Source organism: Sinohyriopsis cumingii, unplaced genomic scaffold (genome assembly GCF_028554795.1).
Source record: "Sinohyriopsis cumingii isolate HCF-2022 unplaced genomic scaffold, ASM2855479v2 utg001621l, whole genome shotgun sequence".
NCBI lineage: Eukaryota > Metazoa > Mollusca > Bivalvia > Unionida > Unionidae > Sinohyriopsis > Sinohyriopsis cumingii.
This window is the reverse complement of record NW_028316027.1, coordinates 1,138,355-1,210,443: the sequence shown is the minus strand read 5'-3', so window position 1 is coordinate 1,210,443 and position 72,089 is coordinate 1,138,355. Positions and strand designations below refer to the sequence as shown.

At 34.8% G+C, this 72,089-nt stretch overlaps 2 protein-coding genes across 2 annotated transcripts; both read right to left on the bottom strand.

Annotated features, from left to right (window-relative positions):
* Window positions 1-19,872: 19,872 nt before the first annotated feature.
* On the bottom strand, window positions 19,873-27,496 carry LOC149771872 (G protein-coupled receptor GRL101-like). The gene is made up of 5 exons (XM_089948115.1): window positions 26,203-27,496; window positions 24,888-25,015; window positions 24,608-24,653; window positions 23,866-24,089; window positions 19,873-21,817 (listed from the first exon to the last, which is right to left on the bottom strand). Exons 1-5 carry the CDS (start codon window positions 27,494-27,496, stop codon window positions 21,668-21,670), a joined length of 1,842 nt encoding a protein of 613 aa, XP_089804241.1. The 3' UTR covers window positions 19,873-21,667.
* Window positions 27,497-27,651: 155 nt separating this feature from the next.
* LOC149771871 (uncharacterized) lies at window positions 27,652-62,910 on the bottom strand. The gene is made up of 7 exons (XM_089948114.1): window positions 62,846-62,910; window positions 37,473-37,627; window positions 35,688-35,807; window positions 35,012-35,128; window positions 31,239-31,457; window positions 30,424-30,599; window positions 27,652-27,780 (listed from the first exon to the last, which is right to left on the bottom strand). Exons 1-7 carry the CDS (start codon window positions 62,908-62,910, stop codon window positions 27,652-27,654), a joined length of 981 nt encoding a protein of 326 aa, XP_089804240.1.
* Between the last annotated feature and the right edge of the window lie 9,179 nt (window positions 62,911-72,089).

Sequence of the window (72,089 nt, the reverse complement as noted above, 5' to 3'; positions counted from 1 at the left end):
CGGAACAGTCTTACTAAGGATTAAACACTGACAAATACCATGAGTTTATTTTAGGCTTAAATATAAATATATCTATGTTGACGGTTTTTAAAGTACATTGTATAGATAACGTGTTTCCCTTTTTGTTCCATAGGTCAACATGGGGCACTTGCATGCCTGTAGTGCATGCCACTGTTTCATGAGCTTTGCGAAACATGCGAGAACGTGGTGCCACAACACACCGCTGGCTGAATGCCTTGGTCACTGATATTGTCTTTTTGGAGAAATGATTTAATTTATACATCTTGATTTCAATGCCATTAGGTTACTGCCAGCTGGGCATATCATAAACAGACCATTTTCGACTGTTTATTCAGTATTTTGACTTATTCGGATAAATAACTGATAGCAAAGTTTGGTTTTCGTGTGATAGGTAGACCTCCAATTCAGGGCTTTTTTTCTGCTTCTAAAGTATATATTTGTCATCGAGGACGATGTGTTTTAAATCAACTCTTTCTGGTCTTTAGCTACGAGATAATTGAGACATTGATCTTGTGGATAGGTATTTATCATTCACATCAAGCCCTAGCATGTCGAAGAATGTATAACACAAATCTAAACACGTGGCGTGGAAAATGCATGACTAAGAAGCTTTAGTTTAGGGAATGATATCACAGCTCAATTTAAACCAAGCTGTGCTATTTGATTGAGTGTATGATTGGCTTATTCAATAAAAGTAACATTGATTGTATAACGATTTTGTGATGTTCGTTAATAAAAAATAATAATTAAAAAATGTATCCATTCACGTATTTATCTTTTTTCTCTATCTGTGTTGCCCACATTTAGGTATGTATTCCTATATTACTCGGAAGTGTTTGAGAACCTTGCTCATCATTGGTCAAAGGAATTATATCGTGCATAACGTGAAATGGATGAATTCTCCACTGCAAGATACTAGTCAAAGGTATCGATGGTAATAGGTTGTACCGAATAATTTTGCAGCAAAATAACTTTACCGTCATGCATAAGAGTTATATGTTCTACTTCGATACCTACACATTAATTAGCTGCTTACGTCCGTTCACCAAGGATAAATTCGATTTAAAATGTGATTTACATTACAGTTTATAAAAGACACTATCATACCCAATCTCATTTCATAACTGAATCATAAATGAAAAGGAAAAAAGGGGAATGTTTGCGTGGGTAGATGATTTGAGAGGGCTTCTACTAAGCGAAGAAACGACTGGAGCCAGAAGTTAACTACATATAAACTATTCATTACAGAGCCACCAATATTTGCAAGATAAATATAGCCACTTATATTTATAGAGGATCAAAATGAATCCAAATGTGTGCAACAGTTCATATATAGATTCATCTGTGATAGCTTTGATTAATTGTTTTTAACACAGACTCTTTCTCTCACCTGACTTACTCCTTATTTCAATGCAAAAAGTACGACACATTATAAGCATTTTGTAAACAGTTTTAGGTTGAGTTTCAAGACTGACACACCAGATTTATACAAATTCAATACAAATACACATTACATCTATATGAATACTTTAATTTTCATTTCATACGTTTCAGTTTTGTATGCATTGATTTTAACATCCATTATCGTATTCTGTGAAAACATCAAATATATATTTCCCTTGGATTGAGATGCACGCATTACAAAACTGTGCATTTATTTATCATTCACATATAATGACGAAACCACTGCTTATAATGCCAAAACTACTGCAAATAATAAGCAAACAAAAGCATATATGATACAATTTCCGCATGTATATAAAAATGCAATAAAAAAGTACGAACGACATAAGACAGTCGTGCCGTTCCATATTTATTAATCCGGATAGTATGTATATACGTCTCTGTTGTCTCTTTTAGAGAAATAATAAGATGCATGATGCTCTACGTTCTGAATATTCTACTATAACGTGTTTGCCTCTTTCAACCTGTCAAAACATTGAATGCTGATCGAAAGACATGGCAACGTTCAATAGAATTATCACAAGCGATAAACCTCACTACACAGCACTAACGACAGAAACCTTTGTTAAAAATCCGTCTTCAATATTTTCCACATTCATTATTACATGTACAACCGTGATTTCCTCTGTTATATTATGATTTAGTCAAAGTCATTGATAAATAAATAAAACTGACTGTAGATATTCAAATTAGATAACGTCTGTGCTTATGTCTGTGTTAATCAAGCTGAGTGAGAAAACCCTCGGTTGGGATGGTCAGTTAATCTTAGGCCCCTCCAAAATATGGGCAGATGGTATCCGGAATTTCAGGGCTGGCCGGTTGATAGGCACAAACCTGGCCGAGATTATGATGGATAACAATATTCAACTTCCGTCCGCAAATCCCCTAATGGTACAGGACTACACGTGGATATATATATATATATATATATATATATATATATATATATATATATATATATATATATATATATATATATATATATATATATATATATATATATATATATGGAGCGAATGGTATATCATTGATGCAGCGTACATGCTATACATATATTTTTTTTATCTCGCATACAAATACACATATTTGCACTTTGAATGGAGTTATGATATGCTTCTGGCACCCGTGTTTTGACCGAGTGAATGAACTCCTCACATCCCTGCGAGTGTGTCCGCTACAAAATGTACATCTACGATTTTTCTTGTTCACAATCACATATGCAAATTGATAAGTTGATTGTTTTCTTTTTGAGTTTCTTTTTTATTCACATTTACTAAATCAATACAAGACACACTCATCATCTAAACATAAAATATATTTTTTATGAAGAAAGTAGTTCATTACAAACACGGTTAGCTTCTTGTACCCTGAATCTGAATTGTCAGGCATTCACGTACTGACCTATGGAAAATAGCGTGGAATAAAAATAAGCAAACTGACGAACCAACAAGAGGTAATTACAATATTTTAATATATTGACAGCTCAACTAAGTCATTATTCTGCTTTAACTAACATTTCGAAAGATATTAAAATTCTCTCTCTCTCTCTCACTGTCTCTCTCTCTCTCTCTCTCTCCCTCGCTCTCTCTCTCTCTCTCTCTCTCTCTCTCTCTCTCTCTCTCTCTCTCTCTCTCTCTCTCTCTACCGCCTTTTGACTGTTTGACTAAACTTTCCATCATTCATAGGTCCAGATACATTGTCGTATGACACAAGCGAAAATCCTCAACTCTCGTATTTCCATTGCTACGATAATTCAGAGAGAGAGAGAGAGAGAGAGAGAGAGAGTGAGGTGGGGATGCGGTGGCGACCATTTGGACATTTTTATATTTAATAATTATAATCGAATTTTAGAACATTATGATAGGTTTAAGAAAGAACAACAACAAAGCATTAAATACGCTACATCATGTGTGCCTCGTAACCGACAATTTAACATTTAGACCTAGTGTCGACTGGCTATTGCATTTAGGTATCATTGATATAATGAACACAGTAGATAGATCCCAAGGAAAGCGTAAACATACCATTACGACGAACCAGATTAGTGTAGGTTACTTGGTACATTGGTACAAGTAAATATATAATTTCTCATCTTGAATAATTCTTAGAACAATACAACCATAGTATTTTGAAAAGTTAGCAAACCTGTTGATTCTACATTCAATGCCTTTTAACATTTTCAACGCTTTGGAAATACAAGGGCTAATGGGAATCCATTCTTTTGGGCCCTCGGTGCCTTTTGGTTCAACTGGTACAGCTTTCAGGCTGGAAGGATTCTTCTGCAGAACAAACTGAACCCAGTCAAGGACGAGGAGAAAATATTAAACAGGCCGCGTGCGAAGGGGATCGCGTAATATCAGTCAAATTTGTGAGAAGCTGGGAGAAAGATTCATTCTGCTAAAGAACAATATACTGAATTCTATAAATTTAATATTTCATTGCACCGAAATAGGTTTACAAAAACAGACACCGAGGCAAATTTCTGAAATACATTTACAAAAGCAAGGGCATACAAACAAACAAACAAACACAAAAAACACGTATCGTCAATTCATGCAAAAATAATAAGCATTTAAACAATATGAAACAAAAGAAGTTTAATGATGAATCACATTTCCCAGTTCAAGAGATAGCCTTTATTGTTACGTTTCAGTTGTTTTCGTATTTCAAATCTGTGTTTTTCACAAATAAAATCTTTTAGCATATCTATAAAGTACTTTCTTTTCTTCATTTTTTATTTATTATAGTATATATCTTAAATACATTTATCAATTAAACATTTCTTTATTAAAAGTAAAGTTAGAGGGTAAACACTATGGTTTGACATATCACTTAGTCACTTTGACTGTTTTACCTGACAGCGACAATTTAACGTGTACCTGTTTTTACGAGTCTCTTTATGCATCCGACCGCCCCAGTGGCCTGGCCTAGTGGTTAGAACGCCCGCCTCCGATGCGGGAGGTCGTTGGTTCGATCCCTGGCCGTGTCAAAGCAAAGACTTATACAAATTGTACTAACAGCTGCCTTGCTTGGCGCTCAGCATTGAGAGGTTAGTGTTAGGAATGGTCGGCCTGGTGTCAGAATAATGTGACTGGATGGGACATCAACTACATGTCTATGGCATGATGTCCCAGTGATAGACATCACTATAAACTACCACACTGCAGACATCGTAGCGATATAACTGTAAAATTGTTAAAGCTACGTTAAAAACCCAAATCACACATACACTTATTCATCCGAAACTATTTTGGATCCTATCTGTTAATGTTACAATAAACTAGTACATGACAAACTGAATTACAAGCATATTCATTCGCAAATTAATTACGGTGATGTTATTACGATTCTGCACTTTCAAAAATTGTTTTCTACTACTGGCTTCTATTGAGGGTACATATTGATACGAAATTCAACAAGATGAATTTCTAGAGTGAATACCCATATAAAAGTAAAATAAAGTATCCTGAAAAGAATACCCATGTAAAGGTAAAGAAAAGCACTCTGAAGAGAAAACCCATGTCAAGGTAAAATAAAGCATCCTGAAGAGAATACCATACATACATACATGCATACATACATACATACGCATACATGCATGCATGCATGCGTGTGTGCATGCATGCATACATACATACATCCATCCATCCATCCATGCATGCATACACATATACATACATACACACATTCATATTTACATACATACATACACACATTGCACATACACATACATACATGCATACATAGATGCATACATACATACATGCATGCATGCATACATACATACATACATACATACTTAGATACATACATACATACATTCATACATACACACACATAAATACATACATACATACATACATACATACATACATACATACATACATACATACATACATACATACATACGTGTATACATAGGCGCTGTCCTGAACATAAGGTTAACATATGGAATATGTTTGAGTATTACAATCGAGGTTAAATGAATAAAGTTTTGAGTGTCATACCTTGTTGTCAGAACGTACAGTAAAATTAACTGAATGAAGTTGTAAATGTCAAAAGCATGGGGAAAGCTGAAGAGCCAGTGTAGTTATGAGAGTGGACAATTTAGTACACTATAATTTCATAGGCTCCAAATATAAACCGCATCTTTGACTTTTTAAATATAACTTTTTTAATCGTCATTGAATATACCACCGTTAAATCGATAGCGTGTCTGGCAAAGGTTTGTATTTGACGTGTATGTCTGTCATAGTAAGGGGAATAAATCTTGCAGTCACATCTCCTTCTTCACAGACTGCAGTTTTCACCACCAAATTGTTTTCTGTGCATAAATGAAATCTCATATTTATGATTTTGTCAGTTATTAATTAATAGGAAAATATTCTCTCGACATATTACGTCATTGTATCTGAGGAAGAGAAAGATTCATCCGTAATAGAATCAGGCCAAACTCCCTGAAAATAGATGAAATCGAGGGAAAAATAAGAGTGACATATCATAAATGAATTCCTGTTTTACGACACCTGTGCACAATAGTGGATATATGGTGCCCTCTTAAAGTAAAGGTCGAAAAAGGTGAATTGAACTGCACATCAATTAATTTAGACAAAATCTTCTTTATAAATGTATACACGAAGATAAACAATATCAATCAAAACATGCAAGATAAGAAACTTAACATATTGCGACCACCTAATTTCTTTTAGTGCCCGGATTTTTTGTCTCCAGTAAATGTATCCGTGTTGACAAAATAAGGGAAAGCTGCATTGTTCGACAGTCCGTAGTTGACACAAAATTTATAATTTTCTTTTGTGTGTTTAAACATGACTAATGACTTGCTGCTGTAAGTATGTGTTTAAACATGACACAATTGATATAGGTCTTTTTCCAACAATAATGAAACACGAATTGGCGGGTAAATTAAGAATTATAAGTGATAGCTTCTAAATGTGTATCAGCTGCCATTAACTTCTCTCTCTCTCTCTCTCTCTTTCTCTCTCTCTCTCTCGATGTAGAAGAAGGCATTGCTATTTTCATTCCTATATTTGCCATTCACCAATTGGGCAATGCTTTTAGGGGTAAATATTATCATACTAGGAAAAGTTTTCTGCATATCCTAGTTCTTGTCATTAACTTCAACCACTTCAGGCGATTTCTGACAACGTAATGCCAGTCTGACGACGCCAGGAAAACAAAATACATTAAGTGGATAATTCTATATTCGTTCTTGAAGGTCGGGTGGTACCATAAACTCTTTTCCATTAGCTATACACAGTACAGGCGTTAACTCACCCTGGAATTTTTGTCTCTGTGTTTTGTTGATATCCCCTCACATTGTACGTCTCGTAAGTAAGTGTCTATTATATTAGTTTCAATACTTTACGTTATGTAATAGTTTGCATAGATAGTATTTAGCATATCGTCTTTTCTGTATGGATTATATCGTTTACCCTAAAAAAAAAGAGTCCAGGATCCCCCCCCCTTCTTAGTTGTTCCCTTTTATACAAACCTTGAGCTTTTATTTTATAATTATTTGTGAACTTTCCAGCTCTGATTATTCTTCCTTGACTCTCTTCTTCTTCTATCTCTTTAACTCTTCTTGTCATTTGTTTATTAAATTCTTCATTTGTCGATTTACTTAACATGATTTTGATTTCATATTTTTCTCTCTTTAATTTTTGCATCCTCATTTTTGAGTAGTGAATGGCTTTTCTTTTTATTATATCTTTTAGGATATCCCATTCTTCGTTAATACATTTTGTTAGTTCATTCTTTATAGTATTTGTGAATTCTATATCGTTTATAATTTTGTTGTTGAGCTTGCATTGTCCCGATCCCCATTTATTTCTATCTTCTATCTTTATTTCGATATATACCACTTTATGACCCGACAACTTTAAATATGTTATTTTTACATTTTCGTAAGTTCTTACATTATAATTGGTACCTGGCCTTGTTTATAATCGTTGGTAAATTCTCATCTTAATAAATTTAATTTCTGTTTATATGATGTAATTTATGTTGTTATCATAAATTTGTCATTACTTCTTTGAATAATTTATCATTTGGTGTTAGTTCGGTTGTTCTATCTATTTCATTCTCGATCCTATTATAATCCCCTCCTATGATTACATTTTCCATGCAGTAATTTTGTAAACATGCATTCAGGTTCTCAATAAAAGGTTGTTTCCATTCTCTGTTTGCCATTGTTTTATCTTTATGTGTATTGATTTACCTTTGAAAAACTCTCCCTCATCAAACTTTTCCCAGCTCATTCCCCGGTCATATTTCATTATCATCGTTACTCCTCTTCTTATATCATCATTTACGTAGTTCTTGATAATAATTATTGAATATATTTTTTCTTCTGTAAAGTGTTTTATTTCCGTTTTAATACCATTGCGTGTTTCCTGTATCATTATTATATCCTATTCGTTTATTTGGTTAGTTTTTCTATTTTCGTTTTCACTATCCCGTTGCTGTTTATCCTAGCTATCCGGAAGTTTATTCCTTCCATTTTTCCCACACTAGACCATGTTGTCGCATCACTTAATTCTTTTAAATTTTAATTAATTGATAGATTGTTATTTAAAGTTATTTATTTAGTCATATGTTAGTAGGGCTCCGGAGTCCCTCCAGAGCCACTTTTGAGTTTAGGATTTCTTTTTCCGTTATTTCCTCAATTTCTGTGTCAATTCGCTTTCTATTTCTATTTTAGCATTCCTGCCTTGTTTATCTTCACTTTCCATTTCGTTTTTATTTTCTCTTTCAATTTCCTTTTCAGAATCTGTGTCATTGTCATTGTCGTTTGTTTGCGTCTCAGTGTCTTCGGTCCGTCTGTTTTTTTCTCTTTGTTTTCTTATACGGTATCGTTGCCATTACTTGATGAATTATCGATTGTGTTCTTTTATTTCTCTTCTATATCTCTTGTGAGCTTAATTATCCTCTCTGGGAGGAACTTTGAATCTCTTCCTCATCGTTTTCCGATGAGATATCATCTTCTCCTAAATTTAGGAGATTGAAAGGGTTAAGTGCTAGTATGCCACTTTCATTGTCGCTTAGTACGGGCTCTCCAGTTTTCTTTGGCGTGACAAAGTCTCCCAATTCAAGATCTTTGCCACCCAAAATCCCTGTCAAGTTATTACTTTGTGCTTGTGCACTGTACATTCCTGTCTTGTCCATGTTATTTTTTTGTACAGTTTACATTTTCACATTTTGGCCATTAGGTCCACTCTTTATGCAGTCTTTACTCCACCACTACGCCAGACCGCAGTAGGAGTGAAGAGAATCTGTCAGATAATTTTGGTCTACTGGCGGCTTCGGTGAACACAATAAGGTCATTTATGTCTATGGTGTCGAAAAGATTTGCGCAATTCAATAGCTCAACATTTCTCACGTACTGAGCAAGGTTCGCCAGAGCGCTTAGGAGAGCTTAGTCTATATATGTGCGAGCATGTGAAGCTGTCCATCGGCATGGCCTACATGCCGTGATCCGACCTGTTTCAATTAACAGCTGCGCCGCGGGAAAGGCGGAGGCACGCGACCATCTCTACGAGCAAAAACCATCCAATAGGTCACGCAGTTTTGCGAGTTGCCGTGGTTGAAAATGCCGACCTTTGTACACCTCGCCGTGGCATACGCGTCAGCTCGTCGCGTATGCAGAAAAATTGTTTTCGGGTTGAGCTAGCCGGAGCCTGTTAAAGTTGGAGATGGTGCTCGCCGATAACCCAGGTCCTTGCCCCCAACGCTGCGGTTGATGAACTTTAGGGCCAGCCCAGCTAGGGCGCATAGTTGCGGCCTTGATGGTAGCTAAATACTCCGTGGTTACCGCTGTCCTAGCAGAAATAGCCAAGGACGTGAGACGAGCAAAAAGGAAAATAGAAAAAGATACCGACTTCTTTGCGATCGAAGACGGCATGGACAATTGCTTTGCGGGCCACCTGTATATGTGTGTCCTGGGTGGCCCTAAGCATTATTGGACGTAAGAACTGGACCGCAAACTGTCACCCCGGCCAATCTTCCTGGTAGCAAGTTTCTCCAATTCTTAGAGGGTGAGGACTTTAAAATGTTTTTTTTTTGTAGGGCATCACATGCATATACATGCTATATGTAGACATCAATTTTTTTATAGAGGTATTCCCCCCATCATATATTTACCCCCAAATTTCTCACCGTCACAAAGTTTTACAAAAATCTGCTAAAGAACTGTAACACTTCAATACTGCTGGTATCCATAACAACCTTCCTATTTATCCCATTGTTCTCGATCAATGCTGTCAATACATCTTGTAGGAATCAAACATATCCATATGGACAAACTTTCAAATGAAAGATCGATCCCGATGCATTTAAGAGAGAACCGTAGGATCCACATCAGGACAGAAGAGGCTAGCTCCTAGTGGTCATCATTATAAAGACCGTGTATTGAGCTCTGGATTTATCGAACTCCGCTCAAAAATTTCACATAAAAATTCTACTGTTAGAATGGGCATCTATCTATAAACTGTTTGAGAGAATCCAAAATCAGAAGTTTCTAAGTAGGCGTACAATTAATACAAGGTATTGAGATAATCTATCCTCAGTGTCTGTTATTCATATCTGGTATCGAAAAAGCGCAACTTATTTCGATGATTCCTCTCGAAGTAATTAGTTAGGACATCCGTCGTGGCTAGACTCTATTCCATATTCATAGAATATCAAAGAAAACCCCATGTCAAAGATGCCTAAAGAGGGGACGTAAGGGCACAGCTCCATACGTAACATACAATATTCTCACAGCATATGCTGTACCCGGCCACATTTATTTAGCCGTGAATTTCTCGAAAGCGGCTCGACGAATTAATTTTTATGTTTTTCTACAGTTGCAACAGATCCTGAGATAGATTCTGTCCAAGAGGCGTTGAAATTAAATTCCTGTACGTAGTGGTCAAAGTACTACAAATGATTGCTATATTTGATGTGCATTGAGCGTGTTTTTCACACCAGATACTCACTGAGTGCTCCGTAATTCGCTGATTTCTCTCGAAGAAATTCCTCCTGGGTCGACGCTGATCCCTAGAGATACGATGTCAAAGATGGGTCCATGTCAAAAATATATAAATATCTTCTTATCTAGCCGACAACTTCGCGAAATCGGTTAAACAAATATTCGTCAGACTTTCCTACAGTTGGAACACATACCTAGCTAGACATTCCCGAAGAGGCGTTGAAATAAAAATATCTCAGTCGGAGTTCAGTTAGTAAACATGTATTCATACAATTGATCCACATTATGTGTGTTTTTCTCATACCTGCACCCGCAGGGTGACCTTTATTTCGCTGTTTCGTCTCCACGAAATTCGTCATAACTTCCTTCGTAGGTGAACTCTATCTCCTAGAGATAAAATATCAATGAAGGGTCCAAGTCAAAACTATTAAAGGGGGGGGGATGTACGTAATTTACAAACAGAATATGTAATGTAAAATCGACTTACAGCATGTGTTCTACCCGACCCTCTTTATACAGCTGCAAATGTTTCTAAATCAGCTCATCCAATTTTCTTCAAACTTTGCCTAATGTTGGAACATAACTACCTAGAAAACGGTTAAGATTCTTTGAAACTTTGAAATAAAAATCCTCTAAGTAGGTTTTCAACTGGGTCAAATTATTGTAGCAGAAACTCCCTCGTCTACAATACACCGAGTCTAGCTGTCTCGGTTTGTTTAGGAAATGTCTTTTTATTTGGATTGATACCCCGTTGAATCTCTCTGAAGATTGGTGCTCCAGCGTGCGACAGATTTGTACCCTAGCGGGATATCGTCTTATTTCTGGCTTCTTGTCGCCGACTGATTTGCTGGGTCGCTGAGTCGCTTACTGGGTGTCCAGTGGTTGGCGACTGGGTCGTCAACTGAGACGCTGAATTGTCGACTTGACCGTCGTCTGGATCGCCAGGTCGTTGACTTGATCACAGAGCTCGAACTGGGTCTTGGAGTCGTTGACTGGGTCGCTTAGTCACCGACTATTCGCTGACAGGGTCACTGAGTCTCCGACTTGGTCGCTGAGTAGCATACTTGGTCTCTGAGTGAGTCACAGAATCGTCAACTGTGTTGCTGGCTGTGTGCAGAGTCGAGACTGGATTGCAGAGTCGTCAACTGCGTTGCTTACCCTGTCTCAGAGTCGCCACTGGGTCACCTGTGAGTCGCAGAATCATCGTTGACTGGGTGTCCTCTGGTTGTCAGGTCGCCGACTGAGTCTCAGAGACGCCGACTAGGTTGCAGAGTAGTGACTGTGTTGCTGACTGTGTCGCAGTTTTGGTCGCAGAGGCGCCGACTGGATCGCAATGTCGCCGACTATATCAATGACTATGTCGCAGGTTCGCCGACATATTAATCAGCTTGATCTCAGAGTCGCGACTGGGTCTAAAGACTTGGTCGCAGAGTCGCCGACTGGGTCTCTGAGTGAGTCGCATAATCGTCGACTGTGTTGCTGAGAGTGTCTCAGATCCGCCGACTGGATCATCTGTGAGTAGAAGAGTCGTTGACTGGGTGTCCTGTGGTCGTCGGGTCGCCGACTGGATCTCGGATACACCAACTAGGTCGTAGAGTCGTCGACTGTGTTGCTAACTGTGTCGCAGAGGCGCCGACTGGGTCGCAGATTTGGTCGCAAGGTCGTCAACTGGGTCGCAACATCGCTGACTGTGTCGATGATAAAATATCAATGAAGGGTCCAAGTCAAAACTATTAAAGGGGGGGGGATGTACGTAATTTACAAACAGAATATGTAATGTAAAATCGACTTACAGCATGTGTTCTACCCGACCCTCTTTATACAGCTGCAAATGTTTCTAAATCAGCTCATCCAATTTTCTTCAAACTTTGCCTAATGTTGGAACATAACTACCTAGAAAACGGTTAAGATTCTTTGAAACTTTGAAATAAAAATCCTCTAAGTAGGTTTTCAACTGGGTCAAATTATTGTAGCAGAAACTCCCTCGTCTACAATACACCGAGTCTAGCTGTCTCGGTTTGTTTAGGAAATGTCTTTTTATTTGGATTGATACCCCGTTGAATCTCTCTGAAGATTGGTGCTCCAGCGTGCGACAGATTTGTACCCTAGCGGGATATCGTCTTATTTCTGGCTTCTTGTCGCCGACTGATTTGCTGGGTCGCTGAGTCGCTTACTGGGTGTCCAGTGGTTGGCGACTGGGTCGTCAACTGAGACGCTGAATTGTCGACTTGACCGTCGTCTGGATCGCCAGGTCGTTGACTTGATCACAGAGCTCGAACTGGGTCTTGGAGTCGTTGACTGGGTCGCTTAGTCACCGACTATTCGCTGACAGGGTCACTGAGTCTCCGACTTGGTCGCTGAGTAGCATACTTGGTCTCTGAGTGAGTCACAGAATCGTCAACTGTGTTGCTGGCTGTGTGCAGAGTCGAGACTGGATTGCAGAGTCGTCAACTGCGTTGCTTACCCTGTCTCAGAGTCGCCACTGGGTCACCTGTGAGTCGCAGAATCATCGTTGACTGGGTGTCCTCTGGTTGTCAGGTCGCCGACTGAGTCTCAGAGACGCCGACTAGGTTGCAGAGTAGTGACTGTGTTGCTGACTGTGTCGCAGTTTTGGTCGCAGAGGCGCCGACTGGATCGCAATGTCGCCGACTATATCAATGACTATGTCGCAGGTTCGCCGACATATTAATCAGCTTGATCTCAGAGTCGCGACTGGGTCTAAAGACTTGGTCGCAGAGTCGCCGACTGGGTCTCTGAGTGAGTCGCATAATCGTCGACTGTGTTGCTGAGAGTGTCTCAGATCCGCCGACTGGATCATCTGTGAGTAGAAGAGTCGTTGACTGGGTGTCCTGTGGTCGTCGGGTCGCCGACTGGATCTCGGATACACCAACTAGGTCGTAGAGTCGTCGACTGTGTTGCTAACTGTGTCGCAGAGGCGCCGACTGGGTCGCAGATTTGGTCGCAAGGTCGTCAACTGGGTCGCAACATCGCTGACTGTGTCGATGACTATGTCGCAGAGTAACCGACTTGTTCGCCAGCTTGGTCTCATAGTTTCCGACAGGGTCTTAAGACTTGGTCGCAGATTCGAAGACTGGGTCGTAGAGTAAACTATTATGTCGCTGACTCGGTCGCAAAGTTTCCGATTGGGTCCCCGAGTGAGTCGCAGAGTCATCAGCTGTGTCCTTGACTGGGTCGCACAGTCGCTGACTGTTGCCGGCAGGGTCGTGGTAGCGCGTCGTTAGTCGATCAAGATCGACACATAGAGAGACGAAAAAGTGCGAAATGCTGAGACAAGAGATATCATCAGTTAAAATATGTATGGTCATCAGATTCTGCTTTTCTTGGAAAAGCCTTGTAGCGCCTGTATCCTGGTGGACGAAAGTCTTTGTCCTTACACTTGTTAAATTCATCAGCCTAGCCTTTACTTTTCGACGAAGTACAACAAAATGTACTTGCTCCGGCGGGCGGTTATGCTGCTTCACTTGCAAGGGGACATTTTTTTGCACAATACCGCTTAATAACACACCAATAAGCAGCAAGAACTGGCACGTATATATATATATATATATATATATATATATATATATATATATATATATATATATATATATATATATATATATTCATTGTGCGTCCCTTATATTGCTGTTTCTTGTCGACGAAAGTCGTCAGGACCATACTTCTTTAGTGGTCTTTATCCTTTAGAGACAACATATCACTCGAACTCCTGTCTCTAGCCACGAAATCTCAAAATCGGCTTTTCTTCAAACATTTCATTCTGTTAGACAGGGTCCCGATTTAGATACTATATAAGAGACGTTGACATTGGAGTTCAATTATTAGACTAATGATACAATCAATTAACTGTTGTGTTTTTTATACACGGTTCGTACAGCCTTCTCCAACAGATATCGCTGATCCCTCTCGACGAAATACGTCAGGACTTCCTTCGTAGATGTACTCTATCCCCTAGAGATAGTATATCATGGAAGGGTCCATGTCAAAACTCAAAACTCTAAAAAGGGGACGTAATGGCCAAACTGTGGTCATAAGATATAATTTTTCTTATGAAATGTGTTGTTCCCGACCTCCTTCATCTAGCAATGAACTTCTCAAATGGGCTGGACGAATTTTCTTCAAATTTTTCGTACTGTAAGAACGGGTTCCTAACTAGATAAGGTTAAAGATGCGTTGAAATCTAAATCCTCTAAGTAGAAACTCAATTGGTACAAACTATTGATACATTTATATTATGATTTGAGGTTTTTCATACCTAGTACCCAAAGGACGCCCCTTATTTCCATGATTGTTCTCGACGAAATTCGTCAGGACTTCCATCGTGAATGGACTCTATTCCCTAGAGATAACATATCGAAGAAAGGTCCCATGTCAAAGTACTTAAGAGGAGACATAATAGCCCAACTGGATACGTCAGATATCATCTTCTTGCGGCATGTATTGTACTCGACATCCTTCATCTGGTTGCGAATTTCTCGAAACTGGCTATACGAAATTTCTTTTAAGTTTTGCTACTTTTAGACTGGATCACTAATTTATTTCGTTGTTTACTCTCGACGAAATTCGTCAAGATATCCTTCGTAGGTGGAATATAACCCATACAGGTAGAATATCAAAGAAAGGTCCATGTAAAAACAGTACAAAGTGGTGACGTAATGGCCCAATAGTAAACGTAATATATGATCTTTAGGCGCGTGTTATGCTTGACCTGTCTTATCTAGCCGCTAATTTCTCGAAATCGGCTTGACGAATTTTCTTCAAACTTTTCTAACTGTTATAATGAGTCTTTAATTTGATACTGTAAAAGAGATACTGAAATCAAATTCCTCTAAACTGGAGTACAATGAGTACAAATTAGTGATACAATCTATTAACATTCGCGTGATTTTATACCAGGTACTTATCGTTCGCCCCTTATTTTGTTCCGATTTCTTGACAAATTCGTCAGGACACCTGTCGTGGATGGATTCTGTCCCCTAGAAATAAATATCAAAGAAAGGTCCATGTCAAAACTCTTAAGAGTGGACGTTATGGCCCAACAATATATTTATGATTTCATCTTTCGAAGGCATTCGTTGTACTCGAATTCCCCTATCTACACGAAAAATTCTCAAAATCAGAGAGATGAATTTTCTTCAAACCTTTCCTACTGTTGGAACTGGTCCCAATTAAAATACCAACCGAGGGACGTAGAAATGAAATTCATTTAAGTTGGAGTACTCTTAGTACAATCTAGTGATAGAATGTATTAACATTTTCGTATATTTCATACACAGGACATACAGGGCGCCCCTTATTGCGCTGTTTCGTCTCAGTGAAATACACCAGGACTTTCATCATTGGTGGTCGCTATCGTAAAGAAGTAAAATATCAAAGAATGATCCATATCAAACTGGAGTATAATCAGTACAAAGTAATAATACAATATATTAACATTTCGTAATTTTCATACCCGGTACCCGTTCGCCCCATTTTCGCTGTTTCCTTTCGACGAAATTCATCAGGACTTCCTTTGTGGGTGGTCTCTATCCCCGAGATATAAAATATCAAAGTAGTGTCTATGTCAAGCCTCAATGAAAATGTTACGTAGTGTTCCAAAGGTAACGTAATATAAAATCTTACTGCATGTGTTGTTCTCGATCTCCATTTTTTAGTCGCAGATCTCTCAAATTTAGCTTGAGCAACTTTGTATTTTCCTGCTGTTAGAACGGGTCCACAGCTAGATAATGTCCAAGAGGCATTTAAGTCAAAATCCAATAATACAAACTATTAATACAATCTATGAATATTTTAGTGTTTTTCACAACCGGTACCCGTCAGAAAACTCTTTTTTTCGCTCTTACCACACGAAGAAATTCGTCAAGACTCCTCTAAGGACTAGACGACCGCGCAAGAGAAATCTCCAGTTTCACATTTGTATGGTTGTTTGTGGTTTCCGTTTTACTTGAGTCATTAACACAACTAATTAATCCTATATCAAATTACTAAACACGTATTCCCGTCAATATCCTAAACCAGTCCTACATCAGTCTATATTCAGCTTTATATAACGCTCGTATTTCTCCAAGCAGGTTAGAATTACACCAATGCATGCCCTAAACAGCTTTCATCTGCATTAAGCGGTAACCAATAACATACTAAATTGGGAATAATGAAAGAAAACTCGGTGCGAATAAGGAATAAGTAATCAAATGTATGTGAACATTTTTGAATCGGGAATAAGTAACTGGTTAATAATTCCTTATCGAATCGGGAATAAGTACATGTCGGGAGTACATACATGTCGGCCAATACATTTAGAGGAGGAAGAAGCAGGTAAGACCCGGATAAGAACAAATAAATAAAGGGAAGTCTCTGTCAAGCTTTCGCACATACCTACGCTGGTCTAGCGGAGACTCGAAACCTTGCGTACAAAGATGAGACTTGAGTGATCAATAAAAATGAGCGTCTTATATTACTTGGCCACCCGAGCCTCGTCAAAAACGTAACAATGCAGTAAAGGTTTGTTCTTATTATTATGGAGATGATTTTTCAGGCAAACTGAATAAGCACCTTTCACTAGCAAGAAACGATAAAGCCATTTCCAGTTTAGACACCTTCACATTCACAAGATTAAATCACTTTGGAAATGGCGGTCAATGACTTTAGTTATACCCAGATCTTGCTGGAGTTATCTTCAGAACAGGTGAATCAACGTAAGATAATGCGATTGGATATCTAGCCTAAGTATGAACTAAAACTGATTGAGATGTTCCACCAATCATAAAACGCGATACAAAATTCAGTAAGAGCGTTGGATCATTCTTCCAATCAGACTAGAGGGAATGTATTTTGTCACTATCAATATATATGCGTCTAGCACTCCTACGGCTTATCATTGCGGAACAGTCTGAGTCCAATACCTGAGAAAAAGAATGCATTGTTTTCGGGTGATAATAAGATGGATACGACTAACACTGCTGCTGTAGCTTGTATTCTTCTTTCAGAAGAGGATGACTTCAATTTAGCTTCGCTGAGTTGATTTCCTGTCGTCTCCGCAAGACATTTCCCTGCGACTTTTGTCCTACTTCAACTCTTCCATCGTTGCCATTGGTAATATATATATATATATATATATATATATATATATATATATATATATATATATATATATATATATATATATATATATATATATATATATATATATATATATTACGCTAATTGGGTCATTGTTCAATGACGTACGTAAATATATATATATATATATATATATATATATATATATATATATATATATATATATATATATATATATATATATATATATATATATATATATATATATATATATATATATATATATATATATATATATATATATATATATATATATATATATATATATATATATATAATACATGTCCATTTTTCAGCACGTTATCAATCAAAAGCGTACCATGAACGTATCGTGTTTTCGACTTATCATATTGATTTAAAATGCTTGTATTATTTTTTTATATGTTTCATGGTAAGCTAACTTGTTTTTGATCTTTCAATGAAACCTACTTTTTAGATTGATTTAATCTAACATTCAAATAATTTCAGAATAGCAAAATGTGGCGGAAGATGCATTAGTAATTAATAACTTATGTATAATTATAAATGACTATATATAAATTACTATTGCAGTTTTAAACATTGTAGAGACTATTTTGATGAATTTTTTCAAACCTTGAATGATAATAATGTGTATAATGAGAGATTTTAAATACAACTCGACAACAACATAAGTTGATAATAATATTTAATATTAAAGAAAACACATAATTTAAGACAATAGTGAAAACACGGTTTAAATATCGCAAAGGAGAGAAGAAAAAAAAAGAAATAATTTTCGATAAGCGGTTGATGTGCAGTTGAAGAAACAAATTAGTTTTAAAAAGTTGCTAAACCTGTTTCCTAATTATCACTTAAATTGTAACCAAGACTAAGATAGTTTCCACTCCTTCATACCAAATTAATTTCAGGGTAATGTGGATAATCATGTGGATACAGAAAACTGACAACCTGTAAAATATTTATTTGAACTTACTGTGATACAACTACATTAAATATCCATTAGATCTTACTGTGATGCATGGACAACGTATATCTATTATAAAGTTATGTGATACAACGACAAACAATATCCATTATAATTTGCTGTGATACATTATAAACCAATATCCATTGAACTTACTGTGACACAAATGCAACACATATCTATTAGATTTTATTGTGATACAAATTCAACACATATCTATTGGCGTTTCTGTGATACAAAGACAACAAATGTCAATAAGAACTTACTGTGATACAAACACAACAAATACAATAAAACATGTGCCATTGCGGATGATGTTTTAAGTGATGTCGATAAAAACAGTGTGAATAAAAAAGCGTTACGGTCACACCTAATTTATATTTGTTTCTTAAATGTGAAAGGAATTGCAAATTAACAGTAAATTCCCACTTGAAGAAAGTCTTAACCTATCAATTAAATAAAGTAGAAAACATTTTCCATTGTTAGTATTGGTATAGATATGACATTATCGTGACACAAAGTCATTAGATGATACTGTTAATCGCGGCATACTAATATTTCTATTTGTTCAACCTGTAAAATAATACAACAGCATATTTTTCAGGCATAATTGTTAATATAGTAAGCTCTGTTTTCCTATATGTGGACAGGTTGTTTCTTTCCCAGTTGATCGTGACATTTAACTTCCTAATGTGTTAGTTGCTTTGTTTACAATTGTATGCAAAGGTGTTGCCACATGCACACTCAGTCGCTTAAGGAATTAATAGCCAAAATTATGATAAAGTTAAATTTTTGCCCCAAATTTCAATCTGCCTCTGTTGATTGCTTCCTAATCTTTGTCTTTGAACGCACATGTATTTGTACTTATAATACGGTCAGAACTTGGTCCGTCGTCTCGGCATATTTCTTACTCACCCTTGATTTTTTTTCCTAGCATTTAACGAATTATTTGAGATTGTGCATAAGCTCATGGAATCATATTCTCTCCGTCATCTGTATTTGTATAACGTCATTTGTCTCTTAGCTGGTATAGTGAATAAACAACACATGTCCATACAATAACTATATTGGTATCATTAGTATTATGGTAAAACAAAGTATGATTTTGTTTTACACCTTACTATATCAACACAACCAGGTAGAAATGCATTCATACATTTTATAATTCTTGTCTCCTTTAGTCGCATCGATTGATTTTCCTGTACTAATTATTAATTTTAATATGTTCCTCGTTTTGTTTTGTCTCCAATCAACACTAGGTGGAATGATACATTTATTATCAATCAGGGATATTGTTTCAGATAAAATTATTTATATTCTAATAATATGCATTATCATTAATTACAGATACTTTGACGCTGATTTGAATTGTATATTTCAATGTAGAAGTGAAAGTAACATGTTGATTTGACTAACTCTGGTACATTTATATATATTAGATATGAATAAGATATTTGACATCCAAGGAATAATAGTCCACACTGCCCTTTAAATCTGATTCTGCCTAAATCGAATCTATCATTTTGCTCTCTGTCTGCTAACACAACCAAGTTAGTCATATCTGAAAATGTAATTATAAAAGGAAAAGTTCAATCGTTTTTATGTAAAATAATCTTTCTCAATGTAATACATTTTTGTTTCTGATAATATTGGTACAATAGCTATTTTAAGCACAGTGTAAAATTAGCTTTCATGACATGGCTAAGGTGTTGTAATTTGTTACATTGCATAAATATAAGATTCTTTATTTGTAGCAAATGTTTACACTATAATGCATTTAAACTAAACATTTCGAGCGTCTGCGCATTAATTATGTTTAATAAAGACTTATAAATTCATTGATCTAAGTTTGCTTATATTTTGCCTGTGTTTTATATCCGTGTTTTATTGTGGGATTTTATCAGGAGTGATTTTTTCATGTTGGAAATGTTTATTTAGGTGACCTGGATATAATACTAATTTAGTACAAGGATTTCTTTAACGCAACGCTTTAAAATGAGAATTCTATAACCTGGTTATTCATTTTATGCTTTTCTGAACACTGCAAAGCCTCTTTAATTTATAGAGCTGATGCGTTCTTCAGTCTTATTGAAAGCAATGGCTTAGACACTATATTATACTTATGTTTGTTTGTAAAATTGTTAAAGAAGTTATTTTCTTAGTTGATATAACATGTCGAAACTGCTTCGGAAAATGATTTGCAAATATCGTCTGAAGTTTTCATTTAACTTTTTTCTATAATGATCTATGCTTATTTTACTGAAGAGAAACATATACATACACATGCAGTGGAATAAGTGCTGCTCTAAATAATGGGATCACAAATATAATGAATGATTACTTTTATCAAGTTTTAATTTTATATGGGCTTTTATATAGAATTGTTGACTGAAACAATTTCTAATAATGTGTCAATTTAACTTCGGATAACATGTCTGTGTATTTTACATGTTCATTATAATTGATTTACACTCATTGTAATTATTACATTTCTCCTTAACTTCAATAACAACGAAAACGTACAGCAATGCACTAAATGAATTTGAACATATATACCTACCTGCCAATAAAACATATATATCTACCTACCTACCCATATTAAGACTCTTACAAAGTGTGTTAGTACGCATATAAGGGCATACCTTACCTATCTTTATTTACATACTAGTAAAAGTACTCAGGTTTTTCAATTGTGACTGATTGAATTATCTTTTTAACTTCCTTTATGCGAAAAGAATAATATTATGTCTTGTGAACATATTGTTTGGTGTTTATGACCACTGTACATTTACAAAATTGTATCTTAAACGTGTCATTGTTCAACTGATACAAGGTTGTGATATTTGAGTGGGCGGGAATTTTTTTCAGTATGTTGAATATAATTCAACTTTGGATAAGATAGATAAACTGCATAATCAAGTCAGGTGAATATCATCGACACTGATGACGACGATAATAGGATAACATAGACACATACACTTATACTGTACTTAGAAAGCCATATACATTAAATGCAATTCGAAGTATCAAAAGGCTATGGTAATATTCATAGACTTGCCAAAGAGTTGAACAACAGTAAAAAGAAAATATGAAAACATCCCAATTAAATATCATTCTTGCTCTTCGATTTCGTTCGCCATATGTCTGCATGATTGCAGAAGGGCTCCACGGACAGATTCCAGAAACTGAATATCCGCGGACTGCATTTGTTTGTTGACAGCACGTTTTGGCTTGCCTTGAAGCCACACACCCTTTATTTCCTGAAAAAGAACATTTATAGCTTATTTATCGTGTCAATCTGGTATATAATCATATTATTGTTACACTTTGCAAAACAACTTATAAAAACAAAGGAGGGAGCATGTTTTGAAAAAGCACTTTTATGGATAGATTCGAACCTCTTCTGGGGATGTTCAATGTGTCATAACGCTACGTTGACAGGAAAAATAAAACTGAACGGATGATACCATTATTTTTCAGGATTATCTGATATAGATCATGAGGTAGATACAAATTTCAGGTCATATCAGGCAAGTGCCACTCGTCAGGCAAATCCCTAATGGTAATGACACTGAAGAAGTACAATATATTAATAAGATTACAGACGGAAAATATGGTTGTTATAGTTGTTGTTGCCATTTTTCAGCACAAGATAGGCTATACATGGCGGCCAGTATTAATGGTGGAGGAAGAACCCAGGAAAACCCCGGAAAGAACCACCGATCCACGAGAAGCTACCGGCAAGCTTTCTCACATATCCACGTTTGCCAAGCCCGAGACTCGAACCCACGCAGACAGACGTGAGATGGCAGTGATCCATGACGGAGAGCGCTTTAGACCACTCGGCCACTCGGGGCCCCGGAAAATATGGTGGTATTGGTGTTATTTTGTGATCTTTTCAAGGCAGCTAAAACAATTAAAACCTATCTTAAGATCTATTTTATATACCATATTTGATCTCAAACACTGTCCGAAGTTGTGAAGAACAGCTGTTTTATTTATCGCATCCTTTCACAAAAAAGAAATATAAACATGTCTGTAAATTACAAAGTGGTAAGCCTTTAGCAGTCCTCAGCAGAGTATTTACTTCTCTTTGAAATCAACACAACCAGTTTGTCAGGAGGATGTTTACTTCACTAATGTCTTTCTGACTAACAGAAAGGCTGTGAGGGTAGCATATCTTATAGCGTGCTCTGCCAAAACAAACCAGGTATTGGTTGTATATTGAAAAGGACATGTATCAGTAACGTATTTGAAATAAAATAAAAAATAGTTAACTAGGTTCATGAAAGTTATGGTGAAACTTAGAAAAGACTTAAATCATAGCACTTTGAAAAGATGATATCTGAGAGGATACAAAAGTTCATATGTTTATGATAGCCTCACTGGTACTTCATCTCATGATAAATATATCGGTTTTCTAATTTTGCTTCTACATCCTCGTCGTATATGCAGCATAAGCAGAAAAGACACTTTATAGCCTAAAGAACAGATTCGATCGTTTCGGTAGACTGTCTACAAAAAATATATTCAAAGTATTTGAAACAAATATGGCCAACTTTGAATTATGGGTCAGGCGTTTGACGTTGTAAAAAGCAAGCTGTGCTTATGTAACTTTGCAAATATGTTTTTGTCATTACGAAAAACACACCAAAGGTTTTTATCTACACTCATTCAGGTAGAATGCAAATTGCAAGTATTATGATATAGCAGAATTCTTAAGTACTGGTACATGTTAATAAAGGTTACTGTTGAAGATTCCCAATAGAGAAAGTCTATAATATATAGTTGACCGGGCGTTTCCAATACTATATAAATTATTTAGACTCTTTCGTAGTGTTCGCTTACTACGTATTTTCAAAAATAGAAAGTTCCCTTTCGTATATCAGCTATATTGAACAAATGTTTCCCTTTCTGCGCAGATAAAGAAGATGAGTTTTAAGTTTTTGGTACATGTCCCTTTTGAGAAATGATTACTTACTTTCAAACGTTTAATCTAATAAAAATAAATTAAGTTTTATACCCTGACACAGATAATTATTCATATATTAATATCCTACATAATTTTTCTCTCTATCTAGCAAAAATCTTTAAAAGTTACTAAGTCCTTGTATTAGCGCCATAATTATTGTTTCGTGTTTGAATTATAATTTTCATAAATGTATGGAATTTGGGTTGTTGGCCTATAATACAAGAATTCAGATTAATACTACTACTACTATTAATAATAGTAATACTACCACCACTACTACTACTACTACTAATAATAATAATAATAATAAAAATAATAACAATAATATTATCTCACGTCATTATCAAGGAAAATCCATATGTTGTCCGTTGTCAGATTGCCGTAATACATCATTCTTTTGTGCAGGAAATCAACGCGTTCTGCGATTTTCCTTGTAACAAGATCTATCTGGTTGAAGTTCAAGGTACGATTCTCGATGCAAAGTAATGCGCATGTCAGCTTCCTAACATCGTTAGCATGTAGAACATCAAAACTGAACAATTCATCAAGTCTTCTAATATCTGGGTTAAACGAGAAGAGGGCATAACAATAACATTTTTAGTTATAATATATAGAGAGAGACACAGAGAGAGAGAGAGAGAGAGAGAGAGAGAGAGAGAGAGACAGAGAGAGAGAGAGAGAGAGAGAGAGACAGACAGAAACACGCACATGGAGTAAGTTGTCGTAGACAAAATGATTAGAAGTTGATGACAAGTTGTCATATATCTATCTGGGAACGTTCGATATTTATACAGGTAGATCAATTTTAATGCGAAAAAATTAAATATTTACAGTATCTTATCTTCTTTATAGTATGGGATACACACACTTAAAGCAAAGATTTGTGTCAACTGAATATCTTTTGTAAGTTAAAAAATGTATTTTTAAAATTTTATTGAACCTTACACCATCTTTTGTTTCATTATTTATGTTAGAGCGTTTAAAATTGTACCGTTTTGAGAAACAATATTATAATCATAGTGATTTAGAATGTAATATAAAACTCTTAAAATGATCTAATTAAATGGCGAGAGCTTACCTTCTTTTGAAATCATGTCTTGTTCGGATGATGTCGGCACAAATTTCTAGAGAATAAGAACATGCAACATAAGAACGGAATTACGAATGTAAGGAAATGTAAAAAGACGAAAACATACAGTTACATAGTCGCTCCAAGTAGATCACCATACGAACCTAAACAAATGTATATATAATTTGTTGAGCTTGCAAATAACTGAATCATTATTTTGAGATGAAGAAAAAGAGAAATCTTCATGCCAATTTGTTATAGTTATGTCACAAACAATAAGTGATTTTACCTCTCTCTTGATCACAGCAGAAAGCGTGTATAGGATCGGATTCAGCACAGAATTGATAGGTAGAATAACGACGGATGTCCATGCATACACATCCAAGGGAATGGTGTAGTTCATTAAAGCCAGGATGCCTTCCAAATTAACAGATAAAACAAATTAATAAATACATCAACTGTTTAAAATCATTGGAATGTCTCTACGGAAAACTATTAGTCATCTTTTCAGATGGGACTTTTTCAATTGCACGTACTTATTAAACCAGTTCAGAACTAAGACATGACAACAAACAGTGCAAAGAATATGTATTAACTAGTATAAGCGCTTTCGATTCACGATGAATTTTTTTTATTAGAGTCACAATTACGAAACAGAGACAAACTAGACAAAGAACTTGCAAAGAAAACGTTGAATTTATACGATTTTAAGTAATTATGGATCTGATATAAGTATTATTTAATATAAGTATTATTTAAAAATTTGTGGATATAACGCCGTATATTTGTAAACCTTCAAAAGTTTGAGATAATACTTCTGTCAATTCCATAAACGTGTAAAATTTTGTAACGTCAGTGTTCTTTTTGATGTTTAATGTTTATTTTATTTGTTTCTCTGTCGTAATTTTCCCTTTGACAATGACTCGATGAGAGTCAATAGCGCTTAGGGTAATTAAAATTAATTAATTAACAATGTTTGCACTTTATGTTGTCAATTTCTTGCAATTATTTTAGTCAATTTCTGACACATAATGCGTCTTGCTGGATCCAGTACACCTGAATGGATGTTATTCGCCATATGATCGGTGTTCTTTGCACACACACACACACACACACACACACACACACACACAGAGAGTAAGATAATAATACCTTTGACGATTTTCCATGAATATAAATGTAACATAATAAAGTATGTCAATTAATCATTCCCATAATATGGACACTACATACTTTTTAATATTATAATATTTATTAGTTTCCATGATGTGTAAAGAATTAAATGTGTCTTTGTAACACCGTAATTAACTTAATTGTCCGTTCTTACTTTAAAAAATACTATACTTTGAAACACCCAAGGACCGTCTAGTATAAAATATTGAAAAGCCCTTTTCATTGCCAAGTCTCTTCGTAGTGTTTTATTCACTAAATTACTAAATTTGTATTTTACTTTAAAATATAAAAAGTTATTAATATCTCTTTTAATAAATAAGAAAGTGGGCCTAAAAGTTTAATTTGAGGACAATATCTTCCAATTAATAAAATAACTAGAATTTGATAAGTCTATCTGTTTTGTGTTCATTCTAGAATACAGAAACATTTACCTATTACTCCTATCGGAAACCAGCACAGAAAGTTCGCAAACACTACCAGTAAGAGATTTCTGGCCACAGTCAAAGTCTGATCACGTGAATATTTCTGCCTATCTAACATTGGACTCTTTGTTCGCATCGCTTTGAAAATCAGAATCTGTCCAAAGACTAACAGAAACAAAAGGAGGAAGTTTAAAGTGATGACTATTGCAAATAAATATTCCCATCCAGGCGCATCGTCTCTTGTTAGAGGATGAACAAACCAAATGGATGTTCTAGAATAGAATTTCCCTTTAAAGTACACGTTCAGTCCCATTGGTAACACTGATAATGCAATGGCAATCAACCAAGCAAGAAATGACACAACTTTACACATACTGGGCGTCAACTTCACTTGTCCGAAAGGGAACTTAACCACTAAAATCCTGTCTAATGTAATCAACATTACGAAGAAGATGGACGCTTCACTTGATAATGTCGATAAAACTCCTGCTGCACTGCAATATGCCCTGATTTGCGAACAATCATTGCTTGAGACAAATTCGTTTCGAAAATATGTATCAGCAACAGCCAAAATCAACAAATATATTCCCATTAGAACGTCTGCGACTATCAAATTTGCTACAAACATTCCATAGCCCATTCTCAACTGCAGGCCTAATTTCCATTTTCTGTACATGAATGAGGTAAGATTACCTACTAGTGATAAGAGTCCTATTATCCATAACAGTACTCGCAAGCTTACATCCCGCACCAAGTCTTTGCATGAATGAAATTCATATGTTTGTGAAAGAAGACAATTTGCTTCGTTTACACTTCTCGGTTTCAAACAGCATAATTCATATTCGTCCGTTTCTAAATAATGGATAGATGTTAGTCCACTGAATATTTCACTCTCAAAGATCTTTATTTTATTGTAACTTATCAAAAGACTTTCTAACTTCCCAAGTCCATAAAATGCTTGATTTTCTACATGAGATATTTTGTTGAATCTTAAGTCAAGTTTATTCAATTTGTTTAGACCTTCAAATGTGTAGCTTTCTAAGAATGAAATATGCAAATGTGTGATGTTGATTTCCGATATGTTTTCTAAATCTCGACAAGCTCCTCTCTCTATCTTCTTTAGATATATGTTATTGTCCAGTATCAATTCTTGAAGCCTTGCCAATCCCTTGAAAGTATTTTCATGAAGGACTGTAAGTGTGTTGTAAGAAATGTCTAAAGTCCTCAAATTCTTCATGGACTCAAAAATCCCAGGATGTATTTCTTCGATTCCACTGTCCGATAAATTAACTAAAAACGCCATCGGTAGGATGAAAGGTATACTTATGTTTCCGATAGTGGAGTTGCTGAAGACTATTTTTCTTGACTCTACTGATAGTAAAGCAATTTCTGTAGCATTTATTCGACCATCCCTACAATCTACGAAGGTTCCTTGACAAATGCATGCACCAGGGCAGCTTATATTACAAAATATCTCGTCATCTCCCGCAGGACAATGTTTAAACCCATCACAAACTTGAGACGGAGGAAGGCAAATATTAGACTGATTGCATCGAAAATATCCAGGGCAGTCTCTTCCTTGATGTCCTATATGCAAACAGGAAGATTATAGAAATAAGTGTAATTGGTATATATAAATATCATTGACATGTTACGATTAATTTAAAAAAAAATAATTTGCAAAATGCTTTCATCCAAACGTTTTCACAAACTATATAAGTCACAGAAAAACATGTTATACATGAGGAACGAACATAATTGTAGAAAATGTTAGATATATGTTTGTGCCATGAATAAAATTCAACTGAAAATTGTATGCTTTAAAGATAATGTGTTGTGATCAAAGGTGTGAAAATCAATTTTTCAGACGTTTTCATCACTTTAGATGAAAACATTTACCGCCTATTCTCGCTTATAAGTGGTACCCAACTCGAACCGACATAGACTTTGATCTGATGTCACGTAATATGGCGGCATATATAGGTCTGTACAGCTTACAGATTTACTGGACGTTTAAGCGAGCATATAAGGTGCTAACTTATCAATTGGCATGAGCTGAACTGTTTGAAACTACTCCTACTTCTTAAAGCAAGCAGCGCACTTGAAATAATTATGATTATAAAAATCAGACCCATAACATCTTATGTTAATGATAGTGATGATCATTATCATGAATATTTCTATATTTGTATTCTAAGACACAAATAAAGACAATTGATTTACCACATTCAGCTTCGTCTTCACCATTTGGACACTGCTGCAAACCGTCACATATGAATCGTACTGCCAAACAATATGATCCTGGGCATTTCACGAAATTGTGTGGACAAATGAACGTTTCTGAAAGAGATTTCTTTGTATAATTTTGAGTTTCCACGAGAATTCGCTACTTACAATATTCTCATTATCAAAAATTATTTTTTAAAATTGTAGCCACTAAATTGATATTGCGAGGAATTGCAAGAAATATTTATTTTTCGAATTTAGGATGATTATATTTACCATTGGAAATTAAAGATATGTTAGAACATCATGGTGTAACGATATTATTCCACTATAAACGTTATGATAGCACATATGTCATCCAGTTTAATAGTGCGCACCTATAAGGAAATATAGTCATAGCAAAACAATGCAGATGAATAACAAGGAATATCAATAAATAGTGAAATAATAATTTAATAAACAAATATATGTGCATTGACAATTAAATATATGTACTTATGTATGATAATTATATATAAATGTTGATATATCCAACATGTATACTCATTTATAATACTGGTAAGTGTAGAACTAATCACCCACATATGTTATCATTATTACGTGTGGAGCAAAATATAAAACAAATAAATGTGGAAGTAGTTCTTACCACAATGTTTGGTATGAGACATATCAGCGCAACCTACTGGCGAACCAAAACGATCCTCGTCATAAATGCAGCGTGTTTTGTTTAATACAGGGTGCCCCTTGTCACACGGTATTCTTGCGTCGTCTGGATAAAATGCTAAATGGAAATTGGTTGTAAACTATCAAACATTTTAGAGGTTAAACATATTCGCTAGGATCATTGAGCACTGGAAAATCATCAAATTTATATTTTCACATCATTCATAAACTGTATTCTTCATTGAAAGATCCTAATGTATCAACATTTCGAGGTCTATGATGTTTAGTTGGGGCCGTTTAATCACATTTCCATGCGTTATGCAACAATCTATATAAAGCAGACGCTGTAACAAAATTCAAGATAATTTTAAAAAATACCAAGCTATATGTACTGAAGAAAAAAACTTCAAACATATCATCTGTGATACTTTATGGAACCTCGATAAAATAGTATCACGAATCAGCACAAACTGCACTCGATTCTTTAAACAAAGGTCTGTTAATTTGGATACTGGCTGGATGAATGCAAGTATTATCAATTATTGCAATGATTATGCTCACATACATATACCTACATATGAAACATGCCATACTTACTTTCATTACAAACCAAAGGTCCCACTGTTATTCTTTGCTGTCTGTAAGAAGAGTTTATCAGAAAATAAATTATGACCCACGGGTATTTAGTGATGTCCTTAATACCCTGTCGAAGACCTCCATATATGACGCGTTGATATCCTTCACCTGAAGAATCTGAACCAGATTCAGAGCAGGGCCCTTCGATTTGCTTCAAACTGAAAAGACATCGATGATAAACCAATCGTTATATTTAGTTAGAAAACGTTGTAAAACACATCGTATAAATATACGCATACCTTCTATGAAAGAATATGGTTCATATTAATGTGGCTGAATGGCATAACTTGGTTCATTGGTCTTGGGGTGTAATACATAGATACATAGGATATCAAAAATCATTAAGCTGAGAACATTAACTCCCTCACAAACATAAATACAAACATTATTATAATTATGTAGAGGTTCGATAGAAGGGAAACGTCACATAACAATTACAAGTGCGTAGACGTTTCCTGCATCTTACTTGAACAATATCAGAATATATTTAATAGTGAGTAAAGGATGGTAACATTAAAATAATTCAATTTTCGCATTGTATATAGAGCCTTGCCTCATGACGTTGGATACAATACTTGTGTAACCTGTCCATTTCCTGCATATGCATTCAGGATACACGGTATTTCCTATGATATCGGCTATTTTTTGTTTTGTCACAGTACAGTCGAGCCGGATCGACTGTGTGCAATTTCTCCCCATATTCACACTGTATCGGAAAACCTCCGGTTCGTCCGTTGGGTATATAAGTTTGTAGCTGTACGTACGATCTCCAAGTTTGTTGTAGTATTCACGTGCCTGAACAGATGTTGTCCTCACATAGTCTACATTATACACTGTACTTAGGAGAACATTTTCATTTATATGGTTGAAGTTGCACTCCACTATAAATAAAACAAAAAAAAAATCTAGTTATGCCTCAATTATTAATTAATACATTCTTCTAGGTATGAATAATTTTCTGTTGGTACATAATATTAAGTGCAAACCGTCAATAAAATCGCAAATGGGGAAATTTAATGTGAATGAAAAGAGGAAAATACTTGTGTGCATATCAAACGGATTGAATAAGTTCAAGAAATACATTAGATAATCGGACTAAACTTTTCGAAGCGACAATCGATATCCTTGATCAAGACTTGGCTGAATTGTCGATATCTTCATTGCATATGTTACGGAAATAATTAGTTCGTACCGCTTGGTTGACTTGATACAATATTCTAGTTACTTGGTCTGTTTAATATAAAAATAGATCCTTGACAATTATGTAAGCGGAAGTATTGTGTTCATTATTAACCTTTTTCCGATCTTTCAGAGTTCATAAAAACTTTAAATGAAATAATCTTATGTTTCGTATGTCAAATGGAAGAGTTCATATTTATGTCATGTGAAAAGTACAATGTTTAGCAATCATAAAATTAAAACATTAGGTAAAGCATTCAATATTTATTTTAACCGACACATTCTAGTGTTTGTAATTTCTTTCTCTTATGAATTTGTTAGATTGCATCTAAATAATTTACCATTCATTGGTGATGATGAATTTTTAAACTTCACTGCATAAACTCCCATGACGCGCTTGCCATTTTCCCACCAGTCCTGGCAGCCTATTGCTTCAGTTGTACAATTGTTCTCATCGTCCATGTCAGCGCAGTCATAAAATCCATCGCAGGCCCTCTCCAAGCGTATGCATGTCAAATCAGCACATCTAAACGTTGTTTTGCCTTCCTCGGCACAGTTGCCTGCAACATTAAACATTATGCTTTAAAATCAATGCAAACATGAATCAAACACAAAACACGAAACACTGTTATCAATAAGCAAATATCCATGCTGAATGTTCAATTTATAGATTTTATCAACATTATTATTTTCAATGATAAAACTTTTTTGCACCCTGACAAACTAATTTTAATAAACGGAATAAGAGCCATTACATTTGTTGTTTATCAGAATATAACTTAATAAGGATTAATATATTACTTAAACGAGATTAGAACAAGTAAAGCAATGTATAGTAAGCACGCAAGGTGGTAGAATTCCTAAATAAAAAAGATTGCATGAAAATTCTGGGATCGTGTTGTACATTCTGTAACTATTCAAAGATAGTTACGGTAGAACATGTGTTTTTGCATACTCGAGTAGAGATCACATTTATGGGCTGAAAAAATCCATTGTATTCATAAAAATTCTCAAAAATGACGCAATGGTTCTGAAACGTTTTTTTTTATTAGGCAGCCATTTCCGGGATATGGGACAAAGGAAAAAGTAATGTAACAATGATCATTAGTTTGACAATAACAATCTGAAAACGTACTGTTAGAAGCGTTCACAGGTTTCACATTATAGGCCTTTATGGCGACAAATGAAAAAGTGATATGAACGGGACTCTTAGGGAACAAGATGAGATCCCAACACATAGTTTGAATTGATCAACACTCATTCAACGTCTGACCACAGCTTTAGAAGAAGTAGTATAAGCAAGAATTTAAGTATTTTTTAAACATAACTTACTTTCCTATCTCCATTTAACGCTCCTTTGATCCCATTATCAACAAAACAAATCCCTATTAACTGTTAACTTCTCTATCATCCGTCATTGAAAATACTAACACTCCATACCACCCTTATTAGTTCTATAACAATACCTATATTGCACAAAAGAAATATGAAATGTTAGAAATATACATACACAAAAATATATCTACATCCTGTGTCACCGAATTTCTAGATATCATTCAAAAGTTAGCCTCTATATTTTTATCATGGATAGTTTAAGTGATATTCCTTTTCGATTAGTTTAGAGCGTTAGGAAGACACCTCCAACAATGCAGCAACGATTTGGAAAGGAAACACTGCACTCCTTTCCCAATTCGCCATAGAGAACGTACACTTTTCTGTTCTAATTTGGAAACTGCTGAACCAATATACACCGTACATGGAGATTTTGTTCTTGTCAAGAATATAATTTATTCTACCTTTATATTCAACTTTGGGCAGAATTTGTTGTTGTTGTTGTGCCAAAGCAATAGATCAAGATAGATATACGGAGAGAAAGAGAGATGAAAATTGAATGTTTCTGTTTGAGTTTGAAAAGGTATAGCTGAAGTATATCGTACATGGAATATTTAGACCTTCTTAAGAAAACACTTTTTTCTGTTTCTATAAACGGGGTTGTAATTCCATGAAAAGGAACGAGAACTAATATTTTGTAACGTATCGCCGTCCCAGCTAGGGTACACTGATTACCCATTTGCTCAATTGGTGCCAGTTTCTTTCGTTACACAATAATCTTTGGATTTAATATTTTGTCGTAAACCATATTTTGGAAGAGGGAGAACGTGTAATTTTATATTCGAGTTTGAAAAATGCAGAACTTAAGCACATCATACATGGATTGTTTGTACTTGTTGAGAAAGAATTTGTTCTGCCTTTACATTTAACTTTTGATAAGTTTTCATGTGCCAAGCAAAAGCTTGAGAAAGAGAGCGATATATTCAGCAAGTAAGTGAAATTAATGCTGTTATACAAAATACCAAAACAAACTTTACTTCTAAATCAACAATTTTTAATCAGCAGTGCCTACTCTAGCATAAAAAAACAAATGTAAATGGAGGACCAGAGCTAGTCTGTTCCTCCTGCTGTACGACTGATAAACAAAATGAATCTAAAACAATGACTAATTTACAAGGCTTACATCGTTGTCGAGTAAGAAATGATTTCAAATGATCTAGTACAGTGTCATCCATACACATTATATCTCTGTGCTAAAAGTAATAGATAGTCATACTGTTCACATGCAGCAAGCTACAGAGGAATGATGATAAAACTGAAGCCATTCTGATCACCACACAACTACATTTTCATTTATATCCTTTACCTCAAACATTACGTATGAGCAACACCAACATCAAGTTCGCACAATTAGTACGAAATCTCTGTTACCCTCAAATAGCTATTATTTCGCTCCAGAATCAAACACAAAATATGTTCTCTGTACAAAATTTCGTGGACTGCTTCCAGTGCAAAATAGTTATCTGACCTTACCCACGAATATACCTATTCTAGATAATTTTGCTCCGCTTCTGACATTATTATTATCATTATTGTTGTTATTATTATTATTATTATTATTATTATTATTATTATTATTATTAATACATTGACTAATAATACGACCAACTACAGAGTTATATTTTAGTATCCTTTATGTTTGTGTTTTCCGAATCTCAACAATATTGTCCACTTTTGACAGATTGAAGAGTTTTGATTTATGCCCGATATGAGAGTGCGCTGGTGCTGCAATTTATATAATCTATTACGGGTTACCGTTAGACACTATGTAATCCCGCCATTTTAGCCTTATCATCATGTTCGCTTAGATGTTGAAGTCCTACAGGTGTTTTCCCTTTAATGTATTCTACCTTGTCAGACACAATATCTTGCAATCAGGTGTGCACTGACTTAAATGTCTGAAGAAATATCCCGGTATATTGACGAGATTCGTTTCTCTTGTCAATTTCGGTATTCAATCTTTGCATGATTGTTGCATATACTGAGGTAATCTGTTATTACTGAAACCCCTCTTTCTAAATACACATGAAAACTTTAACTTTGATAGCCTTATATAAATATATTAATTGAAAGAGAATCTATTTTATAAAAGGAATGTATCTTGTTACATAAATCAGTCAATTATTTATATCATATATTGTAATAGTTTTCTAAACAAATGATATTTGACAAATGTTATTACTAATGTGAGTAAACACTTCAATTGAGGAGTTTTGGGAATACGTGTCCTGGCTCTTCCGCCACAGACATATGCGCAATAGTCTGTGTAATAAACGTCTTATCCAGTTTGAAATTTATTTACTAGTAGTTGACAACTAATTTTTTGATTGGTCAGATCAGTTTTGTAAGACATTGTATACATACTTTCATCTCGTTTCCTGGTCTTCGGCTCCCATCAAAAGGTATTATATCTCATTGTCATCACTTTAACCACTTTTGCCTGCCACTGTGTATCACCGGTGGTTGCTCGCATCTATGTTTTACGAAATTCAAATTGCATGCATCATGTTGTCAAATTGATGCTCCCCACCTTTTCTTCAGCTTCAAAAGTATTTCCTATTTTTTTCTGGCTCCTTTAAAATGCCATCATATTTAATATAACTAGGAATTGATTTTGATACTTTTTATGACGTTCTTTCATTATCACTAGTAGCAGTAGTAGTAGTAGTAGTAGTATTAGTACTAGTAGTAATAGTAGTAATACTAAAAGGAATATACTCACGGCAAAACTTTTCGTCTGAGCCATCGAGACAATTAAGTTCAGCATTGCACAGTTGTTCTTTTGATATGCATTGTCCGTTCTTGCAGCGAAACTCATTAGTCCCACATATTCTGTAATCTAAATGAAAACAATATTGCATCATGAAAGCTAGTAGATAGACATGTCATATCTTCAATGACTTTTGAGTTATATGAACTGAAGCTGATTATGTCGTAAATTGGTCAATAGCTGTTCAAGAAATGGCATAGTGATAAAGTCGCAATATTCTTGTATGCTTGGCAAGTGTTTTGACATTGTCGATATATACATATCATATTACAACAAATTATGCTTAGCGTCTTACGAGTCTTCTTTTGATACGCATAATATATATGTAATAAAATAATTAAAATTATAACAAATTAATCAAATGCACGATGCACATGTGAAGTTGCTGTATAGCGGAATTTTTTCATCACCTTCCATTATAATGCGGTGTGACATTTACCCATGTATTACAGATAACAATTATTATATTTGAATTTACAAAATATCCTTGAATGTTTGAATGATTTACTTCTCGTATACAGCATATACTCTACAATAGTTGATTCGTTCAATCATTTTCATGTGACATTGCCACTTGAAAGAGAGACATTTTAAATTGTATCCATGATTTTCTTTATAATGGTATTACCACAAGATTCATCTGAGGAATCTTCGCAATCTGTAATATGGTCACAAAATTGGCTGGCACTGATACATTTTCCATTTGAACACTGGAAAGCATCGTCAGGACATCGGTGGTCAGCGTCTGCTAAAAAATAGTTTAAAAGGGAAACCGAATTTATACAATTATTACTTTGTGCCGAAAATCATAAAATACACTTCTGAAAAAGATTTTATGTCATTATGTTCTTTTCTTGAACGCCATGACATTTTCTTATTGCATTAATTACATCTGTTTGAATCCGAAAACATTGAGTGCCTTATTTTATTATATTGGTGCAATGTTTAGAAATAAAAATGGATACAATACTTATATGTTGCTTAACATTACTAATAGGTTATTTTATATACTCAAAAATTCATTATTATCTTACAAGTTCTAATTTCACAACTCACAGAATCTTCACGAAATAAAATTGTGAAGCTATGTCTACAATGTTTATGTCTGAATTGAATTAGAAGAATACATACGAATGAAAATAAACTGTACTTCTTACAGCATTTCTAGCTTATAAAGAGCAATGGAACAATGTTCCTTTCCGATAAAAAACAAAAAAAAAACAGTTCCAGTTGTCTTCAATGGTAGCCTTACATTTCCAGATCATCAAGATTTTAACTGTTCGCTCAGGTTCAACATTCTATTTTAATGGTTATCTCGTTGTTAAATTCTCATTTAGTCAGCAAGGTTTATATACATATATTTGGGGATTCAAATATGTTTTACAGATATCCCATTATTTTGATCAACAGCGAAAACCTTCCATCTTTCAGACTTAAAATATGGATATAATTACATCACATATCACATATCTAAGAAAGATAATTGCCACATAAAGGATAATACAAAGGAAAGATATTACTGTATAAGATTTTATGGAACAACCTGGCCTTGTCTAGTATTCGTTAGCAAGAAATATCTTATGCACATGTTTGTATATTATACCTGTGTTAATACAATCCTGCTCATCACTTGAATCAATGCAATTAGAAATTTCATTACAATGGTAAATCAGAACAATAAATTCTTCGGATTTACATTTCCATACATGTGGTAAATTCATGTCTCTATCGTTGCCGGGACGAACGTGCTGATTCAATGGTTCTGGCCGCCCTTAGTTTCAAAGAGAAATGATTTTTTAGAAATATTGTATGGTTATTTAAGGTGGTTGATTATTATTACATACTTCTTTCAGTTATTTTAGTATAACAGTTTCTAATACTCCCGGATATAATTATATAAAATATGATCATCTGTTTCTAGCAAAGATTGTCATTTAATAGTTTTTACGGAACTATTAGGGTGAAAACCGTTTCGAAACAGAAAATAGTCAGTTTCAGGTGATATTTAACTTTCATGCAAATGCCTACTTAATAAACGTAATACCTTTCACAATAGAATAATAGTGGGTGTTATGAAAATCTTACACTTTAAAGAATACCGTGTATGGCTGCACTTATATATGCTGTGAAGATCATGCATTTAATGCACGCAAAGGACAATTGTCACCTGTTACTGGATGATTTCATGTATGTTGAGATAACTGTTTTTGTTTCAAAATAACCATTGTTAGTCAACAGATACATGTAATTTATTCTAAATGAAAAATATAAAGCAGAAAATAAAATATAATGCAAATTGCCACATTTGTATTGAAAACATTAAACTTCAGTGTAAACTATGTTGTTGAATATTTGTGCATGAAGATAAACAGAACTATTTTGAAGATTTAAATACATTAGTCTGTGTACTTACCTGCACTGGCATTTGATGAATTGAATTCACAAATAAATATTTCTGTCACACGTTTAGTGCATAATGTGTTCTCTATATGAGTATTCCCATCAAAGTTTTCTCCATTTAATATTGCACAGTCCCACCTTGGTAACTTGTTTGGGAATCCGTCACCCCTGTATGAAATTCATACGATCAGATATCTATAAATCAAATTTTCATAGGATCCATAATATCATCTGTCTCTACCACCACTTTGTCTAAATGCATATATGTTACTTCCTCCTTGGTTGAATGTTTTCTCATATATTTATTGAACTTTGTTGCTTTACTGTAGCATATAGAAAAATAAGTGACAACATAAAAATTGATAATTCGTGTATAGCCACGAGTGAAATCATAAACGAAGAGTAAAAATACTGGGTCAGGTGCACATTTGCACATTTGTTCGTGATTAGATTACGCTCGTGAATTGTATGCCAGCCGTAATATGTATTATGTTCATATATTGTGACACGCTCAAACGTTCCAAAAGATGGCATTCTCCAACATTCATTGTTCATTCTGCTTGCAATTACACATTTATTGTTTGTACAAGTCAAAAGTAAATCAGCTATATACCAAAGTGAAGACATACCCGTATCTATCTATCTATCTATCTATCTATCTATCTATCTATATATATATATATATATATATATATATATATATATATATATATATATATATATATATATATATATATAAGGCAACGATTCAAGCATATTGTGGTTGCTTTTAAAGCCTTATGAAAAGTTTTCTATTTCATATTAACAAATAATAAAAGTATTTTAAAGATAAAGCCTTTAATGAGCAATGTAATTTTATTTGGGAAATTATCTTACCATGCAGAATATGCTAAAGGTTTTCCATCTAGCCAGGTAAAATCGCGTGAATCGCCTTTACTTTTCCCGTCTGTGTTTCTGTGAAAACCTTCAAAAAATATAAAAGTAAATATGACAACATGAAATTATGATTTGTGATTTGATGAGAAAATCTGATCATTGTTTATATATTTCCTACCCTTGGAATTAAAAACACCTAAACTGTTTTTCCATAACAGTACCAATTCTTTCTGAAATGGTTTATTTAATAATACTGTTTTTAGCACAAATACTACTAATAGTTTAAATATTATTATAAAAATTATAAAATGTGATTAAATCAAGTAAGTCCCATTATTTAGTAAATATGTTGTCATTGATACAAAATAATAAAATACAAAAGAAAGTAGGGCTCTTTCAGATTGGATGTTTGTTACATTTTGCACCAATAAAGTTTTTAAAAAACTGTTTGTAACTTTCAATGACACTATGACGTCGTGATCCTTTCTCCTATATTGTGCGAAAGACAATTATATAGTATGCTTTTGTTTGAAAAATGTTTCCAAAGTATGTTATAATGGGAATCACCAGGGTTTTTTACTCTGAGTATTTGAAAATGGTAATGTCGTAAATGTATATATTTCATGGGACATTTTGCCTGTACAGCAAATTCACGACAGGGAAACGATCATTAACTCCCTCAAATCTATAAACAGATGAACGTTCATACGTATTAGTTATTTTTAAATTTGTCTTTTCCAGTCTGACCCTATTATGAATACCTGTATATTACAATAATACATCATTCCATTTTTATGCATTATTTCAAATATGAATCGTTTTCTAAGAATACTTACCAGAAAGAATGGAAAGAACTAAAATGCCATCTGATATCTGCATTTATTGAGTAAAGAATGGTAATCAGTTTCCGGAAAACAACTAATCTGATGCAATGGTATATATATATATATATATATATATATATATATATATATATATATATATATATATATAAAGAATACAAATCATATAACGACTAAAATTCATTTCAAGTGTGCTGGATCCAGCAAAGGATCACGTGTGGCAGGGATTGATTAAAATAAATGCAATAAAATGACAACGAACAGTGCGCAAATATTATTTGGCTATCCAGAGCGCTTTCGACTCTAATGAGTATTTTACTGTTCGTTGTCATTTCCACGAAACAAACACAGCCACTAAAAGTCTTCAGATTCCTATAAAGCCGCAAATTATTGGCAAGAGATCAAACAGATTCAACAAGAAATGGAATGAAATAACCAACGATGCGTCAACGACACTCACAGCCCTACTTGGGGAAAACATAAATCATCAACATCTAGTCAAATCAGCAGCCATCGAATCATTAAAACAGCAGCTGAATTCAGTTTCCACAGAGGAACAATTGCAAACGTTTTAGTCTAAAGTAAATAAGGATCAAAAAGGATTCTCTGCAAAACTATACAAAGTCAGAGACAGAAAACTTAGAAGTCATGATCTACAACCAAATCACTTTTGCGAAGAAACTTCAATTGACGACCTTTCTTCTAAAAACTGATGTAATTAGAAGAATAGTAAGCACTCTATATCACAAACTAATTCGACTTTTACTAACTCAGTGGTCAAAATCTCTAAGTGAGAACTTACGGAGGCAGAAATAAATCTTGTATCGATTGGTTTGAGTTTCTGTCCGCATTCAAGGACATATGACAGAGGGAAGCTGAAAAAGGAATACGAAAAGTTTAGCCGCTGAGTAAGATCCAAGGCCCATTTCGCCAACCAGAAGAAATTATAAGCTGCGACCAACCCATATTCAGAACGAAAAGTAATTGGACACCACGTAAAGTTTAATTGCAGATCTAGACGCCTTTATCAACTCAGCTGTAAACGATACTTCCAGACACATCAGCCATACTAGAAGATACCCTGATTTGACAAAGGAAGAAACATATGCCCTACACTCACTGAACAGCAGACCTGACATCATAATTAAGCCTGCATACAAGGGTTCCGTTGTGGTCGTTATGAGTAGGGAAAACTACATCAGTGAAGCAAGTAGACAACTAAGTGACGGTAGGTTCTACCAAAAGCTAGACCACGATCCAACCAAAAGCCATCACTAATATTATTAACGAGGCGCACCAAATCGGGCACATAGACCAGCAAAGGAAAAACTACTTAAGCCCAGAAAACCAATCAGGATATCAGAATATTTGGATCATTGTATGGTACCACATGTTCACAAAGTACCATCATATCTTCAGGACACGACATATTACCTCATAGAAAGCAAAACAAGCGAACTATTACTGCCAGATACATTGCTTGTTTCCTTAGACGTCACATCTTTATATACTAACATACCGTACAACGAAGGGATGCAGTCGTGTAGAGTAGCATGGGAAACTAGAACTTTAGACAATCCACCTACACACTTCCTAGTCCAACTCCTGGAACATGTCCTGAAGCTTAATAACTTGGAATTCATGGCAGAAATCTTCAACTCAAACCACGTCTTCCTGGACACAACAACCAGATTAGTAGAAAACAAACTCCATACAGACATCTACTCCAAGCCAACCAACAAACACCAGTATCTCCTCCCAAGTAGCTGTCATCCAAAACACTGCATAAGGAACATCCCATTTAGCCAGGCACTGAGGATACGCATAATTTGTTCTGACGATCATAAAAGGTCTGAAGAGCTATGTACATATTTAATTTAACGAGGCTACGACACAGACCTGAATATGGAAGCAACCCAAAGGGCTACACAAACAAGCCGCGATGACCTACTAAAATATGGAAAGAAGGAAAAGGTTGATAGGATACCATTTATCATGATCTACCATCCAGACAACCCCAACATAATACAATCATCGGGAAACACTGGCCCATGATGAGATTGTCGGAAGCAATAAAGCTAATCCAACCTAACATACATGTAGGCGCCTACCGGAGACCAAAAAATCTCAAGGACATCCTTGGCAGGGGGAAACGCTAACGTCAGTCACTAATCAAGACCACCCTAGTCAAGCTGGCCCCTGTGGCAATAAAAGATGCAAAACTTGTCAACATATGATAGAGACGATGACATTTTCTAGCACAGTTAGTAGAGAAAGATTAAACATACCTGGTCCAAACAAAACGTTAAAAACAGAGAATGTTATTTATCTTATCACATTTAAGATCTGTAGCCTTCAGTATGTCGGAAAAAACTGAAAAGCTTCACAAAAGGATCAGCCTCCACAGATATGATTAGATAACAAAGAAGCTGTACAGAAACCTGGTCGCAGAACACTTCTCCTCCCCTGGACACACTTTCAGTGATATAACTTATTGCTATTGCTCACAACCCCAAATGGAGTCCCAAACCAGGAAAGTAACAGGAATCTTACTGGATACGCCGACTTAAAACATTGAAACCAAGCGGTTTAAACCAAGAAGACTAGAAAAAGACAATCATACACAAATAAAATTATCTTTTGCAGCCGACACATTTTATTTTAAATGATTCTCTATGTTTGCTTAATAGCCTATGACTGCAATAGCAATGAAATATCCGGGATATAATCCGTGCTTACATTAATTTACATAAACTAATAGATGTCGCTATGGCTCATTAATGTTTAGGTCAATACAAATATTTTCCAGTATCAGCAGCAAGCTGAAATAAACTAGTTGAAACATAATGTAGTTAAAAGGTTGACTTCCTGTAAAAACAGCCATGTAAAGTTTCGCAAACATAACCGTTTACTGTTTTATTTGTTTGTCTTGTCCATTTTTTGTATCTGACTTTGAAAAAGACTCATTAGAGTCGAAACCGCTAAGGATAGCTAGATACCAGTTTCGCACTGTTCGTTGTCAGTTTATATGCTCTTTAAAAAAGTAACAAAAAAAGAGTGAAAGATGACAAGCTGTGTAAAATTTAACACATAATTTATTTCCATACAGTATACAACTGAAAATGATAACAAATAACTTACGGTATTGCGAATTAAATCCAACAAAACTCAAAATATTACATACACAAGGCCAATTAATTTAAAGGCCTGAATAAAATTCAGTAAAAAACCTGAAGAAATCTTAAAACTGAAGTTGATGACATGTCTGTGGTAGCTATCAAAGTGTTGATGCGTAAACAGTCCTTCGTTGTATCACAGTAATATAATTCAGGTTTGAGTTCAGTATAAATTCCAATGAATGTCTCTAAGAATTAAACCAGTAAACGTTTTATTTCCAGAGAAAATAAACGTTTGAATTCAATAATTTGAACAAAAAAGATTGCAGCTTAAACCTACTGGTCACAACATATAATATAAAATTTGGTATTGCTAGATGTTAAAGCACAAATGACAAAGTCCTCATATTTGCAAGATTATATAGTGTTCTATTTGAACACAGGTCATAATTAGCATTTTCATTAAACAAATTATTATCTAATGGAACATAACCTTTTAGAATGATCCATGTTTACGAAATCAGAACCATAACCTGTAAAATTCACTTAGGAAGGTCGAAAACCCGAACTCAGATAAACATATTTACTTCTTCTATTAACAAAATTCCAGTTAGTAAGCCCATACTCATAGAGAATAATTCAGCTCTATTAGTTATTTACATCAAATGAAAAAAAGTTAATCAGGTCAAGCAGAAATAAATTAATTTAAGGACGAGGTTAAATTCAGCATGCAATGTTACAATATAGTACCGTGTAATGAAATAATCTTTTTTTTTGTGAAAAAAAAACCCCAGCATACAAACAATTAATTTATATATCGTTATGGTCTAGTGTTGGCTTCTTCAGCAGAGGCTTTACAATATCAGTTTTGAAAAATGATGGGAATTCCCCGGATTAGAGAGAGGTATCAATAACATCAGTCAGTGAAGGCAATAATGGATCTAAGCACTCAATCGGCAGTGATGCTGGATATATATATATATATATATATATATATATACCAATTGTTTTCTCTCCCATCCTCTCACCCTGTTTTGCTCTGTCTCTCTCTCTCTCTCTATATATATATAATAATAATAATAATAATAATAATGAGGACTTTGTATAGCGCCTAATGTTTAGAAGCTCTAAGCGCATGACAACATTAGGCAACACCTTTAAGATAAAACACGCACACACACACACACATATATATATATATATATATATATATATATATATATATATATAGATATAGATATATATATATAGATATAGATATATATATATAGATATAGATATATAGATATAGATATATATATATGGATCTGAGCACTCAAGCAGCAGTGATGTGTGTATATATATATATATATATATATATATATATATATATATATATATATACACGATGAAGATATGTCTACATACCTATGTAAGCAACGCTAGAAAAACTAGTATGCATATGGAAATATGCCCTTGAGTGGTGAACAAGTTCTTGTGCCATTTGGAATTCTCCCTCGGTATGCAGGGTAGCGAGTCTTCCATCATGTTTACTGCGGCAAATTTCATTCGCCTGAGACCACGTGGGTTTTTGTTTATTAAACTCCATAGATAGACAAAACTTCTTGGTCATGTTATGGTCTAAAAATAAGGATAAACGTAAAGACCTGGAGTCTATCAAACTAATGGGACACTATTTAAATAGGTGACACTTAGCGACCTGACTGACCTGACACAAAGGAATATCAAATATATGCGTATTATTCATATCAATTTGTCTGGCGAGTTTCCTTTCTATTCACTAGCGACTCTTAGGTGTGTGCTTCCATACTTTTTCTCTTTTATATAGCAGAATATGGTCATTCATTCGTTCTGTACGAAAAGACCAGTGATCTTCATTGAAAATATATGGTAGGTCTTGTAAATTATGAACAAGAGGTCAAGGGTCAATCATGACATATTAATGAAGAATGCAGGATAAAATACAAGAATTAGTTTTGTATGTTAGTTTGTTGCAAATATTATTCAAGAATCAATTTTCCGTTTTATTTTTATCTTTTATTTTCCTAGCATTTCTTATTTTTTTGTACATACCACTATTCAGCATCATGCACTGAGGAGTACTGTGATCTGGAAATTAAAATAATTAAGAACAAAATAAAGGTCTGTGCTTCAATTTATTCTAACTTACAGGAATTAAATCAAAAATTTCTTTAGAGCGATCTAAATTCTTACCCTGACGTAAATGACTTTATTCGCGTCTTAATTCTAGCTTATGGGCGATGCAGATCTTAATAACAATACCCTAATCCTCTACAAGCATGTTATTATTATTCCTACAGCTAGATGTGTCCATTTTTGGTGTTCATTAGATCAAAGATAAATTAATCAGTTAAATACGGTATACTTTTCAACCATTTTTCAACATGCAGCACTTTTGTAATTCGCTTACGCGTCATCTACGTCGCTGGAATAAAAGTGGAAGATTCCCCTATTAAGCAGTTTTTGCTCTACCCTTTATTTAGACTTCGATTTCCAAAATTTGCAGAATTAAAAACAAAGTTATGATCATTATACTAGTACCCACTATATACATATTTCAATTCAATTCCCTCCTGGCGATCACTGAATGGGTTTGGGCGAAATGTGATTTTCAGGTTTCCTCTTGGCATGATCCGTTTGGACTCAGTTATGAGTGGTCTGTTCAAGTTACACCAAGACTCTGTGGATTTCCAGATGTAATTGCTCCTTTCGAATAGTAATGTTGATGAACTGCATACTACGTCCAGGTAGACTGGGTATAAATCTAAGATACAGCCACAAGGAGCAGCATTGTCAAATGTTATAACCTCTTCCATCCGATGATTGAAAAGACCTGGCTCATATAGTAGAGATTCACTTATGATTAATCCAGGCAAATCATTGAAGTAATTGATCGCATCGACATATCGTCTGTATCCTGCAAAATATTGTTGAACCGACTGCTTTAATACAAATCTTACAATCACATAACATTAACCAGTGTGTGTCATACTGCTATGAACGTCTTATATGCAATGATCTTCTGCTACGTCCTTTTGTCACGTGTCAACAATACATCACTTGATCTCAATACTATTATTCTACTACTACCTATTGTTCAGACAAATAGCCAGTATAATACCAACCCTACCTTGTTTTGATCACATCTAGTACATGTTAATCTCAAGACGTTTTTTGATATCTAATCTGAGTAGTTGTGACTCAGTATATTGGCATTTTCAAATCTAGTCCTTTTTTAATAGAGGTTACTTGTATTGGGTTAATAATGTTATAAGTTATTAACGTATTAAATTACTGAAGCTTAACACGCAAGGCTAGGTACAATCCATTAGTGTATATGTTATAGTTTGATTTTGTTATATTGTGAACTTTTGCTCTTCAATATGTTTGTGATATTAAAGTATGAAGTAAAATCTTTGAATATAAAGTACATGTCCCAATTAAAAGGGAAAAATAAATTTGTATTTAATTATATGCTCTTGACATTTGTTATTGAATACTTACGTACATCTCCTAATTAAAGGGAAACAATACATTTGTATTTAATTATATTCTCTTAACATTTAGTAGCGAATACTTACTAGATGACGTCACAACCGCGATAAAGCCACTTCCATTCCTCGCATTCATGTTTCGGTATGAACGGGTTGCAAAGATGATTGTGCAGGAGTGGAAAGGCGAGAGATGCCGAACCTGGTTTCCATTCAAAGAACTGTTGATGATGCGTTGAAAACCTAAACTGTTTGTCATAGATGTGTTGTTTTGCATCATATGAATTGTGTCCCCGATATCCTGTGAAAAATATGCCAGACTTAGACAAATCGTAAATTCATCTGATATAAAAACATATAAAGTATAAAGTAGCCCAAAACAGCCAGTACATTTCTTTGCAGAACCTAAATTCAGACTTAAAGAAATTTTGACATGTGATACTTAGATAATAACCATTGATTGTGTCTGCATATTTTTGTTAATTGATATTAATTGTAATCTTCAGGGAATTTCAAAACTACAGATTTATGCAAATGAAGTACAGTAAAGTTTACAATTGCCGATCTGTACGCAAAAGGTTTTATAACAAATCGAAATACATACATTTAAATATGATTGGAATGTTATTCTCACGGTCTTTGGTTAACAAAATGTATCTGATAATCCAAATAGCGTGCATATTGTTATCTTGTCAAAATGAAGTAACACATTTAAAAGAGTCATTGTGATGGTGGATGTAACTGTAAATGAAACTCCAAAATAAAATCTGTTATGAAAAGAAGAGAAGACGTTAAAACAGAGGCAAGTTGATAATGCTGAATCCGAAAGGTACTATCAAATCAACGAGCGATAACACTGCATATATTTCGACACAGATGTCATAGATAATTGAACAGTTAGCTAGCTCTCGTTTATACATACAATATCATAGTAATAACAAATAATTTCCAAACATTCATGCACACAGAATGCGTGTCCAGGAACACATTACGCCTACATTGGGAATGCAGTTGTTTTGGGAAATCTAATTTTGCAATAAAGGTTTATTAAGAAAGAATGGATCAATAAATGCATTTTCGTCTATCTCTTTGTACGTACAAGGGATATATGGATGAAATAGATGTCAGGATAGATGTACTTATCTATCTCTACAGTCCACGTCATACGATGATATCGGTTGTAAGTGAAGGGATAACCATAACTTGCGAAAATTGTATGACCGTCAATCTGGGAAACTATCCGCTTTTCTAAACTGTTCACAACTGCAATTGAAAAGAAACAATTCCTTAGAGCCACTTAGTTCTTACTAGGTATTCGATTTTTATTTCGAATATTGTTTAGAAAGATTAGGCTATTTCAATTTTTCTTTCCATGAATGTAGCACTTTTTCCTAAAGTTATTCTGATGTAAAAAAAGAGATAAGATTCGGAAACTTGTAAATTTCTTTGCCTCGTAGCAAAAAGGTATTACTGTGATCAGTGGATCCTGCATGAGGATGCTTGATGAAAGAGCGAAAGTGCAAACTAAGAATGAATATTATCATCCAGATTGGAGACTTTTCAATTCGTTCCCAGTGAGGTTTGTACCCCGGTCTGTGGGTATGTCAAACATAATTTACCTTCACCCACTAGCCTTCATCAAATAAAAAGAAAAAGTCTTTGCCAATTTTACCATGAGGCATATATTTTCTATTTTGTCTTTGCTATTACTGATACATATGCACAAATTAATTCTAATTTAACAATATTTCCAAGTGGAAGTTAAAGTAATAGAGCAAAAACATGAATTTAAATATAAATTTCACTACAAAGAAAATAGTCATGATCGCCTTAGAAATTGACAAATCTGTTCTCATTGGTATTGGATTTGCAAATATGTTGAAAGCAGAGTATCCCCTAAAGTTACTGGACTCCCAAGAAAGACAACCTCCTCTTAAGGTCACCTCTCGTTAAATGATAAGTGTATAACATCAATAGCTTCCCCTTCAATGGAGAATACCCCTTTTATTAAGCTTGCTGTTATTGCAAACATGTAGCGTTATAACAAGGAGACCCGTGTACTACCGTCGGCACATATCCGTAGTCTGTAGTCTTGCTTCTGTATCCAAGTCAAGGTAGTCATGTTATCCACTAAAATTATGCATCGCTGTGTCTCATGGGTATATTGAAAAGCAACAGCATTTCTGGTGTCGACTTCCGCAGCACATGCTTCGGAAGTCTTTATGCCCTGAATATAAAGTTGAGACGCCCGCACAAACCCTTCAGCATGGGAAGACCAACCTCTACGGACGCTGTTTGGTTTACACCTGTAATCCACTAAATGTATGAATGAAATATAGATTCAATAAGATAAAACAAATGACTGAAAATACAGCTTTATTTTTATTCTGGAAAGCAAACAAAATAACCATTTGAGCTGGTGGCTTAAAATGAAATTCGGAAGGCACATGATACGTGATGTACTGTCTTGAATATTTATAAACTTTGTTACTACGGTAGAAAATATACAGTTCTAAGGGCATATTTATTTATTGCAGTGGCACATATATAATGTTATTTTCATACTATGAATTTGTCGAAGTATATACTTTTTTCCTAATCCGCCATGAATGCAACCACACAGTTGATATTATTTACTCTGTCACTATCACATATTTTCCCACCAAAAATTTATTTGCAAAACATCCCAAAAATAGTAAGTTTAAACTGCTTCTAAGCACGATTAAAACCCGAACCTATGTAATAGGTACGTTTATTGACTTTTTTAGAAACTTTAAATGCTCCCGCTGTAATATATACCCGCATCGAACCTTCTTTAATAGGTTCTTTGAAAGATTTTCGTCACCTTTATCCAGCATGCAAAAGACACTATTACAAAATGTATATGAAGAAGAAAAAACTGACCAGTTCCAGACAATATCAGATTACATGTTTGTATATTATTAGTTGTTACTTTAGCATTGTTTGTCTTATTTTGCGATGCTATCAAACCTCAGAGTACCCATCAAATATCTGTAACATGACAGTACTTCTATAATATCCTGGATGAGTAGATATCAGTTGTTATTTATGTTTTATTTTACTTTGCCTAAATAAAATGGGTTACGTACATGCTCGTGAGAATTAAGATATAGTGTGCTTCAAAATGAATACAATATACGATGCTATTTTTCGCTGTCACCTTGATCACATTTGTGGACATATTTATGTTAAATCAGAAGCAGCTGGGTTTTGTTTTACAAACGATGAACCAAACTATAGTTGAGCAAAAGGAGGATAGCTTGAAATCAAAATGAAAAACATATCATGCTTCTATAGATAAAAAGGAGGAAAAAACAACGTGATTGTACTCAACAAGATGTTCCTTATTGTTATCGACTCTGTAATTAACAATGATGAATCATTACCAACACCAAATGTTCAACATGAAAACAAAACGGCAGAGCCTCAACAAAGTCCATCGGCATTGAATGAGAGAAGTGAAGCTTAATTGCCCATGTCACGACAAATTCTAATAATAAGGTCCGTGGAAAGCTAACCAACTGTGCAATAAATAAACACCCATTGCAGGCCCGAAGTGTTGTTAAATTTGTGTATTTTAAAAATATTCCACAGTAAAACAGTTCTAATTGTGAAAGACATTACCGTGATGGCATTTAAAACAAAATGGCAGCTTTTTCAATATGTGTAGATTGTGTATTTTACATAGTGCAACCTCTATGGAAACCATTCAACTATACAAATATTGCGCTATTTAAATGCCCGTCAGTTAGCCGTTATCCGATCCAAATTATCAAATCTCATTTCCTCAGTGTCTTCTAGGTTTTACTTTCTGATAATTGTATGACTGGTCTAGTATATTTTTTTTTCATTTAATATAACACTGGTGCATCACTGAGGTCTTTATGTCGATTTAGTTTACATGTACGTTGGTTTGACATGGAGAACAAATACGTCATTGTGTTTGGGTTTGTACAATACTGCAGAAAGAATGAAACTCTATACATGTTATGAGTACAAATTTAATATGAACATGATGAAGAAACTAATTTGCATTATGTCATAAACTATTGTGTCTGTTATGAGTGGGTGTTAACTATAAACAATTTTTCATTATGATGAAGTGTCCCAATATGTATGTCTTATAAGCCTATTAAGCCCTTCATATTAAAAGGACAAAGTTAGCTTGATGACAATAACTTTTTATCGAGCAAAAAGTTGACAATTTTATCCCACTGTTCTGTAACAAAACTGATGTCCCTAGAAAAGAAGAACCATACCAGTGGACAGCCTAATTTTTTTTGTTTTGATGTTTGTCGAACAATGCAGAAAATTATATAGGTAAGGCAACTTTATATATATATTACTTCTCAATAATATATTTAGGGAATATTACATTTAAAGAACATCTTAAGTTTTCTGTAAGAATCAAAGAGTTTGCGACATTAAAATTAAAATTTGTGTAATCGAAAACATCCTATACATTTTCGACCATTAGCTTCTCTAAAATTATTTTTCAAAATTTTTGATTTAAAGTAACATCCATTCCATATCCTTAACCGAATGTGGTAACATGAATGAGGTGCAACGATTGCACTGGAAGAAAAGTGTATCTTCTCTTATCTATATCCCTATTTTTCACCTGATTTCCTGCAGCCAATGATCTCCAAACGCAGGCAAGGTTTGTCCCATGCACTCACTAAGTCGATTTTCACATACCGTGAAGCGAATGGTCTAGGAAATAATATAGTACTTGTAAAGCCGTAGTCAGCCAACGAAAATATCTGAAATATATTTAAGAGTTTACATTAAATAATTTGATACTAAATAACTTTCATGTTTCAAACACTCTTTGTACTTGCTCAAACAGATATTTGTTTTGCTTTTGCTTATCCTTAAATATGATATGCTAAATTGTTCAGCTAAACTGTAGCATTACCTATATATATATATATATATATATATATATATATATATATATATATATATATATATATATATATTTGAGAGAGAGAGAGAGAGAGAGAAACATATATAAATATTGCTAGTGGAGCACGTGCAAGCAGTTTGAAATTTCGCTTGTTGAAACGAAAGGTCGATTATCCGAATATAAGTCAAAGAATATAAACATAAAGAAGAACCAGTTAAAAACCAGTCTTCAAATGAGTATGGCAAATATATCTTTTGGTTTGGTGTATGGCTAGCTAAACTGCATTGCATTGATGGTAGATTGGGTAATCTACATAGGCAAAATGTAAGGACTTACTGTAATGAAAACGTAATTGTGAATGTGTGAGGATGTGCGTATCGTTGGAGGATGTGCGTATGCAATTTAATTAGCATTTATGTACTATTGAATGTTCACGTATATAAACCTTTTGTTGACTGCAAGCATCAAACATTATTATTATTATTATTATTATTATTATTATTATATCGTCGTAGAAGTAATTTTACCTTAGGATCAGTATCATTGTCGTCTTTGTATTTCAGAAGCACTTCTAAATGATTTCCATACGACACGACAAACTTCGTAACACCAGCCTTATTTGATGTATTCCCACATTGTCCCACTCCATCGATAAATAAAAGCCGGTTTTTAACCCGCAGTCCTTCTACAATCGTCTCAATTAATAGGTCGACCTTTAAAAAGCGTTAACCATACAACAGTATTATAGCACTTATATTTTCAATGATTATGGTATCGTGATCAGACCCAGTTTACTTAGATACGTGGGATTGTTTATACGTCAAATGCACGGTTTGCTTGTGTATCGGTTTTTCCTTCACCCCCCCCCCCCCCCAATTTTCGCAAGATGTGGCATGTCATTTTTGTACAAAGTAACTGGCAATTTACGAATAAGGATCATGCACAGTTGGTGTGTTGAAATGTTTTTCGTGGTACTAAGTAAAGGCTGTAGACCCTGTCATTCATCTCTTTATCCCTAATCCTGAAAATGTTTTCACACACTAAACCATGCATTATCGCTTTACAATACTAAGTGAGCTAATGAAACACTCTAAGTTACAAAATACTATAGTGTTTCAAAATGCACAATGAAGATATTTCATTGTAACTTATACAAAAATCGTTATATGCACTATTACACAAATACTTCACGTCTTTTAAACACTGATCTTTGGGAAATTAATCAATACTAGAACACCTTTGTAAAACTGTCAGCAATCATCAGTTAGTTTCATTTGAATGTTATGATTTAACCATTCCTTAAAATCAGTTGTGGTCACGACTAAGAAAAAAAAGGAAAATCTTTTGCTCTCGATCATACCACACACACACACACACACACATATATGCTCAGGAAAATAGCCCAGATAATTTAGAGTCAGTACCCATATTGTTTGACTCACATGATTAACATGGCATATATTTTGTGTACTTTTGTGTTGACATATTATAATATAAACTTTTAATATGCCTATTGTTGCAAAGTATTAGCATGTACAAACGATATGAACAATCTTCTGATAATGCTTCGTTAATCTGTCCGATGAAATTCATTATCCATGACAGATTAAATTGTTTTCAGATCATTTACTTTTAACATCTTTGAACTATATATTTAAAACTACATCTAACAGCTGTAATGGAAATAAACGCTAATAAAACATATATATTATTCAATATTTAATCAGGTCGCATTTTATGCGATGCTACTGTGTGGTTAGTTGTTCTTTTAATCAAGTTTTTAAATTTTATTATATGCAATTAGTAATGTAAATTTGTATCATGGAGATAACCTTTTCCAGAATCAAATTCATTGTGTACCTGACAAAAATCATTGATTTTTTCTAATTCTGTAGACGACTAATACATAGCTAATATTTTCCAAGAGGTTGGGTTAAATATTACAATCATTATCTTTGTCCGAGTCAAGAACATTATGTATATCATCTTCTTTAGTATAATTTTAGTAAAGGATTTTCTAATAATAACCAGGATTCTTCTTGAAAAAATGAACTTTTGTCCGAGATACTGAATATTCTTTTGAGTCTTAGATTTACATAAAAATCTTGTTTTTTGGAAAATTAATTATTCATGCTTTTGGATCTGAGTATAATCATTTGTAGTATTGCTGTGTCCAGTATTTCATTTTGCTGGAATGTATTTATTCAAATTATTTAATTCAAGATATTCTTCTCTGGAAATTCAAAGTGTCAGAAATAACATTCTTGGAAATAGAGACTTGGATTTATAGTGAACTGCAAAAAACGATATGTGCTTTAATTTATTTTTGTAATCCAACTGTTGTTATAACACCACGACTCAAGCCACCACAGGTTCATCAACACTTCTAGCGTTGAATTTATTTTGGAAAACCACAAAAATTTGTTCAGAACTTAATAGATTACGACTTGTGTTCGTAATTATAGGATTATTTTAGATTTAATTCGCAATAGCATAAGTTATTTTTCGGTTTACACTTTGTGTTCTATGGAAATAAATTATTAGCTGAATTTTACAAAGCTTGTTGTTTCTCACTTTTTTATATTACCTATTTAAGAGCAAAGACTAGTAATATATGCTATTAAAGTGACGTTGAATGACCTGCACAAATGGATTTGGGTCTACAGGCAACGCACACCACCCGATGTCATTCAGCCCTATACGTCTGAGTGAATAATAGCTATCCTCAGAAGATGAGTTCAGCCCTAAGGCACGAGCGTTACCGTCTGTCAATCCAAGGTACTGATTGCAGCGATCTATCCAAGTATACAAAAGAAAAGTGAACTTAAAAATGTATATAAATTTATTTGGACATGAAATGTACAAACTACTAAATCAAGCTCCCTTTCATCATGAAGAAATTATATATATATATATATATATATATATATATATATATATATATGTGTGTGTGTGTGTGTGTGTGTGTGTGAGTTTTTCAATTTTCGTATGTGCCTGTGTGCAAGAAGTTTAATAATATTGCTATATTAGGAAAGTACATACCAGACTGGGCAGCCACTGGAGCTGATAATATAAAATTAATTCCAAAATTATATGAGGCAGTTTATCATGACTTTCAACCCCTCCTATAATCTTACAATTTCTACAAGTCGTCCCAAAACAACCCATAGCAAAGAAAATCCAGGCAAAAAGTTTTGCGTAAATTTGCCACATTCTATAAATCATTTTAATAATATACTAAACATTATACAACGTACAAATATATATTGACTTCACGTGTGCATAGACACAAAGGTTTGAACCAGCTTAAACCTCGAAACCGTCACAGGAAGAAATGTCTAATCTTGGCATAGCATAAAAAGGGGAAAATAATGCATTTTAATTAAAATAATTGACTGGAAGTCATCATGCAGGTCAAAGAGAACACGCTTATTAGGACCAACCGTTATGTTAGTAGCAAAATATGCATGTCACAAATTATAAATTTGATGAAAATAAATGACACGAAGTCACCATGTAGGTCGAGAAAAACACGTTGTAAAGGGATCAAACTATATGTTAAAAGAGTATACTGATTATATAAATTATGGATGATAAATATTTAATATTAAGAAACATTTCAAGCGAGTTAAGGACCAATACAATCGTTTTAGATGCTACGAGTCTAAGTTTTAGGTCTGAGCTTTCAATTGGATTCAGAAGAAGAAACATGGATAATTTGACTATTTAGCTAGATCTGATAGACATTATTTGAAGTTTGGAGATTCCAGCCTAATATTTACAGATAGGTCTTGAATACGTGGGTGAAATTCCATCTTGGAAAGAAAGACTTGTACTTGAATATATGTTGCCGGAATTCGTTGGTAAGCTATTTTCAAGGTTATACTTTCTGTAATAACAAGGTTGTAACAGAAATTTTCCTAATCAAACACATAATTTCATACGTTACTAAGCATTTATTTCGTATCGATAATTGTTAAGGTTAGCGAAACAGCTGCATTATAGACTGTTATATACATTTTGAGCTCTGGCTCGTTTACACTCACTTCGCCCTATTTTTCACCACCTAGTCCACTTCACGGGGACTCCAGTATGGACCTTGCTTAGGTAAAATCTTACTTTGATGACATGCTAATTCACTGGTGTGTTTAGTTTAGGATGGCTGATCGCAGATAGGTGTGTCATGTATAGCCTGGGTCTTCAATACAAGCGAAGTATTATCTCTAATACCCTCCTGCTTAATCCTGGTGACGCTCATTGGTCATGAACCTTTCAAGGTCCAAAACGTCAAATATGAACGTTATAATAATCAAACTTTGTTCATCTAAATGCGAAGTTGTTTTGTTTTCTTTTTCAAAATGATAATAAACTTGCAAATAAAAGTTATAGAAGCATCTAGTAATTCACTCAGATTCCAGGAAAATGTCAATGTAAATATGATTTTACAGGTTGATTTCTTCTCCACTCACGAAACGGCGAGAAACTAACCGGTAAATTCGAGACTTGCCTCCTTAGTATTGCTTACATCGTGCGTTTGAAAAGGCTTTTAGATAATATTTGTAGTAAAATAACGATAAAAATTATCCCATGATATGGATATCTTTACTACGTGGATCGAAAATATAGAATTATATTTTATATGACGTTCCAGGCACTATTCCAGGCAAATTAATACCAGCTTCTCCACTAGTATATTCATACTGCAACAAATGGAAGCGACATAATTCCGTCACATGGTACTGACACAGTTATTTGATAATATCATGTTTTTTTCAACAGACAAATTCCTTAGAGGGAATCTAATTTGCAACCAATAAGACTAGCAAATCCAGGACTGCAATAAAAAACTAAATGCAAATTTATATGGGACTTTGGTAACGGTGTAATTGTAATACGTTTTCTCATGTTTCGAGTTACCAGAATGCATGTTTGATATTATCTATGACAAGAAGAGCGGTGTATGTTTAATTGAATTACTAATAGGACTTTGGATACTGCTATGAAAAAATCTTATTTTTATCTCAAAGTGTTATTGTTTAACATCAGGTCATTTTGAAGATGCTAAACTTCATTTTTAGTCTGAAATGATAGATTAAGATGATAGTTACATATATGAGAGGGAATGATGGCTTCCATTTGTACGATGTCATTAGAATATGAGCTGTGATGCAAAGAAAGGCAGGAGTTGATAGATTGCAAAATTATAACATTTACGAACACTATGAAATAGTCATGTCGAAAAAGTGAAAAATGCGATGGACATCATAATTTAATTGTTATGGTAATAGGCACTGTAAAGACATGTCTAGAATTATTGCCTTCAAGAAAAAGTGATATTGCTTGACCAGTACACGGAATGTCATGAAGGGAAGCTAAATTAACAAAATACAAAAGTCATCACAAAGGAGTGAACTCGAATACCGCTCTCGACAAAGACAGTTATGAGATATGAGACTCTTTTGAAGTGTAATGCCAATTTCTCAAGCTCATATTTAAGGGAAAACAAACTCAAAGATAAAGCAAAAATAATTATCGATGACACGATCTTTGAAAAATAACTGTGACCAACATAAGTATAAACGAAGATCTTATTCTAGGCTAATATATTCCGGCAATGCTTTGCCTAGTGGTTATAAAAAACATCTTGTTCATTGGACATTTCATAACTGTTATACCTTCAACCTTTACATGTTTTCTGCTTTGGAAACGATTTATTTGCTTCTAAATGGCTTTAAATATCTAAACCTTCAATTCCTAAACGCCGAATCAAATTTCGATCCCATATTTCACGTTTACTCTAAAAAGACCAATAGAAATTCCCGACACATAAATTAACTTTTCAATTACGGTTAGAATGTGCTGTAGTAGGTTTATCTGTAAGTTGAAGATCCAATAAATATCATATGGACAACGCGAGATTAAAGCTGGCTCCTGATTATCACAATGAGTGTTTTGTATGTCGTTTTATAACACATTGTATCTAGTATTATAGATATAACATGACCACATGCATGAGAACAGTATATTGGAATCGATACAGACATCATCGTTACTTTTCTAATCTTTTACGGCACTCAACGGCATCTGAAATTCTAGGAAATGTACATGTAATCCAAATATATTATGAAAATTATCGATTGATTCACAACGTCATTTATGTTGAAGACTCCTTTTTCAATCCATGTTTCGTTCATTACACCAGAATGTCCAGTAATGATATTATGATTCATCTAAATTTGTATTTGAAAGAATTCTTTTTTGTTTTCAAAGAGGAAACTTATTAAAACATCTATTCTACAAAGGAATAAGTATCACTGCTTAATATTGAGCAAGTAAGATGTCTTGGGTTTTTTTGTTCATTTGTGCTGGAAAGTAATCATTCTTCCGGTCCAGGCTATCGTAATATAATCAACATTCCTAGTGAAATCAACCATTTTATGTCAACCCTCGTGAAACTATTTAATAATTAGTATTCTGTATTGTGCATATTGCCCCACCACAAAAAAAAATTTAAAAAAGAGAATCTGGTTCTTGGAAATCTCATTAGTATATGAGTAAGTTTTGATAAAGCCAAACCTTTAAACAACTGTAATTTTACCAAATGGGATTAGTAAACTTTGTTACCCATGGAGGGGTACTTTTGTTATTTCCCTTGCATTGCTATTATAGTTTAATGTAACCATATGTTTTATCTATGCAGATGCCTAAGTAAACAAACTGACATAAATCCCATTCTAAATGGTACCCCGAACAGCATTTAGTTTTACTAACTGTTCTACTTCAATTCCAAACTTCCTGTCTGTATTTAAATTTAAAGTATGACCTGAATGTTTTGTATCATTTATTAATAAGCTCTAATGCTCATTTAATGAGCTTTTCGGAGCCATAAAGAGTGCAACTAGTGTCATCTGCATACTGTGAGATAAGAAGATGGTTTAGTTGCATTCCATTATTATTTGGAATTTTCCTGATCACGTGGGTCAATTTCTCAACACACGTAAGGAAAATATATGGGAAAATAATTGTTAGAGGTTTTAAACCTTTGTGGAAAAAATCCAATAATTTAATCACTGAGAAGGCTTCTACTGTTATACATGAAACGTATTTCCATTCGTCACCACTCAAGTTAACTTCTAGCAGACGTAATCTCTGATTGACCATTTTTCCAGTTTACTTAATCTATCAATACATAAATACATATATGGAGGGATAGAGAGAGAGAGAGAGGGAGGGTGTTCACAAGTTCGCACAGGTGGATGATAGGTAAGATAATTAACCGTCTCAAAGGTTGTAGTCTTATCACCATGAGACCGGAAGGCAGTACTAACGTGAAACTTGTAATGTCATCATAGCGCCATTCTCTCGCGACTCTCGGTACGAGTGATATGGAAAAATGGGAACAGGTCTAGAAATGACTGAACGTAAAATACAGTATATATGGATTTGGCTGGCCAGTATTAACATATACTGAAAGTAATATTTAAGTATATACATCTTTTGAGAGTTTATCCTATTAGTAAATGACAAAAATAGAGACAATGTTTTATTGATGGAATTTCAATCATTTTACAGACCTGAGCTAGGAAAACTCATTACTGAATTTAGAATTATAATTTATTGAATTTATAATATGGCTTTTGCACAGGTTTACAACGGGAGACGATATAGTACTCTGAGTACTACAGAGAAAAATAACACTAGAGTTTTTACCACATATCGATGTAAAAATAAATTTACGATCATTGCAAACGTATGTTTATATTTGTGGATAACAGGCAAATCAATACAGTATGTATACCTGATAGTATCGTTCAGTGGGATATTAAACATGCTTTTAGATATGGCACTGTTTGACGTGAATGAGAAGGGGTGTAGAGTGTGCTGATTTGACCATGCTCGGTGGACCGATTTGCACATTGGCATATTTCCTAATTTTGTATTTAAACATTATCATTCAAATAGGTCTTTACCAGCATGCTTAATGGTGATGACCTCTCATGATTTTGTGGCCACCAATTTTGTTATATGAAGGTTTTTGAACTTCATATTTTGTATTTAATTGGCTTATGCCTCTATTATTTTACTTTTAACTTAAATCTGGTATGGCGGATTGTTTCATAATATTTTAAGTTAAACCTCCTTTTATGTAGTAATACAGACACAAATAGATTGTCACCTTTACCGTTACCTCAATTATTGCATAATATGATAAGGCTGATAATATATCTGAATCTCAAAATAGATGTATATAAAAAGGCAGCTCGTCCAGATTTAGTTTAATATTTGTTCTGATTTTCTGAACTGAAGCTCAAATACTTTAATGTTACCAGAAATGCACCACTGCTCAGTTCGGTGTAGACATTATGTGCAATGTTTACTTAAGCGTTCTACTACAATGTTAAGAATGTCTGGTAAATCATAGGTAGATATAGGACTCATGGTGCTAATGATGTGGAAGAATGAAACCAATCTATAAATTGGTGAACATAAACTACAGTATACATTAGTTTGGGTGGAATCGATTGATTGAAAATGAATGCAATTGAGAAACACGTTACTGAAATTAGCAGCTGATTCTATGGTGCGGATTTGAAACACACGTAGATCCTGAAACGGCCGCGGTTCAGATGGTTTTCTCTACACAGAAGCTGTCAGTAAGGATATTTCTATACTGATAAATATAGGTTTGATTCTGAGCCTTCAAAACTTTAAAGTTACTAAATATTTATTATCATGGTGTTTGCAAAGACTTACTATGGGATCTTTATTAATAATGTGTCCTTCACGATGGAGGCCGTATTGTTAATACTTACTGTGAGCATATAGCCACATTTGTCAGCAAAATCATTCTCCATTTATCCATCTGGCACTATTTACTTCTATCCATTACCTTTGCAAATCCCCACGCAATTATTATATGTTCTCGGTAACCCAGATCCACAGGCAACCATACCTCTGGGACAGTGATAATGTGATCGTATCCCAAATTCGGTAATCACAGTAATATCGTCCTCTAGTTCGAATGCATATACAACGTGTGATTTCACTATTAAAATGTCCCTCTGATTTCAGTTTGTTTTTAATTGGTATTTAACACAATACCATGGACTCCAGAAGAAAGGCTACATATCAATCACATGGGCATCATACGAACATGGATCTGTTTAGGAGAAAATTGAGTCACGGAGAGATGGGCAGGCACAAATATATACATAATGACAATGGACATTCTCTGTCATCCCCCCCCCCCGTCAAGGTTACGACTCAATCAACTAGCAGATATAATCCTTCTGGAAGCAGAAGTATCATTCCCGCAGACACAATCCTCCAGCAGATACATTTTTATGTTTACCTAATCCTCCAGCAAATACATTTTTATGTTTACCTAATTCCATATATATGTATATATCCACATACGGGGTCTACACCCATATAGCTAACATGGAAGCACGAAGAGAACAGGAAAAAGAGAGATACAGAAAGGCATACCTCAGGTGGTTGGAAAATGTCGGAATATTTACCTGTCAACATACGTGTAGACCCTTGGACTTGATTTTCTGTCGATTCCTCATAAAAGTTTTCAGTCGTGATGTCTATAAATATACACAGATGACGTATCTACATCAAACCGTCAATTAGAAATAAGCGGTATTCAATAATAAAATCTATACATAATCAATGTGTCTTGACTTGAAACAAGATTAAGGTGTTCGTCATTGATTGCATCCGGTTAGTCCGTCACTCATAGATACGGGTTTACATACAAGAAAATTTATTTTCACAAGAAATAGCTCCCTTCTTCCTTTTTTGTTGGCCTGACTATACGAAGGTACGAAGCACGTGAACCAGTGTTTTACATTTTATTAGTTAATGTGGTGTGAAAGTGCTATCGGCATTCTAAAATGTCACATGGGAACTCAGATGAAACTTTCCACTTATCGAGAATGTCGATTTGCTCAGAACTGTCAACACCTAATTTAAATATACTATCGCAATACTTGCAGCGACTGACATTCGTCGCCTAGGTTTAAAAATGTTATGCTTTGTTACTCCCTATAAGAAAAGAATGCTTCTGTTACGATTCTATGGTGACAAACTTAAGTAACAGAAAAGAAGCAAAACCAAGTTCATAGATCTTAACAAACAATTATATTTCAAAATTATACATTAACAATGTGAGAAGAACTTATAGTATTGTAAAGTAAATCCAAACTAGTCCTTATAAAGGTCTATTAAGGTCCTAAATGAATGAAAAGTTCCTTATAAATTTTTATTCCGGAAATGTACTGGTCGTCCAAGAACCGTGACGTTGTCAAGACGGCGCTTTCCAGAACTTCTTGGAATAATTTTCAACAGTTCCAGAATAATACTATAGTCCAGATAACGAGTAGTTTCTATTTCAACTGAACAGTCCAAACAAATGTTTTTTTCCTCTAGAAAAATATCTAAGTACAACATTAAAAAACACATTTGTAGAATTACAACAGGAACACAATAAGCATGACTGATTCAAAAAATCGTAGCGAATCTTATTGCTTAATTTTCTCCTTATATTGACCGTATAGTGCGACTGTACTTCGCAATAGGCTCCACGTAACAGCATACACTATTAATTTTACGTCGAATACAGCATATTCACGTGACCCCGCGCAACCAATTTGAAGCTACATAATTATTCTGAAAACTTAGAATCCCTTCAGTCACTGAAAAACTACGCCATAGGCGCCATTTTGAGTTTTCCTATAACACGTGCGTAAACGTCTTTTTAAAGATGCAGTGAAATTTGCTTGCTTAACAAAGCCAGGTTATGTACAAAATTTATAACAAACGATATCCGGCGCAGTTTTCAACTATGAATAAAATTTACGAAAATTAAATAAAATCACTTACCAGAAGATACAAAAAGTATAAAACACCTCCCATCATATGGAAAAGAAAGATTTATGCAATAACGATTTCTTTTTCCATATTAATCAAAAACACGCATAAGACAATTTCAATGGAAGACGTCTAATGAGCATAGAAAATACATACAAAATAAAGCAATAGAAAAACCTTATACACGTGAAAGTGCATTCGCAATTAAATTTTCTTTTCTCTTGATATACCGAATATCGATGTTGCATTTTTGCAAGATCAAACTCGATCTAAACAACCTCTGGTTTTTGATTTTCATTTTGCTGATGAAAGTAGGCTGGTTGTGATCACTGAATGGAATAACTGGTGTAGGAACAGAATTAATGTACATGTTATAAAGCCAAACTAAGAGCCAAACACTCCTTTTCGATAGTGAAATAATTGTTCTGGTGCTTATATGAGAAATAGCACACTGGATGATCCACGCCATCCATATCTTCCTGAATTAATACGCCACCAACCACTCATTACTTGAATCAATAGATGATAGGTTAAATTTTGGAGCTGAAGGACCCGTTTCACTCCGAAGTATGGCCTTTAATTTATCGAACGCCTCCTGAGATTTGTCAGGCCAATATAACTTGGTATTCTTACTTAATAAATTAGTCAAGGGCTCAGCAGTTATGGAAACATCTGAGCACACTTTACGATAATATCCAGACATACCCATACATTTCAGCAGTTGCTTTTTATTGATCAGCAAAGGGAATGAAGGTTGCAATGCATTCCAAGGTTGGAAATACTAATCCTTACAAACAACACATTCCATTCTGATGAGTTTTTATTATATTCAGCATGTCGACATAGGGTCATGTTTACGTTACTCCTGTTGACTAATGTTCATGATTTCTTGTCGGCAGAAAGTCAGTTTTGTCAGCGTATCGTTCCTCAATATTTATTCTATGGAAGTTTGTAACATTGTAATTTCCATTTCCCCCATACCGTCTGACTATGTTAATCGTATGGACGTGTATATCGCATTCCGTTTGTCGCCACAACATCCCATTGTTTTCCCATGGGGACATATCATCACAAAATGTTGTACTTCCGGACAAAATGTTGATTCCCCATGTCAACATTAGATCATACTTTCCAGATGGCAGTCCTAATGTTAATCCATCGTTGTGAACACAAAGCCACACTTGTCAGAATGTACTCCAGTATAGCCATCTGATATTAGTTCTGTACATTACCTTGGCAAAATTATCTCACATTTTCTATTGAATGATCTGTCTGACCCAGTTCCACATGCCACCATACTCATAAGTCTCTATGAGTATGTATTGTCCTCTTCTATATATATATATACATATATATATATATATATATATATATATATATATATATATATATATATATATATATATATAGAGTCTTCTCATATATATATATATATATATATATATATATATATATATATAGTCTGCTCTCACGATCGAACTGCTACTTTGTATAATTGACCTTTGACATCGTACGAGGAAACCCCCTGCGGGTCCGGGGTTGTAGAATTGGTCCGACGTGCCTCGCTACGTGTCGTAAAAGGCGACTAAGTAGAGGCAACCTGTTTGCCGTGGGTTGCGTCCCGTGTCGGGGGAGGAAAGGATCCTGGTAGTTGAGTAGAGGCTTTCCCTGCAATACACTACTTTGGCCTCTACTTCTCTTAGACGGGTGGTCGGGATGGGCCCGGTTCCGACAAATTGGCTGGTCACGCCGAGCCCTAGGAAGTCTTTATTTATTCTCTCACCTCCTTTATCTTTCTCCTTGTATCTCTCTTGATACCACCATTGCCCCTATATTCTATTTCTTTATCTTTCCCTTTTCCAAGTCTTAGAAGACTTTCTAGAAGGCGGTGGCTTAACGGGTCAATCGGGGGGTAATTTTACCGACCTTAGAAATTGGCGACTTCAGGGTCAATCAAAGGTAATTTTATCAACTGAGTATGGCATCTGTGTATCCCTGACACTTGAAAAGTGTTCCCTTGTTGGGCTCCTTGGTGGGTGGGGAGCACGGGTGCTGAAATTTTATTCAAGCCATCATGGATAATTCCAAAAAAAACCCAACACAAACGTACTAAAACAGGATCAGAGTCGGATGATGAGCCATGTAGTGTGGAATCCTTTCCTCACTTCATGGTCATCCAATCGAAAGACGAGGCTAAACCACTTGCTGCACTATCGCCATTTATAGTCGAAAAGACTATACTTGGATTAGTCGGCAAGCCGAAAAGTGTAAAAAAGCTAAAATCAGGCGGCCTACTTGTAGAGTGTGAGCGCAAAGCGCACACTGAAAATATCCTAAAAATTAAGACCTTTCACGATATTTCAGTAAGCTGTTTCGCCCACTCTACACTTAACACATCAAAAGGCGTCATTCGTTGCCGTGACCTAGCAGGAGCCACCGACAAAGAAATCGTCGAGGGTATGAAAAATGAAGGTGTCACTGCAGTCCGCAGAATTCGTATCAAACGAAACAACAATCTGAAGGACACCAACACCATTATACTCACCTTTAATAAGCCAACAGTACCTAAAGTGGTCAAGGTTGGATTCCTAGAAGTTAAGGTTCTGGTATACATACCAAATCCCCTCCGATGTTACAAATGTCAAAAATACGGTCATCATGAAGACAGATGCTATAGAAGTCAAATTTGCGGCCGATGCGGTGACCCCTCCCATCGGGAATCAGAGTGCAAAGCCACTCCGCATTGCGTCAACTGCGGCAAAGAACACGATGCTAGTTCAAAGGAATGCGACACATGGAAACAGGAGAAGCAAATCCAGAGGGTTAAATACACGTCCAACATCCCCTATCCAGAGGCCAGGAAGCTTGTTCAAGCTAGAGCACTCCCCGGGCCATCCTTCTCAACTGTAGTGAAGAGCAGCCAAAAAGCAATGAAAGACGCTCAAACTCAAACAAACCCACCTGAATCCCATTCCGACTCGAACATCCCGCACTACAAACCCCAGAAAAACTCAACATCGACACAAACAACACTCAACAATACTCCACCACCAAGATCACCAAATAGCAAGAAAAAGTCACAAACAAATAGGCAGCAAAAGGGGTCTGATGACCCCATAAAGCTGCACAATAGCTTTGGAGACTTGGAGGACATGGATGCAGAAGAATCTTCTCCATGTACTCAAGGTAGCTCCAGACCTAACAACAAAAAATACACCCCTGTACTTCCTCCAGATAAATAACCAAACAGATTGCCTCCGCGAAAGGTCTAACCTAGCTCCAGAATCTTCAATATAAAGTTGTAATGAAGAACACCATCATACAATGGAACTGTAGAGGACTTAAAACCAACTACCATGATATTCTTCTGCTTTTAAATGAACATGATCCTGCAGTACTATGTCTTCAGGAAACATTTTTGAAAAATACAGATAACATCACGCTTAAAAACTACTCCCTGTTTAACAACTACTCTCAAAATGTTGACAGGGCCTCAGGAGGAGTCTCTGTTATTGTGAACAACAGAGCCCCTCATAGCGTCATACCTTTAAACACAAATTTACAAGTCATTGCTGTAAGCGTCACTCTACATCGAGTGATTACATTCTGCTCTATTTACTTACCACCAAACACTAACCTAGTACCAAACGAATTAGACGACCTTGTTCAACAGCTTCCCGCGCCGTTTATTTTACTCGGGGATTTTAATGCCCATAACATTTTACGGAGATCGAATCATATAAGTGACAGAGGTCACAAAGTTGAAGACTTTATTTCTAGACACGATCTGTGTCTATATAACACCAAAACACTTACATATTTACACCCAGGCACGGGTACATACACATGCATCGATTTGACAATTTGTTCTCCTTCGCTGCTTTTGGACTATGAATGGAAGGTCGCTGATGACCTTCACAGCAGCGATCACTTCCCAATCTCCCTTGTAAGTCATAACTCTACAATTGATGAAGTAATTCCACAATGGAATTTAAAGAAGGCCGACTGGGCCAAGTTCGAAACACTCTGTAAAACTAGGCTGAATGAGGATACATTTTTCAATGTTAACGATCCCATTCAGCATTTTACATCTGTTTTAACAGACATTGCAGAAGAATCTATCCCCAAGTCCTCAACAAACTGTAAAAGAACCCTAAAACCTTGGCTCACTAAGGAATGTAAGGAAGCCATACGGCAACGTCGAGAAGCCTTGAAAAAATTTAACAATCATCCGACGCCCGAAAATTTAAGTAAATATCGTATCCTTCGGGCCAAAGCTCGCCGCACAATCAAAGAGAGTAAACGAACATCATGGAAGAAATATGTTTCCTCTTTAAACTGTCGTTCCTCTGTTACGAAAGTTTGGGACACTATACGCAAAATAAGCGGAAAGAGAAAACAAAACCCTCTGCGACATCTGACCCTGAACAATAACAAATTTGGTTCAAAACGTGACATTGCAAATATTCTTGCTGACAGTTTCTCAAAAAATTCCTCATCATCTAATTATTCCGAAGCCTTCCGAAAACTTAAAACTCAGAAAGAAAAGTCACGTTTAAAATTCGCATCCAACAACTCGGAAAGTTATAATCAATTGTTCTCACTATCGGAGCTTAGGGAGGCTTTGGATAAGGCCCATGATACTTCCGCTGGGCCTGATGAAATACATTACCAGTTTTTAAAACACCTTCCAGAATCATCTTTAACATCTCTTTTGAAACTCTTCAATGATTTATGGATTACTGGTAATGTACCAAAATTCTGGAAAGAAGCAACTGTAATACCAGTCCCCAAACCCGGTAAAGATAGCGAAGACCCCAACAGCTATCGACCAATTGCACTCACAAGCTGTGTGTGCAAAACAATGGAACGAATGATCAATTCTCGGCTTGTCTGGTATTTGGAAACTAAAAAATTTAATATCTCCTTTCCAAAGTGGCTTTCGATATGGCCGTAGCACCAATGATCATCTGGTTAGACTAGAAACATTCCTTCGCGATGCATTTATTAAGAAAGAACATTTAATAGCAGTTTTCTTTGATTTAGAAAAGGCATATGACACGACATGGAAGTACGGGATACTAAATGACCTGAACGATCTAGGTCTAAAAGGCCGTCTGCCCTCTTTCATATCCAACTTTCTCTCCGACAGAGAATTCAAAGTACTAGTGGGCTCTACCCTCTCAGATCTGCACGAACAAGAGATGGGTGTGCCCCAGGGCAGTATTTTATCTGTGACGCTCTTTAACATCAAAATTAATAGCATCACCAAGTGTTTGACGCCTGGTGTGGATTGCTCGTTATACGTTGATGATTTTCTAATATGTTATCGGTCAAAGCACATGCATACAATTGATAGACAACTGCAGCCAAATATAAACAAAATTCAAAATTGGGCCAATGCAAACGGTTTCAAATTCTCGAAATCAAAAACGTTATGCATGCATTTCTGTCAATTACGAAAACATCACGATGAACCGAACCTCACGCTGGATGGAACACCTATTCCAGTTGTTGAGGAAACCAAATTTTTAGGTATAATCTTTGACAGAAAACTGACCTTTATTCCACACCTAAAGAACTTTAAAGCTAAATGCTTAAAAGCACTTAACCTACTTAAAGTAGTAGCGCACACTGACTGGGGTGCTGATAGAAAAGTCATCCTAAATTTATACAGAACGTTTATTCGCTCCAAACTGGACTATGGTTGCGTTGTGTATGGTTCAGCCAGAAAATCGTATCTTAAAATGCTTGATCCAATTCATCATCAGGGAATAAGACTGGCTATGGGAGCACTTAAAACATCCCCGTGTGAAAGCCTTCTAGCTGAGGCGAATGAACCACCGTTATCGCATCGTAGAGAAATGCTTTCCGCACAGTATGCTCTCAAATTAAAATCAAACCCTCTGAATCCTGCTTTTTCGGCTGTTTCTCAACCCATATACAAAACTTTATACGAAAATAAACCAAACGCCATACCTTCCTTTGGCATTAGAATATCGTCCAGCCTTGACACTACAAATATAGATCTTTCTAAAATTCAGAAAACATCCATCTCTCAAACAGCACCCTGGCTAATTAAACGACCAAAAGTACGTTTTACTCTACACGATGGAAAAAAATCCGAAAGAAACCCTTCTATCTTCCACAACTCTTACCATGAACTCCTCACCGAATTTAAAAACTGCACCAGAATTTACACTGATGGATCAAAGGATGAGGAAAAGGCTGCTGCAGCCTTTGTTTGTGGAAATCACACAACGCAAGTTCGCTTACCAAATGGAGCATCAATTTTTACAGCCGAAATCAGAGCAATAGACCTTGCTCTGCAACATATAGAAAAGAACCGTATTTTAAACTGTATCATCTTCTCCGACTCGCTATCAGTACTCCAGTCTCTACACAATAGAAAACTGGAGAACCCATTATTGAAAAACATACTCGTAAAAAATACCGAGCTGAGTGTTTCCCACAGTATAATATACTGTTGGTTACCTAGCCACATTGGTATTAAAGGTAACGAAAAAGCAGATCGCGCTGCTAAAATGGCCCTTTCTCAAGAACCAACTGATTTTAAAATACCGTATACTGATTTTAAACCTTGTATCAGAAAGTTCTTACGTCAGAAGTGGCAGGCATCATGGAATGATGCTGTAAATAACAAACTTCGTGCAATCAAACCAAATCTAGGAGAATGGACTCCTTCCTACAGAAGCATTCGTAGGGAGGAGGTAGTCATTGCAAGAATCCGAATTGGTCATACTTATATCACCCACACCCACATACTAAAAGGTGAAGACCCACCAGAGTGCGTTTCTTGCAATGAACCATTCACTGTCAAGCACTTTATGATAGAGTGCTTTGACCTACAACCTACGCGCGATCGTTATTACATTGTGCATGACATGAAAGAACTTTTTGATAATATAAACATCACTCGTATTATAGAGTTCTTGAAAGCTGTAAATATTTACTCTAAACTCTGACTTTTATGGTATCACCTTGTGCAGTTTTAAGCAATATATATACCGTCCCATTTTAATACCTATTCATCTTTTTTACATCTCCCGTTGATCGGGAAGCTTTATTTTGCACCGTTACCATCTTACCTTTTTTAATTTCAACCATTTGTTCTTTTATATCGCTGGTCGATATAGGACCTTTTATAATTTTTAAAAGATTATACAAACAACACTTTTTGTTTGGCGCTAAATAGCCTAAAAGTGCTGATGCGCCGTTAAAAAACAAACAATCAATCAATCAATGGTACCAGGAACCCCAAGGCTGAGGCCCCAAAATGGTATCTTTGTGGCGCATGTTTATCACAATGGCAAAATAAGTCCGTCTATATGTTTAGGAGAGGAGTTACGGACATGCAGACATATACAATTATAAACATTTTCACACGAAACATCCCATTTCGTCACAAACAAATGTTATTGACAGACGTAATTCCCCAGTATTAACCATTTTTATGTTTACTTAATTCCCTGCATATCCACATACTGTATTTCCCTACCGTTATATCGATGTAGACATTCATAAATAGGTGGAGGCAGAAAGAATGAGGGAGACGAAAATTAAAAGTAGTGAAAAAATTTAGAAGATTTACCCGTCATGTTGCTTGCAGTCTCTTGGTCATGATTTACTGTTGATTCCTGATAAGAATTTTCGACCGTAAAGCCTATAAATAGACACAGGTAACATCTCTACATCACATCTTCACATATAAATAATTTGCCGTTAATTCTAAAATATCCATCTCCTGTCATGAATCAAATTTTATGTATAGGTCAACGATTGCAGTCATTAACTCATAGATAAGAATATACATACAAGATCCGTTGATCCGTTATATGCGTTATTATCCATAAGTACATTCCTTATTTCTTCCTATTTTCTCGGCTCTTACCTTACATAAGAAGGTGAGGAGTACATAAACAAGTGTCTCACATCTTAATAGTTAATGTAGTGGTAAAGTATCATTTGCATTCTAAAATGTCACGATGGGAGTTCAGATGAAATTTTCCACCTATAGATAATTTCGATTTGCTCAGAACATGCAACATCTAACATAAGTATAAAATCAAAACACTGGCAGCGACTGACAATCATTGCCTAGATTTTAAAATGTGATAATCTGTTTGAAAATGCACACGTGACGTACTCTTGATATAAAAAAAATGCCTTTAACTCGCATTGCTCACAAGAAGGGAAATGATACGAAAATAAGTCTGGTAGCTCTCGCAATGTATTGCTACATTATGACAAGCAGCTTATGAAGGGGTGACCGTTTTAAAGATAAGCAATCGATTATAGCTAATGTTTATAAGAAACACAACGTGTCTTTATTGAGCGAATGAATGTGAGTTGAGATCGCCTTGATTCTTTGATTGCCCAATACATTGTTTGTTCACTATAAATTACCGATAGCTGTATTGAACATAAAGATTATCCATTCAATTACTGCAAAGAATGGTTCAAGGGGACATCCTTTCCTTACAAACTGCAATTCGTATGTTTTTTGTCTCTCCTTTGTTGCAGTTGTATTCAGAACCTTGAAAGTCCTAACTGCCATTTTCCCTGACATAATACGATTGTAATGTATATCAAACAGGATAATGAATATGTATAGAACTTGCTAAGCAGATCAAAGAATCATACACATCCTATGGATAAAATTGCTTGTTTTCCGATAGTGTATGTGCGTCCTGCATTGATATGTGACAAGGCAAAAGTGAAATTGGTTCACGTAACGGGACACTCGGATCGCATCTTAAATATTTCAGCAGGAAACAGGGGCAGATTTTTTGTCAAAGCAGAGTGGAGTCAATTATTCCGCTTTATATTGAAAATGATGTCCTTAAAAATGACGTGGCATTATTACACAAATATAACACTATTATGAAACATACTGTCAAAATGAATGCTATGGTGAAGATATCTACTTTCTAGAGAACGTGTTGTCAAGATTGTTGCACTAGAACTATGAAGTTGCAAATGAATCCGTTCTGGTGACAATGTTGAAAGTTCAAGAGTCAGAACACATGCGGAATGTTTTACATTGTTCAGGCAAATAAATCACAGTGAACTCCAATTACTTATAATTCGTTTTCTATCATCATTTTCAATCAGATACTAAATGTCTTTTCTCATGCATTCCTGTTTCATCGGATACATCTTGTACGGATGCTGTTTCACATGGGTTGATTCTATAATATAAACATCATGCCAAATTTTCTTTGGTCGTGTTGGAACATCAGGAAAAAAAATATCGAATTAATGTAATAGCGATTTTAATTCACTAATGTCCTGTTGTTATAGATGTGTGCATTTCAGGTCCAGATTACTTAATATTTCTAAATTCCGAAGATTGGCCACATTAACGTTATGACAGCCAGATGCTATTCCATCATTTTGTTCCCCATTGAGCGGGATATGTACAAATAAATTGATTGGATAATCAAAGGTGTTATCTCTATCAAAACGCTCATTTGGCATATTTATACGACAATGGTGTTTCTCTTTAACCGTCCCTTAAGTGTTTATGATATACTTTGAGTTATTTACTTTCTTTTCAATTGTATATGGATCATACATTGTAGCCCGAATACGATTTTGATATATAGGTAAGAGACCTAGAGCATTATCCCCAGGCGGAAACATTCTTTCCTGTGCATTTCTGTCATACCATAATTTCATTTGCCAATGCGTATAGTGAACATTTGTTACTACTTCACAATTCTTTGACAACATATTTTTAAAATCAGTGACATGGTCAAGAAGATTAATCATTTAATCTAAATTTAATTGTTTTTTTCTCTTTTAATAAGTTTAATAGTCCACGGAATATATGTCCAAAAATCAGTTCAAAAGGGCTAAAACCCAGTGATTCTTGAAATGATTCTTTAACTGCAAACACCAGTTAATGAACACCCTCATCCTAATTCATATCTGAATCAATTATAACTGAGTCATATTCTGCAAAGTTTGATGAAATCTTACCAAAGCCCATTGACGTTCAGGTTTGAAGTCGAAGTTTTAAACCGTTACTGAGTAATTTATGCATAGCTTGTTCGAAAATTAAATTGCAGACATAAAATGTGACCCTTATTTACCCTGGACAAATTTGATAGCCCAACGAGTGTAAAATACTTACGAGAGCTTTTAAAATAGTTTTAGTTTTAATATTTCTCAACGAGACTGACCCTGGAATTCGTTTAGACACACACATCTTTGTCAAAAGGTATCTGTAACACGACTTGATATTAGGTAAGGGAACGATGATGTCAGCTATTATTCTGTTAAGTGGTTTGTCGAATACAGGAATAGGAAGCAGATGAGCCTTAGGTATCTTATGATTGGGTATTTCTATCATTTGACAGGTGTTACAAGATCTACAGCATATGGAAGCATCTCATTTTAAGTTTGAATAATAAAATTGACATTTTTTAGATCTTGTTATAGGACTTATTC

Coding starts and splice junctions, on each gene's coding strand:
- LOC149771872 (XM_089948115.1), bottom strand. CDS start 27,496: ATGGCGTTTTTAGTTAATTTATCGGACAGTGGAATCGAAGAAATACAT. Junction 24,654..24,887: donor CTGCTGTGATCAAGAGAGAG/GTAAAATCACTT, acceptor CTTATTCTCTAG/AAATTTGTGCCGACATCATC. Junction 21,818..23,865: donor GGATTTTCCTTGATAATGAC/GTGAGATAATAT, acceptor GTTCTTTTTCAG/GAAATAAAGGGTGTGTGGCT.
- LOC149771871 (XM_089948114.1), bottom strand. CDS start 62,910: ATGGTGGCATGTGGAACTGGGTCAGACAGATCATTCAATAGAAAATGT. Junction 35,808..37,472: donor TTCATCAAATGCCAGTGCAG/GTAAGTACACAG, acceptor ACTATTTTTTAG/CAGACGCTGACCACCGATGT. Junction 27,781..30,423: donor CGGAGGTTTTCCGATACAGT/GTGAATATGGGG, acceptor GTTTGCATATAG/GACATCAAGGAAGAGACTGC.